The sequence below is a fragment of the Heterodontus francisci genome, chromosome 3 (assembly GCF_036365525.1).
Source record: "Heterodontus francisci isolate sHetFra1 chromosome 3, sHetFra1.hap1, whole genome shotgun sequence".
In the NCBI taxonomy this organism is placed as follows: Eukaryota; Metazoa; Chordata; class Chondrichthyes; order Heterodontiformes; family Heterodontidae; genus Heterodontus; species Heterodontus francisci.
The window spans coordinates 59,109,253-59,181,341 of NC_090373.1; the positions used below are offsets into that span (position 1 = coordinate 59,109,253).

At 42.6% G+C, this 72,089-nt stretch overlaps 1 protein-coding gene across 1 annotated transcript; it reads right to left on the minus strand.

Moving 5' to 3' along the window:
• Window positions 1-21,588: 21,588 nt before the first annotated feature.
• On the minus strand, window positions 21,589-55,484 carry LOC137356741 (14-3-3 protein theta-like). The gene is made up of 6 exons (XM_068022475.1): window positions 55,386-55,484; window positions 54,447-54,979; window positions 31,405-31,528; window positions 26,887-27,047; window positions 22,889-22,984; window positions 21,589-22,654 (listed from the first exon to the last, which is right to left on the minus strand). Exons 2-6 carry the CDS (start codon window positions 54,840-54,842, stop codon window positions 22,589-22,591), a joined length of 843 nt encoding a protein of 280 aa, XP_067878576.1. The 5' UTR covers window positions 54,843-54,979; window positions 55,386-55,484; the 3' UTR covers window positions 21,589-22,588.
• Window positions 55,485-72,089: the final 16,605 nt, after the last annotated feature.

Sequence of the window (72,089 nt, forward strand, 5' to 3'; positions counted from 1 at the left end):
TAAAACTAAAAACTAAAAACTGGTTATGTTACTGGACTGGTAATCCAGGAACTCAGTACCTTGCTCTATGGCAGCGAGGCCTGGACAACGTATGTCAGCCAAGAGCGACGTCCCAATTCATTCCATCTGCGCTGCCTCTGGAGAATCCTTGGCATCAGGTGGCAGGACCGTATCTCCAACACAGAAGTCCTCGAGGTGGCCAACATCCCCAGCATTTACACCCTACTGAGCCAGCGGCGCTTGAGATGGCTTGGCCATGTGAGCCGCATGGAAGATGGCAGGATCCCCAAGGACACATTCTACAGCGAGCTCGTCACTGGTATCAAACTCACCGACCGTCCATGTTTCCGCTTTAAAGACATCTGCAAACGCGAAATGAAGTCCTGTGACATTGATCACAAGTTGTGGGAGTCAGTTGCCAGTGATCGCCAGAGCTGGCGGACAGCCATAAAGGCTGAGCTAAAAAGAGCGGCGAGTCGAAGAGACTTAGCTGTTGGCAGGAAAAAAGACAGAAGTGCAAGGAGAGAGCCAACTGTGTAACAGCCCCGACAACCAATTTTATCTGCAGCGCCTGTGGAAGAGTCTGTCACTCTAGAATTGGCCTTTATGGCCACTCCAGGCGCTGCTTCACAAACCACTGACCACCTCCAGGCACTTACCCATTGTCTCTCGAGACAAGGAGGCCAAAGAAGGAGGGGAATCCGGAACCTGAACTGAGGAGTTGAGGTCTGGGGCAGATCAGCCATGATCTTATTGAATGGCAGGGCAGGCTTGAGGGGCCAAATGGCCTACACCTGCTCCTATTTCTTATGTTCTTATGAATCCAGAGAATGCAAATTAAAATCCCACAATGGCAGTTCGAGAAGTCAAATTCAGTTTACAAGAAATAGGAGCTACAAAATTGGTATCAGTAAATGTGACCAAGACGTTGTTGTGGTGTTGCAAAAATCCAGCTGGTTCATTTATGTTCTTTATGAGATGAAACTTACCTTCCTTACCTGGTCCATCCTACATGTAACCCCAGTTCCACGCCATGAGTACAGACTTGTAACTTTCCTCTGAAGTGGCTTAACAAGCCATTCAACTGTATCAAACCGCTACCCTAGGCGGTTCAAGAAGGGCCACCACATACGGCATGCTTTCCTTCATCGGACGGGGCATTGAGTACAAGAGTTGGCAGGTCATGTTACAGTTGTATAGGACTTTGGTTCGGCCACATTTGGAATACTGCGTACAGTTCTGGTCGCCACATTATCAAAAGGATGTGGATGCTTTGGAGAGGGTGCAGAGGAGGTTCACCAGGATGTTGCCTGGTATGGAGGGTGCTAGCTATGAAGAGAGGTTGAGTAGATTAGGATTATTTTCATTAGAAAGACGGAGGTTGAGGGGGGACCTGATTGAGGTGTACAAAATCATGAGAGGTACAGACAGGGTGGATAGCAAGAGGCTTTTTCCCAGAGTGGGGGTTTCAATTACTAGAGGACACGAGTTCAAAGTGAAAGGGGAAAAGTTTAGGGGGGATATGCGTGGAAAGTTCTTTACGCAGAGGGTGGTGGGCACCTGGAACGCATTGCCAGCGGAGGTGGTAGATGCGGGCACGATGGAGTCTTTTAAGATGTATCTAGACAGATACATGAATGGGCAGGAAGAAAAGAGATACAGAACCTTAGAAAATAGGTGACATGTTTAGAGAGAGGATCTGGATCGGCGCAGGCTTGGAGGGCCGAAGGGCCTGTTCCTGTGCTGTAATTATCTTTGTTCTTTGTTCTTCTCAGGTCAACAAAGAATGAGCAATAAATGCTGGCCTTGTAAATGGCAGCAACGTCACAAAAAACTCCACTATATCCTTACACTCCATCCCACTACCCTTCTCCCATGCCTTCCTTCCTGTGCCATCTTCCCTTTACCTCAATTCTTCCTCCTCCCCTCAGCTCCTCCCTTCCTCCACTTTCTTTCCTGCACCTCCCCTCTACTCTACCCCTGCTCTCCTTCCCTTCTTCCACTCCCCTCCCCCTCTACTCCTGTCCTTGTGTTGCAGCACCTTTACTGTCTCCTGATCCTCCCCAACTCCTCTCCCATCTCACCCTCTCCAATCGCTCTTTTCATTCCCTTTTTCCCATCCGCTCTTACCTCTACTCTCTCCCATCCTTCTCTGTTAAACATTTCCCCCTCCTGAAAAGTGGTTTTGAATCCCCTCGTTCAACATCACAGGACACCAATTATTTAAATGTGAAATGGTCAATGAAGATTGCAGGAGGACATGCCAGGAGTAGCACCAGGCATACCTCAAAATGGGGTGTCAACCTGGTGAAGCTACAACCCAGGACTACTTGCATGCCAAACAGCAGAAGCAGCATGCGATAGACAGAGCTAAGCAATCGCACAACCAAAGGATCAGACCTAAGCTCTGCAGTCCTGCCACATCCAGTCATAGTGGACAATTAAACAACCAACTGGAGGAGGTGACTCCACGATTATCCCCATCCTCAATGATAGGGGAGCCCAGCACATCAGTGCAAAAGATACAGCTGAAGCATTTGCAATAATCTTCAGCCAGAAGTGCCGAGTGGATGATCCACATCGGCCTCCTCCTGAAGTCCTCAGCATCACAGATGCCAGTCTTCAGCCAATTCAATTCACTCCACGTGATATCAAGAAATGACTGAAGGCACTGGATACTGCAAAGGCTATGGGCCCTGACAGCATTCTGGCAATAGTACTGAAGACCTGTGCTCCAGAACTTGCCGCGCCCCTAACCAAGCTGTTCCAGTGCAACTACATCACTGGCATCTACCCGGCAATGTGTATAGTTGCCCAGGTATGTCCTGTACACAAAAAGCAGGACAAATCCTACCCGGCCAACTACCGTCCCATCAGTCTACTCTTGATCATCAGCAAAGTGATGGAAGGTGTCATTGACAGTCCTATCAAGTGGCACTTGCTTAGCAATAATGTGCTCAGTGATGCTCAGTTTGGGTTCCGCCAGGGCCACTCAGCTCCTGACCTCATTGCAGCCTGGTTCAAACATGGACAAAAGAGCTAAACTCCAGAAGTGAGGCAAGAGTGCCTGCCCTTGACATCAAGGCAGCATTTGAAAGAGTATAGCATCAAGGAGCCCTAGCAAAACTGGAGTCAATGGGAATCAGGGGGAAAACTCTCTGCTGGTTAGAGTCATACTTGGTGCAAAGGAAGATGATTGTGGTTGTTGGAGGTCAATCATCTCAGCTCCAGGAGATCACTGCAGGAGATCCTCAGGGTAGTGTCCTGGGCCCAACCGTCTTCAGCCGCTTCATCAGTGACCTTCCTTCAAACATAAGGTCAGAAATGAGGATGTTCGCTGATGATTGCACAATGTTCAGCACTGTTCGAGACTCTTCAGCTACTGAAGCAGTCCGTGTAGAAATGCAGCAGCAACTGGACAATATCCAGGTGTGGGCTGATAATTGGCAAGTAACATTTGCATCACACAAGTGCCAGGCAATGACCATCTCAAACAAGAGAGAATCTAACTATCTCCCCTTGACATTGATTGCTGAATACCCCACTATCAACATCCTGGGGGTTACCATTGACCAGAAACTGAACTGGAGTAACCATATAAATATCATGGCTGCAAGAGCAGGTCACAGGTTAGGAATCCTGTAAAGAGTAACTCACCTCCTGAATCCCCGAGGCCTGTCCACCATCTACAAGGCACAAGTCAGAAGTGTGATGGAATACTCTCCACTTGCCTGGATGGGTGCAGCTCCAAAAACACTCAAGAAGCTGGACACCATCCAGGACAAAGCAGCCTGCTTGATTGGCACCCCATCCACTACTAACGCAGTGGCAGCAGTGTGTACCATCTACAAGATGCACTGCAGCAATGCATCAAGGCTCCTTAGACAGCACCATCGAAACCCGCGACCTCTACCACCCAGAAGGACAAAGGCAGCAGATGCATGGGAACACCACCCTTCCAAGTTCCCTTCCAAGCCACACACCATCCTGACTTGGAACTATATTACCATCTCTTCACTGTTGCTGGGTTAAAATCCTGGAACTCCCTTCCGAACAGCACTATGGGTGTACCCCACACGGACTGCAGCAGTTCAAGAAGGCAGTTCACCACCAAGGGCAATTAGGGATAGGCAATAAATGTTGGCCTAGCAAGCGACGCCTACATCCCATGAACAAATAAAAAAAACATCCATCTATCTGTGTCATGTCTATAAATGGTGGTGTGATGGTCATGTTAGAGAATATTAATGTGACAGTCCTGCAGTAAGTAGCCTCAAGACTGTCACATGCAGCACACAATTGTAGCAGATTTTGAACTGTTATACTCCCCGTCTCTAATATGTCAACAATGGCTCAGCAGTAGCATTCTCACTTTAACTAATTCAAGGTCATTTGTTGTCTTTCATGCTCAAGACAGGGAGATATGGGAGCAATTGTAAGCATTTCTGTACCCGCTGCAAAACCACCAAACCTGGGCATCAATTGGTTCTGAAATTGATAGGAAATTTGCTGCTGAAACATTTGTGAAGGAAAAATTTACCGAAGGGTAAAAACCATACACTTTCAAAATAAGATGAACAAATTGTGGTCTTACCTGACAGGAATGGATTTTAAATTAACAGTGATGATATTAATGATTTCTGCTTGTTAACAGATTTTCAACTCCTAACAAAAAATTTGGTGAAATTTTGTAGATTCACAGATCATGTTTGGAAAATTGGAAGTCAAAGTGAAGCTGAAATTTATTTGCCAAAAATTTATTGAATTAGGAGCTTTGTGCACCGGGAACAGTAGCATAGTGTCAACGTTAGTGAATGTGTAAAACAGAGGATTGGGGCTAATACATGGAACCATGTGTTAAAATCCCATCATGGCAGCTGATAAAATCTGGAATAAAAAGCTAGTCTCAGTAACGGCTGTCATGAAATTACTGGAATGTCGTAAAAACCCATCTGGTTCACTAATGTCCTTTAGGGAAGGAAATCTGCCGTCCTTACCTGGTCTGGCCTACATGTGACTCCACACCCTCAGTACTGTGATTGACTTGTAAATGCCTTCTTAAATGGCCTGGCAAGGCACTCAGTTGTATCAAACTGCTACAAAAAAGTCAAATAAAAAAAAAACCTGACGGACCACCCGGCATCGACCTTGCCACCGGAAACGGCAAATGCACACCCTGCCCAATCAACCCTGCAAAGTCCTTCTCACTAACATCTGGGGGACTTGTGCCAAAATTGGGAGCGAGTCCCACAGAGTAGTCAAGTCTGACATAGTCATACTCACCGAATCATATCTTACAGCCAAAGTCCCAAACTCCTCCATCACCATTGCTGGCTATGTCCTGTCCCACTGGCAGCACAGACCCACCAGAGGTTGCGGCAGTGTGGTATACAAACAGGAGGGAACAACTGAAGTCCTCAACATTGACTTCGGACCCCATGAAGTCTCATGGTATCAAGTCAAACATGGGCAAGGAAACCTCCTGATTACCAACTACTGCCCTCCCTCAGCTGATGAATCAGTACTCCTCCATATTGAACACCACTTGGAAGAAGCACTGAGGGCAAAGGCACAGAATGTACTGCGGGTGTCCTGAAGGACATACCTGCCAGACTGGGCCTGCAGGAGGTGGTGAGAGTGCCAACAAGATGGAAAAATCAACTTAACCTCGTCCTCCCTAATCTATTTGTCGCAGATGTATCCCTCCATGACAGTATTGTAGGAGTGACCACTGCATAGACCTTGTGGAACCAGAGTTCCGTCTTTGCACTGAGCACACCGTCCATTGTGGTGTGTGGCACTACCACTGTGCTAAATGGGATAGAATCAGAATTGATCTAGCAGCTCAAAACTGGGAATCCATGATGAGCTATGGGCCATCAGCAGTAGCAGAATTGTATTCAACGACAATCTGTAATTTCATGGTCCAGCGTATCACTCACACCACCATTACCATTAAGCCAGGCGACCAACCCTAGTACAATTAGGAGTGCTGGAGAGCATGCCAGGAGCAGCACCAGGCTTATCTATAAATCAGATGCCAACCCAGTGAAGATACCACATAGGACCTCATGCACACTAAACAGCAGGAGCTGCATGCTATAGATAGAGCTGTGAAACCACAACCAACGAATCAGATCAAAGCTCTGCAGTCCTGTTACATCCAGTCATGAATGGTGGTGGACAATGGAGGCTCCACAAACATCCCCATCCTCAATGATGGGGGAGCCCAGCACGAGTGCAAAAGACAAGGCTGAAACATTTACAACTATCTTCAGTTAGGAGTGCCGAGTGGGTCATCCATCTTGGCCTCCTCCTGAGATCCCACTATCACAGATGCCAGTCTTCAGCCAATTTGATTCATTCCATGTGATAACAAGAAATGGCTTAAGGCACTGGATACAGCAAAGGCTATGGTCCCTGACAACATCTCAGATGTAGTACTGAAGACTTGTGCTCCAGAACTAGCAGCACCCCTAGCCAAGCTGTTCCAGTACAGCTACAACCTTGGCATCTATTTGACAAGGCAAAAAATTACCCAGACATTTCCTGTCCACAAAAAGCAGGACAAATCCAATCCGACAATTACGTCTCATCAGTCTACTCTCAATCGTTGGCAAAGTGATTGAAGCTGTCGTTGACATTGCTATCAAGCAATACTTACTCAGCAATAACCTGCGCACCCATGCTTAGTTTGGGTTCCACAGGGCCACTCGGTTCCAGACCTCCTTACTGCCTTGTTCCAAACATGGACAAAAGAACTGAATTCCAGAGGTGAGGTGAGAGTGACTGCCCTTGAAATCAAGGCAGCATTTGACCAATTGTGGCATCGAGGAGCCCTAGCAAAACTGGAGTCAATGGGAATCGGGGGAAAACTCTCCACTGGTTGGAGTCATATCCAGCACAAAGGAAGTGGTTTTGGTTGTTGGAGGTCAATCATCTCAGCCCCAGGACATCACTGCAGGAGTTCCCCAAGGCAATGTCCTAGCCATCTTCAGCTGCTTCATCAATGACCTTCCCTCCAACCCAAGGTCAGAAGTGGGAATGGTCACTGATGATTACACGGTATTCAGTACCATTTGCAAGTCCTGAAACAGTCCGTGCCCGCATGCAGTAAGACGTGGACAATAATCAGGCTTAGGCTGATAAGTGGCAAGTAACATTCATGCCATACAAGTGCCAGGCAATGACTGTCTCCAACAAGAGAGAATCTAACCATCTCCCCATGTTGTTCAATGACAATACCATTGCTGAAGCTTCCACCATCAACATCCTGGGGGTTAACATTGACCAGAAACCTAACCAGACCAGCCACATAAATACTGTGATTACAAGAGCAGGTCAAAGGCTAGGAATTCTGCAATGAGTAACTAACTTCCTGACTCCCCAAAGCCAGTCCTCCATCAATAAGGCAGAAGTCAGGAGTCTGATAGAATACTCCCCAATTGCCTAAATAAGTGCAGCTCCAACAAGAGTCAAGAAGCTCGGCCCCATCCAGGACAAAGCAACCCGCTTGATCGGCACCCTATCAACCACTCGGGTGGCAGCAGCCTGTGCCATCTACAAGATGCACTGTAGCAACTCATCAAGGCTCCTTCAACAGCAGCTTCCAAACCATTGATCTCTACCACCTAGAAGAACAGGGGCAGCAGACACATGGGAACACCACCACCTGCATGTTCCCCTTCAAGTTTCACATCTTCCTGACTTGGAACTATATCACTGTTCCTTCACTGTTGCTGGGGCAAAATTCTTGAACTCCCTTCCTTCCAGCAGTGTGGGTATACCCGCACCACATGGTCTGCAGTGGTTCAAGAGGGAAGCTGACCACCACCTTCTCAAGGGCAATTAGGGATGGGCAATAAATGCTGGCCTTGCCAGTGATGCTCACATTCCAAGAACAAATATAAAAATGTTTTATATCAAGTAAAATCAATGGCAAGTTTAAGAAATTACTGTTAAATGCACAAAGGCTGAGAAAAATGTCTGAGATCTCAAATCTGCGTGAGGCTGACTGACACTGGTTAGCTCTTTTCACAGAAAGGGCTGAAGAGATGTTGAGCCCTTTCATTCCAGTCCAAGTCCCAATCCAGAGACTTGAGCACAAATTCTAGGTTGATACTCCAGTGCAGTACTGAGGGAATATTGCTCTGTCAGAGGTGACAACCTTCAAATGAGACATTAAACCAAAGGCAGATTCTTTTGTCTGCCCCCTCAGCTAGTTTTAAAACATTCCATGGCACTACTTTGAAGAGCAGGAGAATTCTCCCCAGTGTCCTGTTCAATAATTATCCCTCAACGAACATTATCCCCTTACTGTTTGTGGGTCTTTACAGCACAAAATTTGGATGCCGCATTTCCTACAATAGTGACTACACTTTTAGCATCAAGACATCTTGAGGTCACAGAAGGCACTATATAAATAACTTTGCTTGACGTGAATACAGTACTTGGTCTTGATGTGTGCACAATACCAAAGGTGAAGCAACTAGAAAATATAGATTAATTTTAAGAGTACATTTTATTTATAATTGGTTTCATATCTGTTGTTGGGGGACATAAAAACAAAAGCATTGGGTGGGGGTGGCAGGGAGAGAGATTCATTCAGATTCACTAGCTTCCGTTATTGGCAACATTGGCTGTTCAGAAACTAATTTGATTCTTTAAAATGTTAATGTGTACAAGTTAGGATTCTTAGGAAATAGACAATTATCTGCAATAGGCAGCTTAGCAGAATACCTGGAGAAGATAGTTACTGTAGCACCATGAACACCTGTGCTACAAAAAGCTTCTTTTGGTATTACGGTATGCATCAATTCAGTTCAGATCTCAGCTCCATTTCCGTTTCTGAAGTTGATAACTAACTCTGTGGTAAGCAGGACTGTAGTCTTATTTCCATCAAAAGTCACATAGATCATCAGAGTAAGAAAACATTTCTGAAATTATTTTAACACATCATGGACTGACTGATGAATCTTTCTTTGTAAGTTTTTGTACTCAATGTGTTGTGCTTTTTGGCTGCTATAAAATTGCTTTTGAGAATAAATATTTGTTTTAGCCAGAACAAAATACCCCAAATGTGTTGGAGCAAAGAGCACACCATGGAATGAACAAGGATCAAATTGGGAACTGGGTGAATTACAAAAAGAAAACATGTATGTGTGAGAGTGAATTAACAATTCCGTTCAGAATGCAGCAGTAATAGGGAAATGGGTAGAACAAAAAAAGTGCACCTGATAGGAATAGGGTGGCGTAGTGGTTAGCACTGCAGCCTCACAGCTCCAGTGACCAGGTTCAGTTCTGGGTACTGCCTGTGTGGAGTTTGCAAGTTCTCCCTATGACCGCTTGGGTTTCTGCCGGGTGCTCCGGTTTCCTCCCACAGCCAAAGACTTGCAGGTTGATAAGTAAATTGGCCATTGTAAATTGCCCCTAATGTAGGTAGGTGGTAGGAGAATGGTGGGGATGTGGTAGAGAATATGGGATTAATGTAGGATTAGTGTAAATGGGTGGTTGTTGGCTGGCACAGACTTGGTGGGCCAAAGGGCCTGTATCAGTGCTGTATCTCTAAATAAAAATAAATACAGCAGATTTTATTTTTAGTAAGTGAGGTGGAAAGAGAAAATGGCATGGAAGGATTGTAGAACAGAATCTTCTTGTTAAGATTACAAAGTTGAAACATAGATATATAATGTTTAAAAAAAAGGAGAGACTACTGCCTGAGGACGTAAGAAATAGGAGCTGGAGTAGGCTATTTGACCCTTCGCGCCTGCTCGGCCATTCAATAAGATCATGGCTGATCTCCTACCTTAATTCTATATTCTTGCAATAACCCCATATCCCTTAGTACCCAAAAATCTATTCTTTGGTAGAGAATTCCAAAGATTCACAACCCTCTGGAGTGAAGAAATTAAATGGTTAATCCCTTATTCTGAGACTATGATCCCATGTTCAAGATTCTCCAGCCAGTGAAAACATTTGCTCGAAATCTACCATGTCAAGTCCCTTAAAGATTTTATTTGTTTTAATTAAATCACCTCTCATTGTTCCAAACTTCAGAATGCGATGGTCAAATAAGGAGCTTAGGAAAAAGATCTAACATTGAAGCGGGCATGTGTGGTCCGTAAGTATGACAAAGAGAGAGAGAGAGAGAGAAAATAAGGTACAGTTAAGAAAACTATAAGTAAAGCAAATAGGGAACATGAGAATCTCTAAATACTAAAGTGAAATATTATGTAAATAAATCAGTAAGATGATTGCTAAATTTAAGTGGGACCCCTGAGAGGAGAGACAGCTTTTTCAATAGCATCTTTCACAACCTCAGAATGTAGAAAAAGTGCTTCACAGCCAACGAGTGGCTATATGCCAGAAGGCTGGCCAATGTATACCTATTTGTTTAAAAAATGAGACAGTTAATTGCAGGGCAATTAGTATGCCAGCTGTTTTCAGGAAAATTTTGGAATCTAGAAAGATAAAATTGCTGAATAGCTAGATTGCATAAATGGTTAGAAGCAGCCAGAGATTTCAGAATAGAAGACTGTGCTCAATGAACCTGATGAGAGTTCTTTAAGGTGATAGATATCACAGATGGGATAAAATCAGTGGATATGGTGCACGTAATACATTCAGAAAGCCTTGACAGGGTATCACACCAGAGACTAGAAGATGAAAGGTTATGGAATTAGGGGAGGAGTAGCAAATTGGATTAAAAACTGATTAGAAGGGAAGAAGCAGCAAGTTAACTGCATTAAATCAGAATGCCTGTAAGTATGTGTTCCACAGGGTTTTGTTCTGGGACCACTTCTGTTCACTGTATTGTTATGAAAGTAATTCCATTTTTTTATATTTTTGTGAGGACGAGTGTTTTAAAATTGTGTAAATGGATTCCTTTGGAGCACTGAAGTGATTCCATAGATGCTTTTTAAAAAGATTACTGGAAGGACTTTGTTTAAAAACACTTACTGGAAGTCACATGTCTTCAGCTAAGTAAACAGCAAGTGCCTTCTGACTATGGAAGTTTTTTTTTAACAGAGAAGTAATATGTCACGATTTATGGTGGTCAAGAGTTGGTTTCGGTTTGGATATTGTTTTGAGTCAGTTGGGGGTCAGCCGGCTTAGAGATAAGACACCAGTTCATCCTTTCTCCACTTCTCTAAGAAGCCCTGTGAATCCAGTGTGTGATAGCAGAAACCCCTGATGTCACATTTCTCCTGAAAAGCCTGCCAGACTAATTCCCTACGCCGCCTGAAAATAACTGCTCCAGAAAGAGTAGACAGCCTTCTACGCATATTTAGGATGCCAGAAAAAAGGGACAAATGACATCATTCCATAGCTTCTCCTTTTCCTTCAAGAATCAACAAGTATTTGGCCAAAGTATTTTCTTTGGCTTTTTGTAAAAAGACCTCTGCAGAGAAAACCTCTATTTTTTCTTCAACTGGTGTGTGTGTTGAGCTAAGGTAGAAGGGAACGTTTATATTTCAATCCGTGTTAATGCTTTGCATCTTTACTGAATACATTTTGTTTTATAATAAATTGATAATTTTGTTGTTTATTAAAGAAACTTGGTTGGTGGATTTTATTCTGAAATAAAAATAGAGTATATAATTGGCCAGATCGGTAACTGGGTAAATATTTAAATATATGTTGTGACCTGTGGAGAAGTGGAACTAGAGAAAGACAATGCACTCCTCCCGCCTCGGTCGTTTCAATATAATGATTTGGAATTAGGAATAGAAGAAGTGGTGCCCAAATTTTAGATGATACTAAAATAGGAAGCATTGTAAATAAATCTGAGGGACAAAAAGTTGCATGGGCATTTTGAGAAAATGTGGAATTGGGGATAAAGTGGCAGATGGAATTCAATCTCAGTAAATAGGAATAAAGTAATTATTGTGGGGGAATGCTGGTTGCAGAAAGAGAGGCATTTAGGAGTTCAGGTTCACAAGATGTTCCATGCAATACCTCAAGTAGGTAAGGCCATTTATGGCAGGAGATACAAAATACAAAAGTTGAGATCTAAAAGGAATCTATGTAAAATCTTACCATAGCTGGAGTATGAAGTTTTGGGCTTCAATGTCTACAGCTAAGACCAAAGGGAGCACCTCTGCCTCTTAGCTCCAGTTGAGGGTGGCTGCAACGAAACCCATTACATTCAGGATATAGTATCTAGTTCTGGTCAGAAAATATTGTGCCTAGACTCCCAGTTATATTAGTTGCCATCTCAAGCCAACCTGAAGGGCAAAACAGCCTAAAAACATTGCCTTTGTAGATCCTATAGCTAGACATGGAAGCTCCAAGGTATCACCTTGTCTAACTTGACCACCACACCCTCTCGCAAAAGAGCAGAAAAAAATTAGATACTTTCCTATTGTTCTCAAGCTGTGTACTCTAATGAATATACCACTAGATCAGTCAGCCCTCTCCCCAATCTAGTGCAACAAGAGACTCCAAGGCGCAGTTGCTAAAAGTAGATTGAGAAGTGCAGCACTAGGCTGGACTAGTTTCGACATAAGGGAACAAACCTGTAGACCAATTAAAAGACATACTACTCCATCCAACAGGAGCTGTTCAAAGATGAACTCTTAAGAGACAACACTGCTGTTCCAACTAAGGGCAAACCCTAGAGTTATAGAACTTTGACACCAAAGACACAAAACTGCCCTGGATACTGCACTCACTCGAATGCAAGATTTTTCCTATAGATCACACTCATCACCACATCAACAAACTTCAATGAAAGCATGTAGGAAACCCAAGAATAACAGAATGAAAGTTAGGCAAACTCTCAAATTGAAATAAAATGAAGATAACTCAAAGTGAAAACAGAGTTTTCAAACTACTCCATTGTTCAGTGTCAGTTAAATGCTGACAAACATCCAAGACTAGCAGTCTTACACTTTCTGGTTGCACCCCGATCAAGTTATTCTGGGCAACAATCCCAGACAGTATGAAGGTAGTGACCAGGACTGCAATCCTCAGATTTACTTTCTTGACTGAACTTGCCCCCATGGTTGCAAGGAAAAATTAAAATCCACAGACTAGCACATCACTCCTAGATACACCGTATCTTCTCTTCAACTATGGTGAGCCCTACAATTTCCAAAGCATGTGGACAAAATATCTGAGATATATGCCAGAGCATATGTATAGCCTCCACCTAGAATTGGCAAAGTTGAGATCACTTCCTTGAAAGCCCGTAAGTATTCCCTCACAAACCCATAACATCTCTGTACAGGAAGGGACAAGTTACTCCAAAATATAGGAACTGGAAGCAGTAGACCATTCAGCTCCTTGGACCTATACTGCCATCTGCTCCCAGCTGGGCAAAAATTGACCAACAAAAGGCTGGGATAGGTGCAACACATGGTTTTAGCTATTCCTCCTTTCATGGGGGAGGCTGTGTGCATCTACATTGCAGTTTTACAAAATTCAGGAAGAGGGTGGTCATCCATTATGCAGGTTATGAAAAATGTACAACCTCAGCAATATGTAAGCTAGGGTATTGCTGATATTTCCCTATTTAATTTGGAATTTTTTTAATGGATCAAAAGACCAGGGTATGATCATTCCCATTTAGAATTGCTATCCATTTAGAATCTAGAACATCTCCAATTTAGTTTTAAATTAATATTAATTTAGTCATAGATGCCAAATTGGAACTTCACACAGGCAGCAGTTTTGGGGGCTGGTCTGCGTTAGCATGAACTGGGCCCATTTCACCTTAGCACTGCTAATGGAAGTGCTTTTGGCTTTTGTATACCACAGACAGTAATGCTTAAAAATTTATTCCAGATAACTTGCATTAATAGAAGTGTTGGGGAAGAGGAAAATGGATGCCCTTGGTCAGACCCCATCTGGAGTACTGCATTTAGTTCTGGGCAAAACTTAGGAAGGTATATTGGCCGTGGGAGGGGGCGCAATGCAGATTCACCAGAATGGTATCAGAGTTTAAAAGGTTAAATTTTGGCAATAGCTTGCAGAAACTTGGCTTGTATTCCCCCCAAGTTTAGACGATTGAGTGGTGACCAATTTGAGGCGTTTAAAATGATGAAAGGGTAGAAATAGATAATCTAGTACCTCTGTTGGAGGAATTCAGAACAAGAGGCATAATCTTAAAATGAGAGCCAGAGCATTCAGAAGTGAAATCAGGAAGCACTTCTTCAAAGGCTAGTGGAAATGCAGAACTCTTACTAATGCAGAGTGAATGGAGTGGAGGTATAGATCAGCCCCCACATCCAAATCATTGATACATATTGTGAATAGCTGGGGCCCAAACGCTGATCCCTGCAGTACCCAACTAGTCACAGCCTGCCAATGCAAGAATGACCTGTTGATTCCTACTCTCTGCCTGTTAAACAATCTTTAATCCATGCCAGTATATTACCTCCTATCCCATGTGCTTTAATTTTGCGACCCAATCTCCTGTGGGAGACTTTATCAAAAGCCTTCTGAAAATCCAAGTATACCACATCCGACTCCCCTTTATCAATTCTGTTAATAACATCCTCAAAAAACTCCAACAGGTTAATCAAACATGATTTCCCATTCATAAATCCATGTTGACTATGCCCAATCAGATTATTATTCCAAGTGTCCCTTTATCATCCTGGTAAACCTGCTGCTTTAACACCTCCTCTGTACCCACTCAGGATCGGAAAGTGGTCTGATGAGGTGCCGCTATGTTAAAGCAGCAGCGTCAAAGAGAAGTTCCCTGATGAGGACTTTCCGTACTTTGGCCTTCGCTCTTAAACGGGCAAGGTTGAACAACCTGCCCCCTGATCTTGTGTGGAGGAAAATTCCTTCTTCTGAAGACTTGAACACATGTGAGCTGCAGGGAGAAGACTAACACCTTCTGCACTTCCGGGGCCCGTATCCCTCTATTCCTTCCTATTCATGTATTTGTCAAGATGTCTCTTAAACATCGCTATCGTATCTGCTTCCACCACCTCCCGTGGCAGCAAGTTCCAGGCACTCACCACCCTCTGTGTAAAGAACTTGCCTCGCACATCCCCTCTAAACTTTGCCCATTGCACCTTAAACCTATGTCCCCTAGTAACTGACTCTTCCACCCTGGGAAAAAGCTTCTGACTATCCACTCTGTCCATGCCGCTCATAACTTTGTAAACCTCCATCATGTCGCCCCTCCACCTCCATCGTTCCAGTGAAAACAATCCGGGTTTTCCAACCTCTCCTCAGAGCTAATGCCCTCTAGACCAGGCAACATCCTGGTAAACCTCCTCTGTACCCTCTCCAAAGCCTCCACGTCCTTCTGGTAGTGTGGCGACCAGAATTGCACGCAATATTCTAAGTGTGGCCTAACTAAGGTTCTGTACAGCTGCAACATGACTTGCCAATTTTTATACTCTATGCCCCAACCGATGAAGGCAAGCATGCTGTATGCCTTCTTGACTACATTATCCACCTGCGTTGCCACTTTGTGACCTGTGGACCTGCATGCCCAGATCGCTCTGCTTGTCAATACTCCTAAGGGTTCTCCATTTACTGTACACCTCCCACCTGCATTAGATCTTCCAAAATGCATTACCTCACAGTTGTCTGGATTAAACTCCATCTGCCATTTCTCCGCCCAAGTCTCCAACTGATCTATATCCTGCTGTATCCTCCGACAATCCTCATCACTATCCGCAACTCCACCAACCTTTGTGTCGTCTGCAAACTTACTTATCAGACCAGCTACATTTTCCTCCAAATCATTTATTTATACTACAAACAGCAAAGGTCCCAGCACTGATCCCTGCAGTCACATCCCTCCATTCAGAAAAACACCCATCCACTGCTACCACTGATACCATGCCTTTTAAGATCTCGGTTTGCCCCAAAGTGCTTTACAACCAATGATGTACTTTCAGAAGTGTAGTCACTTCTGTAATGTAGGGAACATAGGGTACAACTGCAGCTCAAGTTACAAGTCACATGCAACTACTGGTTTTCATAATCGACTTATCAGGATCTTTTAAGGCTGGGTCAACTTGCACTAGTTTTCTAGTGCTTGCTGAATACAGGTACATCAAAAAACAAGCATGGGAAAGTAAAAAAAGGAACAAGGAGCAACTTTCAATGAGACAACTGAATAGTTATGCTTCATACTGGTTTTGTACAATGTGGCTTTGCTATGTAACTGCTGAACATAATTAGATTTTTAAATGACTGACAAGTCAATAAGTGTTTGTGAATTGCAGAATGCCTATAAGAGTATCACTATTACATACAAAAAGGTAGAGGATTTTTACTGCCTTTAATTTGAAGAGGCCTGTTTAAAAATAAAAGCACTTTAAAGCAATTTAATTAGTAAATCCTCCAACACATAGCACTGGAATAATACTTAGTGAAATGATAGCATCAACTGTTAGATTTATCCTGTACAGATAGTTGACGGATTACTAGGATGGAGATTTAAGAAAGATTCAAGGACCCATACAAGATGTGTAGGTTGCATGTCAACTGGGCTGGGACCAATGTCCTTGCAGGGAGGTTAACTGGTGCTATGGGGGATGGTTTAAACTAATTTGGCAAGGGGAGGGCATCAGGAAGAATAATAATTGAGGAGATAGATGATAGAGAACTAGGAGAGAAGCAGCACTAGAATGACACACAGGTGAATTGCAAAACAAAGATGCATTTAGAATGCACGTGCGGAAAAGCACATAGTATGATAGCTAAGGCTGGCGAACTGAAGGCACGAGTACCACATGGGATTATGATATAGTTGCAATAAGACTTGGCTCAAAGAAGGGGAGCTAAGGGCACTTCATATATTCAGGGAAGATAGGGGAGCAAGGCAGTATTAATCAAAGATACCATTATAGCACCAGAAAAGGATGATATACCTGAGGCGCAAAAGACAATCTATTTGGTTAGAATTACAGTTAGAGAAGCTATTATACTACTGGTGTTTCCTAAAAGCCAAGGTTCTAATCTTTTTGCTTCTGTGGCAGCTCCCCCCCCCACCCCCAGTGTTAGAAAAACTTCATTGAATCCATAACACAAGTTTGTTTAAACTTTATACTATTAAATGTATTCATTATTTTTCTTTTTCTAACAACTTGACTGCCATCTTCCAGTCTTTCTACTTCTTGGGCTGAGGGATTCTATTTTCTCCACACTCTGACCAGACACATCTCAAATAATTACTCTGCAATTTGCAAGTTCTTTGTACTTTAAGCGAGCATTTTTAAAAACGTATATATTGTAAAAATATGGTACTGGACACATTTCTAACTCCCAATGGGACAGCAGACAACAACTCAGTTGCAACTTTCTCACTCCTGTAAATTTGCTCATGGAATTACAAAATCAGAATATGCTTAGACAATACCCACATTTGTGATTAAATACAGTCGCACAGCAATTGTAAAATGTTCTGTCTTGGCCAATGCTTTTCCAATCAAATGGCACCTGCATAGACTGACTACAAAGAAAAACATATTCAAAATTTCAGGCTCTTGTACAATGGCTGTAACCATCCAGCACAGGTCTAACACTCGTCAGCTACTGCTTTATGAACATAATAAAAATTTTATAAAGACAAGATTTGTTATGCAGCTTTTTTTTTGGAGAATGCAACACCAAGGGGATGTTTGAGATTAGGAAATGAGTTTTTAATATATGCACATCAAGTTAAATGATCACGTTCTAGTCTGTTATTGGAAAGCTCTGGGTGCAGAATGGTGTTTCATCCCACAAACACTAACATCCTGACCACCCAGTTTTCTGACATCCCTCTAGCTTCTGGATCTCTAGGATCAAGATCAGAAATGCCACAACCAATTGGGCAGAATAATTTCATGGTAATTTTAAAGATTATCAAGACATAACAAGTGAAGAGACAATTAATAGCAGAGAATGGGGGTAGTGGGAAGAGAGTTAAATCACATGCACGCAGTGGAACTAAGGAAATAAAAAATCACAAGTGCAAGAAAAACACAGACACCGTGAATTGTGTCAAACCAGTTGGCAAAATCACATCACTGGAAAAACAAGGGATAAAGCTTCAAGTCACAACCCTTCTCTCTCTGGGGCCAATTGTTAATACTGTTACCTTCTACGCACTGCACCCGAACACCAACTGTTGCCTGCCCATCGCGTACAGACCGGCTTCCCCTCCCCTCCACCTTGCTGTCTCCACGCTTTAACTAAAACCTATTTGAACATAGAAACCCACCTCATTCCTTTGATTGAGGTGGTGTATTGGGCACCACTTCTCTCGACTGAGTGGTCTATAATCACATCAATCCTGTTTTCTCTACAGTTTCTGGTTATTTTTGGCAGACCTCTTGAAACCTTCTTGCTGATCCCAGACCCTGGTTGAGAACCCCTTTTATAGATTACCAAATAACAGGAAAGAAATGGCAGCGATACAAGAAATTCAGAGTAGTGATAATTGAGAATTCAATCATCCTCATATAGACTAGAAACTTAAACATAAAGGGAACAGATGGGGAAGAATTCCTGAAATGTGCAAAAGAACTTCCTTATCAGTATGCTTCCAGCCCAATGAGAAATGAAGCAGTGGTGGATCTAGTTGAGGGGAACAAAGTGGAGCAAGCAGACTATGCCTCAGTAAGAGCATTTGGCAAAGATGATATTACATTTAGATTGGTTGTGGAAAAGGCCATGGATTAAATCAAAAAATATTCAACTGCAGGAGGACTGACTTCCATGAGGTGAAAAGGCCCTGCATTAGAAGCAATTTGGTAGGTTAAACAATTAAGAGCAGCTATCTTGTGTAGAGGTACATAACCACCCACGATGGGGGAAAGGAAATAATCCACAGCTAGAGGTTCTTGGAACAGAAAAGGGAAGCCTGTTACATTCATGGTTCATAATTCATTAGAGAAATAATTTAAACAAAGATGCAGATTTTGCTCAATGAAGGAATGACATTTGCTATTCATTTCAGTGACAGCTACCCATAGATTTTTTTTTTGCAAGTTCAGAGATTTTTTAATCTGGTTTCTTTTCTGACAGCGCCCTCTACAGAGAATCTGTGACATCTGAATAGAACAAACTGAGGCTATTTAACTAGATTGAAATTCCTCACTGATTATAGTCTAAACCAAGAACTGTAAAGCAGGGAATTAAAATTAGATTTAAATGTACAGAAAGCAAAAGATTGGGAAATACAGATGGACATGGAAAGAGAAAGATATTTAAATCTCTAGCACTAAATTTTCCTGAAAGAATGGGATTCCACATTTACAAAATTAATTTCAGTGCAACAGGTGCAGTTCAGCAGTAATCCCATTAAAACTCATGAATACACCAGCCCTTTTTCAACTGTAGTGTTGAATTAGTGGCCAAGTAACACAAGTTCACACCTATTCCAATACTGAGTGCACCTCTTCTACAGCAGGGTATCTGATTTTAAGTGGAAATCCAGAAGTTGCCCTTACCCATGTGCACACTCCAGAAGTTTCTGCCAGAACTCCGAATAACAGTGCTGAGAGCCTCACTGAAGTTATTCAAAGTAAGGATGGGGCTGATGTGAGACAAGGACATCTTTCTCTAGAAAGAGGACATGGTCGAGGTACCAGATGAGCACTTTGGCAGCATCCTCTTCAGTGCAGAAAAATGCAATGTCATGGCAAAGGAAAAGGATGTAGTCAAGAAATTGGATAAGATAATATAAATGGGAGATACTTAAAGGGTTAGCAGCACACCAAGTAGAAAAGTCACCTAGTCTGAATAGGATGCATCCAAATTGCTGTGGGAAAGGTGGAAATTGCCTGGCTCTGGCAATAATCTGCCAATTTGCTTTAGATTGGAGTGATGCCAGCAGACTGGTTTGTAAATGTTTCACTTTGTTTGAACAGGGGTGTAAAGAGGGATAAAACCCAGGAGGGTGGTCAACTCTTGGACACTAAACCCTGACAAAACTGTCTTTGGAAAAATATGGGTTAATGAAAGCCAGCATGGATTTAGTAGACAAATTATGTTTGATTAACAGAGGGTGGATGCAAGTAGCACATCTGGTGTACAAGTTTTCAAAAGATGTTTGATAACAAGTCTAATCTCTGGTATTTAAAACTGAAGCCCATGGGATTAAAGGGCAGTGGCTGCATGAATATGTAATGGCTAAGATACAGAAAGCTGAGTAATGGTAAATGGTTCAAAAATCATGAATGGTTTTGAAAAAAAAGAGAAACTGTTTCCAGTAGCAAAAGGGTTAGTAACCAAGAGGACAGATTTAAAAGGTAATTGGCAAAAAGTAATTTTGAGGGAATTTTCCTCAAGTTGAGAATGTGGAACGCACTGCCTGAAAAAGAGTAGTGAAAACAGATTTAACGGTAGTGTTCAAATGGCTTTGGGTACATGCATAAAATGGGAAAATTTTGCTGGGCAATGAAGAGCCAGGGAATGGAACTAATTGGATAACTTTCTTAAACAGCCACAAAGGCATTTTGAGCTGAAAAGACTAGTCGTAAGGGAGGCCAATATATACTGAGAACTAGAAAGCAAGTTCACTTTTATGCAGCACCTTCCAGATGCTCAGGACAAAGTGCATCACACCCAATGTAGCACTTGTGACGAGTTATTGTTGTAATGTAGGGAATTACAGCAACCACTTTGAATACAGTTAGGTCCCACAAAAAGCACCGATAAGTAATCAAAACATAGGGAGAACATCCTTGCTTTTGAATACCACACAATCCATCCAAGCCAGCATGCCATTGTCTCGAATGTTAGATCAAAAGGATGACATCTATGACAATGACTGCAGCACTCAGTATTGGACTGAAATATCAATGAGGTCAAGTGGCTCAAACGCAACTTGACTGATGACAGTACTACTCTTGGCTGACACTAGTTGGCATATGCGGTCTTGATTGCCCACAGGAAATTAGCTTTTGGGGCAATAGGGGCAAGACAAGAGGAATCCATGACAAGAATTCAGGTCTGAAGGAAATTAAAGTTAAATTCATTTGCTTTGAAAGACTTCTCTAAATTAACAAAAGATAATGAAGGGAATTGATTCAGATTAATGGCTGATGAAAAGAGTTGAAATACATGATAGTGGGTTAGTTTACAATTCACTGTTCAGGTGGAAAAATGAAGTTCCGAGAGAAATCCACAAACTGAAAGCATAATTGTCTGCAAGAGGTAATTTAGGTCCTTTTCTAGAGAAGGAATTGATACACGAAAGGTAAAAGTGTAGGATTGATCTACAGGTGGGGGCGGGGGGGGGGGGGGGGGACGCAACAGATTTGTTTGGACTCAAGTTGCGAAAAAATCTTCATATTTACACGTGAACATTAAGGTCAGGAAAGACCTTCTGGTCCATCTCACTTGTCCCTCGTGCTATGCCATGCTCCTCACCCAGTCATGTAATCTCCTGAGATGTGAAATGCCTGATAAAACCAGGCCAATTACAAGAAAAAAAAACTTTTGGAAATTCTTTCCAGCCCTCTTAGGAAAAACCTCCTTATAAAAAATTCAATGTAGTATTAACTACACTGTTTAGTATGTTTAAGTTTTCATAAACTAAATAGATTGTACCACTGTCCACATCATAATCTGCATTGCTACTGGCAATAAGTATACAAGAATCTCAGATTTGTTAAACAAGCAATATATGGTTTACAAAATGTCATTTATTTCATGTTACATAGGGCATTAACATTTCCACAAGGCTTTTTGGGGATTATGATAAATGATTAGCAATTATAGTGGTCCAACTCTCACTAAACACCCCCTTACATGTGCACAAACCTGTACAGAAATACTATGCTTTTAAAAAAAAAAGATATTGGGCACAATCTGAAGAAAGTTGTGTTTCCCATTCCAGTGTATCAAAAAGTCATGCATGTGACTTATGCACAAGCACAACTTCAAACTTTAGCAGAAACATGCTGTAACAGTACACAAATGAATACCATAACGACATGGACAGGTGCGCATTTCATTTTTTTTTAAAAAGTGAAGATTCACAATTCCAAAATCACAAGGTACTTTTTTCAACTTGATTGTACATTTTTTAAATGCCTTCAGCCTCAATTTTACAAAACATCATTTTATTGCAGAACAGAAGGCCAGACTTCCTGTAAAATAGAGGCATGTGTGCAACAGCTACTTTGCTTTATTATACCAAGTTGCTGGTAATAGTAAATGCATTTCACCAAGGGGAATAGAGGGAATGAGTAGACAATGCACACAAGCCAATACCAGCAGGATAACTTAATATGGAAAGGTTGGAGCAAGCAAAAAAAATTTGCAATATAACCCAATTACTGTCAAGTGCAGCAAATTTCTACCAATTATGTTCACAATACAAACACTGCAAGTATTTCTTTTATAATAAAGATTCTCACCTCTACTTTTATTGGGAGGTTACTCAAGTTATAAATTTAAACTATATACTCGTCTACAGCAGTAACCGCACACCAGGAAGGCAGACAACCATCAACACAAACCAAGGAATGGACTTCTTTTAAAGCAGTGGTGTGTGTTTTTATAAAGACTAAATTGGGGATTTTCCATACATAGCTATTCAGTACAGTACTGATGAGTTTTCATTGCTATAGGAATTGAGTGGAGCCGTGTAAAGATTTTGGGGATTGGACCCTATGCGCACTTAGTTTTCTCCAGGCTCAGCTGCACTGGATTCACACTCATCTGGTGCACTCTCAGTTGACCATAACTAGGGAGAGAGAGAGAAAAAAAAAAAGTTACTTCTTATTTGAAATATTCTAAACTAATACAATTCCAAAACAGTACAATATTAAGTTGCAACACATCTCCCATTTGACAAATTCAATACCAGCATGCATCTGAATAAGTCAGTTTATAGTCAAGAAATTTCATGCTGTAAAACTGGTTGATTTTGAAGATTAAAGCTACACAATTATGAAAAAGAAAAAATTGAAAAACTTACTGTAAGGTTGTCTCTAAGCAACTGCATAATGAGGGTGCTGTCTTTATAGCTGTCATCTTGGACAACATCCAGCTCCTGAATAGCCTGATCAAACGCCTAGTAAGCAGGAACAGTAAAACAAGGATGTTAAAGAAAAAAAAATGAAATGCTATTGCTAGTCAATTGAGATTAGTACCATTTCTAACCAATGACATGGGGGGGGGGGGGGGGGGGGAGGGAAAAGAGAAAGAGAAGAGAAAGGGGGGGGGGAGGGGAAGAGGAGAAGGGGGGGGAAGGGGAAGAAGAGGAGGGGGGGGAAGAAAAAAAAAAGAGTGGGGGGGGGGGAGGAAAGAGAAAAGAAAGAGAGAAAAGAGAGGAGAGAAAAGAAACCCGACATGACTTCAGACAGCTAGGTAAGAAGCTGAATCAAGTTGACAATTTGCATCAGATATCAATTAACCACATGTCACATCAGGTCTGCCCAACATTGTCAAACTGAATATAATTTACTAATGCAAGTTCTTTTAATTTGCTTATAACAATGAAGGGTATCGTGTTGACACCAAATTGAGGGTGCTGTCAAGTGTTTGTACTCTAGCACCAAGATCCAGGAAGACAATGTGGCCATTCATAGTAGGAAGAGTAAAGAAAGACCACACATTCCTTGGAAATTAAGAAAATAAGTGGGCTACAGTGAGGGCATTGAAGTACTGGAGAAAATGGAAAAAGATTGAATGTTAGTAGAGAAACAGCACAAGATTGAGCAGGCTGGGGTTCTACAGTTTCCACTTATGGACTAATTCCCAAGGGAGCATAAAAGATAGCTACTAAAGGATCAAAAAAAAAAAAAAAAACTTTGCAAGAACCTCTTTTGTGGAATGCACAACCACATTGAGTGGTTGAAGCAGATACCACTGATACATCTAGAATGGAGAATTGTAAATAAGGGAGGGATTTGGGGGGGCAGGGGGGAAAATGGGTATTGAGCAGGGAGGAAGCTTGGCATATAAACTATGCTCAGTTGGGGTGAATGGCTTGTTCTGTGCTATCTACAAGGGTTGTTCCTTATTACATGATTATACACACTTCTACAGTTCAAAGCATTTACAATTTAAAATATAAACTGCTCAAATTCCAGAATTTAACTTAATACTTCCTTAAAATAAGGATTACTTAAAATCAGTTATTTTGAGCAACAGGTTTTTCCAATTTGGCAGACAAGCCAACATTGGAAACAAGCAAGTCACTGGATGGACATTGTACACAATATTGAATGCCAGAGGGAAGAGACAGGCTGGTGGAATGAGATAGTAGCAGCAATGTTATCTTTAAAAATTCATGCTGGTCAAAAAAGTCAATAATTATGGTTCAAGTCCACTCAGTTTCGATGGAGGTTCTGGTGATCAATGTTATGAGACGTATCAGGAGGGATTAGTACTTTGGCTGAAGTTACTCCTAAAAGTTCTGCAGCTCAGTTTCAGCTTCAAATTCTTTGAGCTCCACCAAATGTTCTTCCTCTTTACTCAAACGTCAAGTTGCTATCACAGGATCCCAATTTCTCAATTAATTAAACCATGGAGAATTTAGTTTTGGCTTAATGACCAACCACCCTTGAAAGTTTTGTAAATTGAGCATCCATCAGCTGAAGCTTAAAAGTGGCACTCCGAATGTGGTCAAGTTCCACATTTGATATACCAAACATTTCAGGATGTGCAGTGTAGTTGTGCTTAGTGATTTGCGTGCTTCTACCCAGAGTTCAAAATTCTGTCTAAAGAGGATATGCACTCCTGAAAAAAAAAAAGTCAAGAGTAATCCAGGACTGATGACTGAAAAAGGTAAGTGATTGCTTCATGAAAGGTGACAAGTACTTCTGAAACATCTTGGCCACTTTTCCCAATGGAGTGGAAGCTTCTCAGATCTGCTCATATGGGCACAAAGTAACAACTTCCTAGCTCCATTCTTCACCAATGCACTGTCAAAGGATAGCGTCTACCTGGAATAAACTTCCAGAAAAAGGTCTCTAATCAAGACTGATTAGCAGGTTTTGAAGTAATGCAGTTGATGAAAATTTAATTCATTGGTTCTGCTGACCATCTGGCAGGAATATATTTCCATATTTTGACAATTTGACCTATAGGCTGAAATCATATTTCTTCTGTAATTCTAAAGGCTTTTCTGACCAATTTGTTCTGTAATTTGAAGAGAACATGCTGCATTGAACCATTCAAGCTCTGCTTCAATGCAAGTTAAGATGGGCACAATTTTGGAAGAAAAACAGCACTTTTGAAATCTGACTACTAGTTTCAAAACAGAATCTGGTTTGTAGATACTGATGGCTGCCTGAGTGACTCCATATCCTTCTATTAATTTATTCTGACTTGTACCCAGCCCAGCAGTAATTTCATACTTGTGCCTCAAATGCAGATGTGCATTTTTTAAGAATGAAACTCCCTTCCTTTTCACAAAAGGATACGAAGTACCCCTCGGAAAGCTTCATCCTTTATGATGGGCAACCAGTGTGATGAATTTGTGGCTATTCAAATTGGCAAGGGGGGGGGGAAAATAAAAAGCAATTTCATTTTTCATTCTATCCAACTAATTTTGGAATTTCAGCTGCTCAGACCCCACTGCCCTTCTTACTTTGGTACCACTTGCAAATTTGAGCACGTAACTTTGCATTTCTATCAAAGCTAAATTACAAACAAACAGCGAGATCCAACACCTATTCTTCAGACACCCTTCTCAGTACTTCCCCACCCCCCCCCCCCACAGTAACTGTTTGCTACCATTCAACCAAATTCTTATCTACATCCAAGATTTTTGGGTCCCCACAGCTTAGGACTACTTCTGAAGCTTCACCAAGGTGATTTCTGGAAATCAATATACAAGTATTGTCCAGTTCTGTGCACCATACATTAGGAAGGATGTGAAGGCATTAGAGGGGGTGCAGGAGAGATTTGAGAGAATGGTTCCAGGGATGAGACTTCAGTTACTGGATAGATTGTAGAAGCTGGGGCTGTTTTCCTTGAAGGAGAAAACAGCAAGAGCTTTGATAGAAGTGTTGAAAATCAGGGATCTGGACTGATTAGATCGGGAGAAACTGTTCCCATCAGCCAAAGGATCAAGAATTATTGGATAATTCTGAAAACTTTGCAGGGCTGTTGGGGGGGGGGGGGGGGGGGGGGGGGGGGGGGGGGGGGAGAAAAAAAAGAGCACAGGACTAGGCAAGTTGCTATTGCAGAGAGCTGGCACAGACAATAGGCTGAATGGCCCCCTTCTGTTGCCATTCCATGATTCTACAAGACAAAAGACAGCCCATTTGGGAAGCCCCTTTTAAAGAGGAAAAAGAAATCAAGACATTAATTTTCTGAATCCATTCCAGCAGTCATTATTGCCTAGATAGTCATTTCACACCAATTCTATTGTTTCAGAATGGGAATGATGCAAGACTAGAGAATCCAGAGCAATTAGTCACTTTTTTGGCTATTGACACCAGGTTGACCCATCTAATGGACTCATATCCTCAACAATGGTCAAACCTCAAATTTATTTTCTAATCTTAGCACTGAAACAAAATCTATCCTTGATATTTGTTTGAGCTTTTTAACCTGTCAAGTAGTTTCATCAGAGCCAGGCTGACTAAAGATCAGGATGATTCCAGTTTCAATGGCAACACTATTAAATTTAAGTCATCTCAGCCAGAAAATCAGGGAAGGAAAATAAAGCTAAAGTTCTAAGTGGATCACTATCCAGTTAACCCCTGGTTTCAAGTGCACATATGTTGGTCAGATGCATACAGGGTCAAGCTCAGTTCCAAACTGTTTAATCAATTTACTAGTAGTTACTATTGAGGTTTGCCACTTCGGCAAGATTCTAGACCTCAGCCTTCAGAAAAAAGGGCAATATGCTGGAGGAAATTTTTCAATCATAATTTGCATGCATAGATATGACAATCTGACATGAAGATTTGTTCAATGAATTTTAAGCTTTGTAATTGGAGAAACAAGTGTACAACTTACATCCCTTGCCAGTCTACAAGCACTCTCTGGAGAGTTCAGAATCTCATAGTGGAACACAGAGTGATTAAGGGCAAGACCCAAACGGATAGGATGTGTTGATGGCAGACCCTCACTACTGGTGGAGGCTGCTTGGTAGGCTTCTTGAGAGTTTTGCATTGTTTCTAAAGAAAAAAAAAAGTTTTTAAATTGACTGTTAGTTGACTTGTGAAACACTATCCAGCATTAATTTGTTACAATTGCCAACAGCCCAATTTCCATATCTGCAATTACATGCATTAAAGAAGCTTTGTTAGTACACCACATTCCATTTTGAACGCAATTTATAGCAGTATGGCATTTTAGTGATTGTAATATTACAAATTAATTACTTTAAGCCAAGTACCACTTCAGCCCACTCAAATTCATATCCATGCATTGGCACAGTCCATAGAAGTCCATTGACACAATATGCTCATAGCAGCTGACAACTAGGCAACTCATACCCAAAACAGTTAAGCGTATCCATCCTTTGGGATAGCTACACCCTTGACAAAGTTCTACATTAATGGCCTAATTCCAGAAGGGAAAAAAATGTTAAATAAAACAAAATACTGCAGATGTTGGAAACCTGAAAAAAAACAAGTGCTGGAAATACACTGGTCGGGCAGCATCTGCAGAGATACACAGTTAACGCTTCAGGTCTGTGACTTTTCACCACAACTGGCAAAGATTAGAAATATAATAGGCTTGGAGCAAGTGAAGGGGGTGGGAAGGAAAACAAAAGGGAAGGTCTGTGATAGGGCAGGCAAGAGAGAGATTAAATGACAAATATGCCATGGAACAAAAAGGCAAAGGGAGTAGTAATAGCCATAGCAAGAGAACGCAGTAGTCAAGCGAGTGCATTAATGACAGAATAATGAACAGCTCTGTCTGAAGGGAAAAATATGAAAAGCCACTTAAAGACTCCCATATGGTAAAAACCAAAGTGGCAGTCATGGTCTGAAGTTGAACTCTGTGGGTCCAGAGGGCTGTAGAGTGCCTAATCAGAAGATAAGCTCAAACAGCACCTTGAGGTTCACTGGAACACTGCAGCAGGCAGAGGACAGAAATATGGGCACAAGAGCAGGTGGGGAATTAAAACAGCAAGCAACTAGAAGCTTGGTCATGCTGGTGGACTGAGCAGAGGTATTTTGCCAAGTGTCACCCAATATTGATTTGGTCTCCCAGTGTAGAGGAGACCACATTGTGAGCAGTGAATAAAGTATACTAAATTGAAGTACAAGTAAATTGCTACTTCACCTGGAAGGAGTGTTTGGGGCCTTGGATGGTGAGGAGAGTGAAGGCAAGGCGGCATGTGTTACAACTCCAATTGCATGGTAAGCAGATGAAGTGCCAGGGTGATGGAGAAGTGGACCAGGGAACAGGCCTTTTGGAATGCTGACAGGGGAGGGGGAAGAGAAAGTGTTTGGTGGTGGCATCACACTGGAGGTGGCAGAAGTGGCACAGGATTACCTGTTGAATATGGAGGTTGGTGGGGTGGAGAGAGAGAGGACAAGGGGAACCCTGTCATGGTTCTGAGGGGGAGGGGAAGGAGGGGGGGGGGAGAAATGCAGGAAATGGGTCGAACAGAGTTGAAGGCCCTGCCAACCAGTGAGTAAAACCCTTGGTTGGAGAAAAGAAAAGAGGTACTGTTGAAGGTTCCATCATCAGAACAGATACAATGGAGAATGGAATGGAGTCCTTACAGGAGGCAGGGTGTGAGGAAATGTAGTCCAGGTAGCTGAGTGTCAGTGGGCTTGTAATGATTATTTGACAGCCTATCCCTAGAAATGGAGACAGAAGCCAGAGATGGACTATGCGAAGGAGGAAAAAAGGGTGGAAATTGGAAGCAAATGTGAAGTTCCAGTTCAGGGGCGACAGCAGAAAACAGCACCAATATAGTCATCAAATGAACTGGAAAGAAATTAGGGAGGGGGCCTGGAACAAGTTCCACATAGCTCCCACAAAAAACAGACAAGCATAACTAGGACCCACACATGTACCTATAGCAACACCTTTTATTTGGAGGAAGAGTGGAGTTGGAAAAGTTGTTCAATGTGAGAACAAGTTCAGTCAGGTGGAGGAGTGGTGGAAGGAGACTGGTTGAGCAAGTGAAAGTGAACAGGCCCAAAGTCTATTGAGTTTCTAACCTTTGCCAATTCTGATGAAAGGTCAGACCTGAAATGTTAGTTTTTCCTCTCCAGATGCTGCTAGACCTGCTATGTATTTCCAGCACTCTTGAAAAACTTTGAAATGTTACTTTTGGCATCACAAACATTGCAGAACAGAACATATGAACTAGGAGGCTGCGGGCATTCAGCCCAGAGGCTGCTCGGCTATTTAAGATCATGGCTGATCTGATTGCAGCCTCAGCTCTATTTTCCTGTCTGTCTACTAGAACCTTAGATTCTTGATTGACAAGGGAATCAAAGTCAGCCTTAAAAATAGTCAATGACCCTGCTTCCACTGTTCTTTGGGGAAGAGAATGCCCCACACTAACAAACCTCAAAAAAAAATTCTCATCTTTGTCGACCTTTTTGTATATTTAAAAAATATGTCGTAGTTCCAGTCTCTCCTACATGAACATCCTAACAGCATCCACTCGTCCTCGCAGGATCTTGGTTTCAATAAGATCACCTCATTCTTTAAACTCCAATGCATATAGACCCAACCTTTCCTCAAGATAACCCCTTCATCCCCGAAATCAGATGAGTGAACTTTCTCTGAACTGCTTAGAATACAATTATAGCCCAAGATCCAGATGTGGTCTCACCAACACCCTATACAATTGTAGCAAAACTTTCCTACTTTATATTCATTCCCCAGCAATACAGGCCAACATTCCATTTGCCTTAATTACTTGCTGTATCTGCATACTAATATGCTTCATCTACCAGGACACCCAGATCCCACTATACTGCAGAGTTCTGCAATCTCTCCATTTAAATGTACTGATTTTCTATTCTTCCTGCTAAAGTGGACAAGTTCACATTTTCCCCACATAATACTCCATCTTCCAATTTTTTGGCCCACTCAGAACCCATCGAGATCCCTTTGCAGACTTAGTCCTCATCACAAACTTACTCTTCTACCTATCTTTGTATGGTAGCTAAATTTGGCCCCTTTATCCAAGTCACTGATAGACTGTAAAAATAGTTGAGGCCTCAGCATTAATCCCTATGGCACTCCACTAGTTACAGTTTGCCAACCTGAAATGCCCCATTTATCCCTACTTTGCTTCCTGTGAGCTAACCAATTCTCTATCCATGCTAATGTTACTCCCTACACCATGAGCTCTTTTGTGTAGTAAACTTTGACATTGCACCTCAAATGCCTTTTGGAAAGGAAAGTACACCACAAGTACCAGGTTGCCCTTTATCCACCTTGTTTGTTACTTCCTTAAAGAACTCTAAAATTAGTCAAAGACTATTTTCCTTTCACAAAACCATATTGACTGATTGTATGGAGTTTCTACATGCCCTGCTATAACCTCCTTAGTAATAGATTCTAGCATTTTCCCCATGAGATTACAGTTAACTAATAGGCGGCACAGTGGATGGCACCGCAGCCTCACAGCTCCAGCAACCCGGGTTAGATTCTGGGTACTGCCTGTGCAGAGTTTGCAAGTTCTCCCAGTGTCTGCGTGGGTTTCCGCCGGGTGCTCCGGTTTCCTCCCACCTCAAGACGACTTGCAGGTTGATAGGTAAATTGGCCATTGTAAATTGCCCCTAGTGTAGGTAGGTGGTAGGAGAATGTTGGGGATATGGTAGAAAATATGGGGGGGGATAGTGTAGGGCTAGTATAAATGGGTGGTTGTTGGTTGGCACAGACTCGGTGGGCCGAAGGGCCTGTTTCAGTGCTGTATCTCTAAATAAATAAAAATAGTTTGTAGTTTCCAGTTTGGTCTCCCTCCTTGCTTGAATAGAGTTACATTGGAAAACAGCCAATCTAATGGGACCATTCCAGAATTAGGGCATTTTGGAAAATTACAAACAATGTATCTCAGCAGCCATTTCTAAGACCCTAGAATGCAGGCCATCAGGTCGTGGGGATTTGTCACCTTTTCGTTCGAAGTTCTCAGTACCCTTTCCCTGCTGAATCTAATCAAGTTCCTCCTGCCCGGTCACCTCACAATTTACAAGTATTTCTGGGATGTTATTTGTGGCTTCTACAGTGAAGACAGAAAAATCTGTTCAAAACTGCCACCATTTCCCTATTAATTCCCCAGACTCTCCAGAGGATCACCACTCACTTCAGTTACTCTTTTCCTTTCTAAAAAGACTTGTAGAAATTACCATCCATTTTTATATTTCTATGTAGCTTTCTCATAACCCAATTTCTCCCTCATTTTTCCTGTCATTCTGGTTTAAAAAAATTCTGTCCAATCTTCTACCTACCACTAATTATTGCAGAATTTATGCTCTTTCAATCTGACACCATCCTTAATTTCCTCAAGTAGCCACTTTTAGGTTTGCTGCTGGAACGAAAATATTTACATACGTGTTCGGTCATCTCCAGAAGCAACTTCAGCAAGGTACCGAAAGTAATCTCCTTTCATTTTCAGGTAGAAGACCTTGCTTTCTGGATTGGAAGCTTTGGGAATTAAGTGACCATCCAATAATCTCTAGAGAAAACAAAAACAAACATCACCCTCTAGCAAGTTAAGTGTTAACTGCAAAGCAAGAGCTGATTTCAGAAGTACTGAATTGCCACAACTTACACATTGCAGTCTTACCTATCAGTTTACATACAGTTGAGGGTGGAATAAGGAGGAGCAAGAAAGCATTGAACCTAGTCAAGTTCTCTCGTTATTCAGTTTACTTAGCTGAAATAACTAAAATTACAACATTTCTATTCTGCCACAAAATGACAAACCAAAACAGAGTAAACAGCATCTCAAATTAGCAGGACATCATGAAATTCTGTCCACAGTACAAAAACCTTGGACATATGGACTTCAGGCAAAATAAACTTTTGCACAAAATATATTATTGCTTGTTGCACTTGCGCAAGGTAAAATTATGAACTACAAAGTGAACTAATGAATTGAACTCAATGGTAACTGCTGGAAGCCTGAACCAATTGTTTGTCTGGTCAGGTGTTGAAGAAAACATTAGAAATGTAATGCAAGGATGTAACTACCAGAGTTGATGAGGGGGAGCCAGTGCATGTGGTTTATTTGGACTTTTGACAAAGTCCCACATAAGAGATTAGCATGGGATTTTTGGGGGGGGGGGGGGGGGGGGCAAGTGTATTGCGATGGATAGAAAATTGGCTGCCGGGAAAAAGAAAGTAGGATAAATGGTCTTTTTCCAAATGGCAGGCAGTGACTAATGCAGTACTGCAGGGATCAGTGCTAGGACCCCCAGCTATTCACAATATATATTAATGATTTAGATGCAATATCTCCAAATTCGCAGATGATAAAACTGGGTGGAACAGCAAGTTGTGAGGAGGATGCAGAGAGGCTTCAGGGGTGATTTGGACAATTTGAGTGAGTGGGCTAATGCATGGCAGATGCAGTATAATGTGGATAAATGTGAGGTTATCCACTTTGGTAGCAAAAACAGGAAGGCAGATTATCTGAACGGCTAGAAATAGAGAGGGGAGTATGCAGCGAGACCTGGGTGTTCTCGTACACCAGTTGCTGAAGGTAAACATGCAGGTGCAACAGGCAGTAAAAGGCAAATGGTATGTTGGCCTTCATAGCGAGAGGATTCAAGTACAGAAGCAGGGATGTCTTGCTGCAATTATACAGGGCCTTGGTGAGGCCACACCCGGAATAGTGTTCAGTTTTGGTCTGGTTATAGCAAGAACATCCTTCCTCAGGGAGAGGGAGTCCAGCAAAGGTTTACCAGACTGATTCCTGGGATGGTGCGACTGACGTATGAGGAGAGATTGAGTCAGTTAGGATTATATTCGCTGGAATTCAGAAGAGTGAGGGGGGGTGGGAGATCTGATAGAAACCTATTAAATAAAATTCTAACAGGATTTGACAGGGTAGATGCAGGAAGGCTGTTCCCGATGGTGGGAGAGTCCAGAACCAGGGGCCATAGTCCAAGGATACAGGGTAAACCTTGCAGGACTGAGATGAGAAATTTCTTCACCTGGTGTGGTGAGCCTGTGGAATTTGCTACCACAGAAAGCAGTTGAGGCCAAAACATTGAATGTTTTCCCCAAAAAAAAAAAATGCATTAGATATAGCTTAGGCCTAAAGGGATCAAAGGGTATGGGGCAAAAGCCAGAACAGGCTACTGAGTTGAATGATCAGCCACGATCATAATGAATGGCGGAGCAGGCTCGAGGGCCAAATGGCCTACTCCTATTTTCTATGTTTTATGGTCCAATGTTAATGGTTACCTCTCCAACAAGTTGGGCTAACAATGACTAAGCAAACATGGAGACTCTAGACTCAAATTCAGCATGAATGGTTTGAAAAGCCACCTCATCAGGATGGCACAGCAATGAGCAAAATCCAAACCCATTGTTTAACAATGCCACAAACAACTTTTATGGAAAAATAAAGGAGAAACGAGAGTCAGAGTCTCTGTTAAGGAGTTTGTAATGAGACATTTTCTGTGAAAAAGCCAGAAGGTACAGACCCATCCCAGTAAGAAGGATTCTGACATAATACCATCTTTGAACTACCTAGAGTCAGATGAAAAGGGACCTTGAAAGTCCCTGCCATAGAAATTGCAACAAAATTTCTGCCATTGAGCTGTGACTGATTTAACCAAAGTCTGCAAAGCAACTGTCCACCTGAAACTTTCTAAAATCTGAAAACCAAGACAGGGAAAAAAAAAAAAGGCCTGCAGCTAAAATCTTCCTCCTGGGGAAGAAAGCAAGGTTTCACAATGAACTCAAACCTAAATGCATGCTATATTGTATGAATAGTGTGGTTTCAAATATTCAGGTATTGTATAACCTGTTTTAAAAACTACAAGAAAAGCTGCCACATCTTTACTGACAGTAAACCACTTGAGGGTTAAACACAATTCTAATGGATCAGCTGAGGTGAAAAGTGGAAATCATCCCCATCAGTTCCCACCTGTAACACTAGTAATATGATTAGGCAGTACCTGAACTTAAATTTGAGACAAATGTACTAATCAATAATATAATAAAAAGCAAAATACTGCAGATGCTAGAAATCTGAAATAAAAACAAGAAATGCTGGAACCACTCAGCAGGTCTGGCAGCATCTGTGGAAAGAGAAGCAGAGTTAACGTTTCGGGTCAGTGACCCTTCTTCAGAACTAGCAAATATTTCTAATATCCACTGGAGTTTAGAAGAGCAAGAAGTGACTTGATTGAAACAAGATCCTGAGGGGTCTTGACAGGGTGGATGTGGAATGGATTCTCTCCTTGGAGAATCTGGAACTAGGGATCACCCATGTAAGAGATGAGCAATTTGAGGGTCATGACTCTTTGGAACCCTCTTCAAAAGGCAGTGGAAGCAAAGTCTAAATATTTTTAAGGCAGAAGTAGATAGACTCTTGATAAGCAAGAGACTGAAGAGGTTATTGGGGGTTGACAGGAATGTAAAGTCAGTTACAATCAGATCAGTCATGATCTTGACTGGCAGTGCAGACTCGAGGCTGAGTGGCCTACTCCTACCCCCAATTCATATGTTAGTATGCAAAACTCATTTAAATTCCTTTATAGCCTCACCCATTTCCATCGGTCAGCTCCACTGACTTTCATAATTTGTATTCATCCCACCAAAACCAATTGTGCCACTTGGGCCTGTCACTTGAGTTTTCTTGAAGTCAACATGCCACTCTCCTCAACCCCAACCATCTTTCAAAACAGAAAGCCCCATCTCTTGGCCCCTCTCCACAAAATAGACATCCATCTTCATTGAAATAGGACCATTTTCTTTTGCAGACATAGGACAGCAGAAAGAAAAATAAATTGAAATTTACCATGTAGTCTCATTACTCTCTCCACTTGGTTAAAAGGGCTATAAAAAAAAAGGTATAGTTTTTGCTCATACATCCTCTTCCAATGATGCTGTTATGCAATTCCATTGAACTACTCAGGTTCTACTTTTCCTTACAATTATAGCCAGAGACGATCAGCTGATTATGAATTACTTGTAGCAGCTGGTGATCCATCCTTAACCTCCACATGCATCAACACAGCACCTTTAAAATGTAGAAAAATGTGCCATGTTGCTGCATAACAAAATAAATAAAAATGGTTCAGTCATGGACTCAGCTGCCTGACCAAGTTTCATTGCACCCCCAAGTCTCACTAGCCCATCACCATCCAACTGACATACATTGCCTCATACCTCAGTCATACTTAAACATTGCTTACATTGAATGCAAGCAGAGTCAGAATATTTTTACAGCAGAGGTAGATAGATTCTTGATAAGCAAGGGGGCAGAAGGTTATTGGGCTAGGTGGAAATGTGGAGTAATCTGTTCAGCCATTAACTTATTGAATGGTGGAGCAGGCGTGAAGGGCCTGCTCCTAAATAGTGTTCATATGTGCCAGACACCACCACCATTCCTGGTTGGGTCTTGTCCCACTGGCAGGACAGACCTGCCAGAGGTGGTGGCACAGTAAGTATACAGTCAGGAGGGAGCTGCCCTAGGAGTCCACAACATTGACTGTACTGTCATGCGGTCTCATGACATCAGATCAATTGGGTAAAGAAACCGGATTACCTACTGCCCTCACTCAGCTGATGTATCAGTACTCCATGTTGACCACCACTTGGAAGTACTGAGAGTGTCAAGGGCACAGAATATACTCTGGATGGGAGACTTCAATGTTCATCAGCAAGAGTGGTGTGGTAGCACCACTACTGACTGCATGGGCACAGTCCTGAAGGATATATTTGCCAGAGTGGGCCTGTGGCAGGTGGTGAGGAAACCAAGAGGGAAACCTCCTAGACCTTGTCCTCAATGTACCTGCTGGAGATGCATCTGTCCATGACAGTATTGGTAGGAGTGACATTGTACAATCCTTGTGAAAACAAAGTCCTGGCTTCAGAGGATACCCTCCATTGTAATAAAAGCACAATAGTGCTGTTGGGACACCTTCCCTTTTGTTATCTCTTGCCCCACCTCCACTTATGTTTTAAACAGATTACATTTCTAATTTTTACTAGTTCTGATCAAAGGTCACTGCAGTCCTGCCACAACAGTAGTGGACAATTAGACAACTGGAGGAGGCAGATCCACAAATATCCCCATCTTCAATGACAGGGGAGCCCAGCATAGTATGCAAAAAGGCTGAAGCATTCACAACCATTTTCAGCCAGAAGTGGTGAGTGGATGATCCATTTCTGCCTCCTCCCAAGATCCCCAGCATCACAGAGGCCAATCTTTATCTACCAATCACTCCATGTGATGGGATAACAGCTGAAAGCTTTGGATCCTAACAACACCCCAGCTATAGTATTGAAGACTTGTGCTACAGAACTAGCCACATCCCGAGCCAAGCTGTTCCAGTACAGTTGCAACGCTGGCACCTACCAGACAATGTGGAAAATTGCCCAGCTATGTCCTAGCCACACTAAACAAAAGACAAATCTAATCTGGCCAATTACTGCCCCAGTCTACTCAATCAGCAAAAAAGGTGATGGAAGGTGTTGAGTGCTGGCAAGTGCCATTTACTCAGCAATAATCTGCTCTCCAATGTTCAGTTTGGGTTCCACCAGGGCCACTCTGCTCTTGACTTTATTATAGCCTTAGTCCAAAGAGCTGAAATCAACAGGGGAGGAGTGTGACTGCACTGGATAGAGGCAGCATTTGGCTAGGGCTCCTTGATGCCACATTTGGTCAAGTTGAAGTCAGAATCAGGGGGGCATTTGCATCTCTCCACTGGTTGGCAATCATACCCAAGTGCAAGGAAAGATGGTTGATAGTTGGAGGCCAATCTCAGCTCCAGGACATTGATGCAGGATTTGCTCAGGGTAGTGTCTTAGGCCAAACATCTTAAGCTGCTTCAAATGACCTTCCCTCCATAAAAAGGATCAGAAGTGGGGATGTTCACTGATGATTGTATGATGTTCAGTACCATTTGCAACTCCTCAGATACTGAAACAAACAAAGTCTGTCTAGATGCAGCAAGATCTGGACAACATCCAAGCTTGGGCTGATAAAGGGGCAAGTAACATTCATGCCACAAGTGGCAGGCAATGACTATCTCAAAATGAGATAATCTAACCATGCCCCCTTGACATTCAACAAAATGACATTACCATTGGTGAATCCCCCATTACCATCTTGGTGTTACCATTGACAATTCCAGTTCAGTTTCTAGTCAAATAGTGGCTAAAAGAAGTCAGCGGCTAGGACTTGGCGAGTAACCTACCTCCTGACTCCCCAAAGCCTGTCCACCATCTACAAGGCAGAAGTCAGGAGTGATCACTCTCCACTTGCCTAGATGGCTGCAGCTCCAACAGTTAAGAAGCTTGACACCATCTAGGACAAAGCAGCCCACTTGATCAGCACCCCATCCACCACCAATGCACAGTTGCAGCAGTGTGTACCAGCTGCAAGATACATTGCAGCAATTTGCCAAGGCTCTTTGGACAGCATCTTCCAAACCTGCAACCTCTACCACCTAAAAGGACAAGAGCAGCATACACATGGGAACAGCAAGTTCCCCTCCAGGTCATGCATCATACCAACTTTGAAATATTGCCATTCCTTCACTGTCACTGGATCAAAATCCAGGAACTGCCTCTTAACAGCACTGTGGGAGCATCTGCAGTTCAAGGCAGCAGCTCACCAAGGTGAATTAGGGATGGGCAACAAATGCTGGCCTTACCAACAATGCATGAAATAAAAATAAAAACCTTCAAACTCCAACCTACAAGAAAACTCTGGCACATACACACCCACACCACCCCCACTTGTCCCCAATATGACCAGCCATACTGTGTCACTCAGTACTGTCTCATCCATCATTAAAAACGCATTTGACCAAAACTGTCACTTTGAATTAGTGCCAATCAAGTTCCCTACACGCAAATCTCATTTATCCTGGCAAGACCACAAAACCTAGTTTGAGCCTATGACTGCCACCAGAACAAAAAATGTAAGCATATAGATGCCAATCTCCAGGCATTGTTAATAAGCACCAGTATGGAAAGGGACTTTAAGGTCAGGTCATACTCTCTATGAACACGCTGAAGGTGCTGCAAACCAAAAACAGCAAATAGCAGAAATCAAGCCTGTACCCTGAAACAAAAAAGTGGATAGCACTTAAAAAAAAAACCCCACTTATCTTGATGCAACTGGGAAGTCTCATTAAGCAACCAACTGCACCTACCTTCAAGCCCAGATGCAAGCAAGCCAAATAGGTAAGTTGCTGACAAAGCACAAGACAGGTATGACAAGTGTTACTGGACAGCAAGTGCCGAGACACATCAAGTGCACATAATCTCAGTAGAATGGACAGCTTCCATGTTGGTGCATGCACATATTTATTAGATGCAGGCCTTAAGAGGATATAATGGTGAAGTGGTGCCAGGTTTATGTAATATTCAGCTATTTTCCATCTGAATGAATGTTAATCTTTCAAAATGACAATCAGGAAGTATTTTTGGTCCATATAACATTTATGACTATAGAACTTGGGCCAGAAAGTATAGCCTAATTACAGTACACAAGTTGAAAACCCTCAGAAGAGGGTGACAGAACAAGACCCAGGCAGACAAGAAATTTTTTTGGAAAGTACAAACTGGATTGCTGGCAGCATTAGAAAAAAAATCATCCCACAATTTTCAGCTATATTTATATATAAAGACATCAAAACCCCCCCCCCCCAAAAAAATCATTTTTCAATTCACAAATTATAGTGGTGTCCTAGAAATATACTGAGCACAATGGATGCCATTTTTTGTTATACATGGAGTTAATTGCTTAATAAAGCACCAGCACAGGAGTTTTATTTCAGTTTCAACTTAATTGAAGGGAATCTGTGAAGCAAATCTACCTTCTCATTGTGTAACTGGGATATTGAACAGTTAAGGCAGAATAGCAGAGGCAGCCAACCCCAAAAAGGTTCAACTTAATACTTTTGGGTAGTTGAAGTATTTTGTCCAATTGCAAGATGCCATTACAAAAATCAGACCATTAAGAAATTACTGAAATACTTCAAATCTTGTGCCACCCAAAATTAACTGATCACTCCATCATAAACCAATGCTCAAGGTGCAGACAGCTCATATTGGCAACAGCACAAGGAAAGACTTCTTCTCTACTTCAGTTTACATATGGGAAGAAGGTTCTTGATTCCTTCCCCCTCTTCACCAGCATGCAGGGAAAGAGAAGCAACTGACTAGATTTTTTGGCAAATGAGTTCCATGAGCTCCTTATACTGAGGATGAAAAGGCTTGAAACAGTTCAACTGTATCTGCACTAAACCAATAAGCCAGCCAAGTCCCATCTAAAGCAGGTTTGTGCCCTTGAACTTGAAGCTCCAAGTGTTTTTGGGAGAGTTAGGAGAGTGGAACATAGGGTTTAAACAATTATGGGTGCAAATACACATTTCTGAAAAATGTAGTTGGAGGATTGAAGAAATACAAAGACATGGTTGGTGACCCTACTGATGATGCCATGGTTGAGTGAGAATGAACCAGAGTTTAAAAGGGACAGGTCTAGAGAACACATTCAGTGCCAAGAGTACAAGGCTAGCAGTGAAAAATCACACTGCAGAGGTAGAGTGGTTGACAGGGATTGGGCTTTTCAGTCAATAGGTGGGAAAAAAGCAGTATATATTTCACTTTATTCAACACTGAATTAATAGATTTGAATCAAGACTTTGCTCCCCCCTCCATGAGCACAAGGTGAAATGTTTTCATTAAAGTTACTTAATTCAAATTACTAGAAAATGCAATCCTTGTGTGCAAAAATAAACTGCTAATGGGGAGCAGACTAAAGGTTAGTACTCCTTATTTTCAGCACAAGTAGATATATATGGAAAATCAAATTAGAGTCAAGGGTGCAATTAGCCAATTTAGAAGTGGACAGACATTTGTGAAATCTAAATGAGATCACATGAAAACTGCCATTTAACCCATTGCACAAAAAGAATGAACTACTGGTTCGCACCTTAATGTCCAAGAATGCATTTATAGTACAAGTTTGGTACTGGCAAAGTAATTTGTGCCTTGTACCAATGCTAATGTAAACTGGCCCAAGTAAACATTGCGACTGCTTAGAGAAGGGAGACCTGCAGATACCAGATTAGGCTGTATTTATTTTAGTGTAAAATTGGTACAAAGTGAAAATGTTCCATTGCAATATATTTGCAAACACACTAAATTGCTGCAAACTGGTAGGGTTGCAGAAGTAAACAAAAAAGCAATTCATGCTATGAAATCCAAACATGATTTCAGTTAAATTGCTTAATACAGTAGGCATGGTCCAAGTACTGACTCAGAATCCAACAGGATCCCATCCTTGTCAATTTTCTCTAGTGTATCCTTATAACTGAATATTGCTGATCAATACAAAGTAATCACTCATGGGCCTCTAAGCCACCACCGGCAGTTACCTCTTTGGTTGCACTTACCAGAACTGAACTAGTCAAGGTATGGCCTGACCTTATGACTGTATTGTTTCAGCAAAAACACAAGATCTATTCTGACCATATTCAATAAAAATTGCTGATAAAACTCAGCAAGTCAGGCACCATCAGTTCTTATTTGTTTTTGTGGGGAGTGGGCATTGCTGATTAAGCCAGCATTTATTGCCCGTCCCTAATTGCCCTTGAACAGAGTGCTTTGCTCAGCCATTTCAGAGAGCATTTAAGAGTCAACCACATTGTGGTGGGTCTGGAGTCACATGTAGGCCAGACCAGGCAAGGACAGCAGATTTCCTTCCCCAAAAGGGAATTAGTGAACCAGATGGGGTTGTACAAAAATAGACAGTGGTTTCATGGTCATTAAACTCGCTTTTAATTCCAGATTGATTAGAATTCAAATTTCATCATCTGCTCTGGTGGGATCCATGGGATGCGAATCCATGCCCCCAGAGCATTAGCCTGGGCTCTGGATTACTAGTCCAGTGACATTACCACTACGCCAACACCTCATGATGATGGACAAGATTTGGATGTGGACCGCATTAAAAAAAACTCTACATTCTGCTCGGTTTGTAATCAGGTTGTCTTTCCTTTTAGTCAGTGACACTGAATTTTGCAGCATAAAAACAGGCTATTTGACCAAACAGGCTCATGCCAGTGTTTATACTCCACATGCATATCCTTCCACATTTTCCATCTCACCCAATGCATCCTTCTATTCCTTTCTCATTCTTATCTAGCTATTCACAGAACTACTCCATGCAGTAGAGAGTTCCACATTCTCACTGAGAAAGTTTCACCTAAAATCCCTGCTGGAATTGTTGACTCATTTCTGGACCCTTGATTTAGATTCCTCCACAAGTGGAAATGACCTCTTCACAACTGCCTTATCTAAACTTCCATAATTTGAAAGATAACCAAGTCTAGTTTACTAGAGAAGAGGCCCATCCTGTTCAATCTTTCTGGATTTGTACCTTCAGGACGAGCATCATCCTTTTAAATCTGTGTGCTCATATCCTTCTTGCAATATGGACAGAACAGTGTGGTTTTAAGGTTTTATACAAGTTGAACTTACATTTTACAGCACAGGCCATTCAGCCCAACTGATCCATGCAGGTACTAATGCTCCACACAAACCTCCTCCCAACTGGCTTTGTTTCACCCTACCAGCATATCCTATCCTTTGCCCTTAAAATGCATCCATGTTATTCTCAACCATTCAAATTATAAAATTCTAACAGGACTAGACAGGCTAGATGAAGGGAGGATGTTCCTGATGGCTGAGGAGTCCAGAACCAGAGGTCACACCATTTAGAAGTTATGAGGAGAAATTTCTCATGAGGGTGGTGAACCTGTGGAATTCTCTACAGCAGAAGGCAGTGGAGGCCAAGTCATTAAATATATTCAAGAAGGAGATTGATATATTTATTAATGCTAAAGGGGTCAAGGGACATGGGGAGGAAGCAGGAACAGGGTACTGAATTAGGCAATCAGCCATCTTTTTTGATTAGTGGAACAAGCCCAAAAAGGGCCAAATAGCCTACTCCTGCTCCTATTTATGTTTCTATGTTTCAAAGTTCCACATCCTCACCACATTTCTTTTGGAAATGACCTGCAGTTGATTTGCACTGACTGTTAATTTGTGTTGCTACTTTGTTATTTGTGTATATGTACTCCTTGACCCCTTTGCACTACCTCCATTTAGATTATTCAAGCTGTTTGTGGCCTCCTTAATACCCTACCAAAGACAAATTTAACATCTTAGATGCAAGACCACTTCCAAATACTATCCAGGTCCTCTGATAGCAGATTTGGCATGGCAGCCAAGGAGCTGTCAGTATTCTCCCCACTACGCAAAAAAAAAACCTCAAAAGCTTGTCTCAAGTCAAGAGCTTCACAACTGGGCAACTTAACAGAACCACTCCCCAGTTACATCTAGACTGCCCCAGAAGTATCAAGTTTCTAGCAAATGTTCAAGTGGGAAGTAAATTTCCAAATTCAGAGTACACACCCAAAACAGGTACAACTGAAAATTGAAATACTAAGAATATTGACTAACATATTTAAGCATATAACTTTAGTCAAAGTGACTATACAGAAAACTTTATAGAAAGGCTGAAAAATCTCAGGTACAATTTCCAAGTTAACCAAATTCAAGACTGCTACAGTACAGTTTAACCCTCAAATTGATGATTTGGAACTATTCAATAATTTCAATTGATGAAACAGTAAAACATTACATGAACACTGTTCAGGATACCATAAAAACAAAATATCTAGAGTAATGATCAAACCTTGATCTAAATTACATAATACAAAATCCAAACACTTTGTTAAATAGATTGTGGCCAACAGCATACTGATCCACAAGCTTCCAATTTTATTACAGAAATTAGCTTTGAATGAAGCAAGATTGAAGAGCTTTGTACCACTGTTGGCTCAGCTGACATTTCTTTAGCCCCTTGTTCATTTAGTCATGTGGAAAGTCAGTGGCATGGACAATTTGGGCTGAATTTTGCAACTTTAGACACATGGAAACAGGCCAACTGCAGCCCAATCAGAAGCAGCATCTTTCTGCACAAATTCATTCAGGTCTTCCTTTACACCAATGGATTCAAAACTGCAGATCAGAAAACTTGCTTAAAAAGTTTCCTGGCTGTGGGATAAATTTACAGCATCAGAAACATTTACCAATGGATTAATCAGCCAGTCTCCTTCTCTCCCCTCCACCACCTCTCCATTATGGATGGAGCATGTGGATCACTTGCAGAAAAACTAAGTAGCATGCTATCAGGCACCAACACTCCAAACATCTCTTGTAGTGCTGTTCCATAGCACAAGCCACACCAACACCCAGTGGGAATATACTTGTCTCCCCACATGCAGAACTGGACTTCAGTGTGGGTCATATTTGAAGCAGCTAACCACGATCAGTTCTAAATTCTTTGTTAGTTACAGCATGAAAAAAAAAAAAGGTCAGTAACTCAGTACATTCATTGTGCTCTGTTAATGAACTAGCCTGACAAAGCCAATTGAAGATCAGGACAGTGAGATGCCCATCCTCTGGCTGGAAATAAAAATACTGCAGTGACCCATTCAGGACAAGTGACAAGCAGAATGTTGGAAGAAACTGTGGTGGCAGAAGTACATAGACATTACACAGAAAAAATAGCCCATCCAGTGCCTGTTGGTATTTACCTTTAATGCAAGCAAATAGCTCTACTCACATTTACCCACTCAGCTCTCATCGATTCAAACCCATTTCCTTCATTCACCTATCCAACAAAACTTCAATTTAGACAATTTCTTCAACCTCTAACCCGAAGTGAATGCCACATCTTCGGACCTTATGTTTCTCCTGCACTCTGGTCTAAACCTTGCATTTAATCTCTTATCCAAGGCCACTCAACCAATGGAAAAGTCTTATTAAATCTACCCTCAATCTTGCACAACTTACCTAATACTTTATGGGGGATGGGAACCTAAGAGGGAGCTCAGATGGATGGAAGCAAAACTGGTAAACTTGTCAGAGGTGTGGGAACCAGGAGCAAGTATCAGAGCAGAATACCAAGGTGCACAGAATACAGAGAGAGATAGACAGCACTAGAGTAGGAATAGTAAATTATTAGGTGGGTTGAGAGCAAGGGAGAAAGTAACAGTCTAAATCAGGGTTAATGTGCACATATGTGAATGCATGGAGTGTGGTTAATAAGACTGGTGAGGTACAGGCACAGATTGCCAAGTGGAAATATGTTGTGGCTATAGCAGAGACCTGGCTCAAAGGAGAGCAGGACTGGGTGTTAAATATTCCTGGATACAAGGTGTTCAGGAAAGATAGAAAAGGGAAAAAAGGGGGTGGGGGGGGGGGGGGAAAAGGGGTGGCAGTATGGAGTATTGCAGTACTGGAGAAAAAAAAAGGATGTCCCAGAGGGGTTCAGGACAATCAATTTGACTAGAGCTGAGGAACAAAAAAGGCATGGTTACATTGCTCAGGTGTTCACCAGCTAATGGGAAGGATATGGAGGAACAAATTTGCAAGGAAATTAGAGGGGTGCAAAAATTATAGTTTAGTTATAATGGGGGACTTTAATTATCCAAATATAGACTAGGATAATAGTGTAAAGGGTAGTGAGGGGCAAGAGTTCCTACAGCGTGTTCAGGAAAATGTTCTACAGCAGTATGTTGCTATTTAAACGAGAGAAGAGGCATTGCTAAACCTGGTGCTTGGGAATGAGGTGGGGCAAGTGGGTCAGTGGGAGAGCATTTAGGGGATAGTGATTATTGTATCACAAGGTTTAGGCTGACTTATGGAAAAGGATAAAGAGCAATCCAAGGTAAGAATAATTAACTGGGGGAAAGCCAACTTCAATGAGGTAAGAGAGTGGAGCTGGGGTGAATAAATTGAAGTCAAAAGCTGGCAGGAAAACCAGTAGAACAGGCTACCTTCAAAAGGGGATAGTTCGGGCACAGTCAAGGTATGTTCCCTTGAAGGGGAAAGGTAGGGCAAACAAATCCAGAGCTCCCTGGATGACAAAAGAGGTAGAGATTAAGATTAAAAAGAAAAAAAGTATGCTTATGACAGATGCCAGGTAGAAAATACTATTCAGAACCAGGCTGAAGATAGAAAGTCCAGAGCAGAAATGAAAAAGCAAAGAGAGCATGAAAAGTGACTGGCAGCTAGCATTAAGGGAAATCCCAACGTTTTCCATCATCATATAGACAGTAAAAGCGTAGTAAAAAGGAGGAGCAGGGCCAATTAGGGACCAGAAAGGGAATTTACACATGGAGGCAGAGGGCATAGCTGAGGTATTAAATGAATACTTTGCATCTGTCTTTACCAAGGAAAAATGCAACCCAAACAATGTTGAAAGAGGTGGTCAGACACTAGAGGGGTTTAAAATTGATGAAGTATTAGATGGGCTGTCTGTACTAAGTGGATAAGCACCAGGACCAGATGAGATGCATCCAAAAGATACTGAGGGAAGCGAGGGTGGAAAAATCGCAGAGGAACTGGCCATAATTTTTAAGTTCTTAGCCTTGGGGATGGTGCCAGAGGACTGGAGAAATGCAAACATTACACCCTTATCCAAAAAAGGGTGTAACGATAAGCCCAGCAACTGCAGGCCAGTCAATGGGAAAAGTTCTAGAAAAAATTATTCAGCACAAAATTAAGTCACATGGACAAATGAGTGTTAAGGAAAGCCAGTATGGATTTCTAAGGGCAAATCATGCTCAACTAACTTGGTGGAGTTTGAGGTGGTAACAGAGTCTAGGTGGTGTGCATGGACTTACAAAAAAGGTGTTTGATACAGTACCACAGACTTGAGCAAACTTGTAGCTCATGGAATAAAAGGGACAGTAGCAACAGGGATACAAAATGGGCTGAGTGACAGGAAACAGTAGTGGTTAATGATGCTTTTTGGGGTGGAGGAAGGTTTGTAGGAGAGTTCCCCAGGGATCAGTGTGGAGATCCTTGCTTTTCCTGATGTATATTAATGACCTAGACCTTGGTGTACAGGGCACAATTTCATAGTTGGCAGATGATACAAAACTTGGACGCATTGTGAATGGTGAGAACTTCAAAAAAGGATATAGACAAGTTGGTGGAATGCGCAGACAGGTGGCAGATGAAGTTCAATGCAGAGAAATGTGAAGTGATTCACTTTGGTAGGAAGAACATAGAGACAATATAGAATAAAGGGTACAATTCTAAAGGGAGTGCAGGAGCAGAGAGACCTGCATGTGTATGTGCATAAGTCATTGAAGATGGCAGGACCAGTTGAGTGTGGTTAATAAAGCAGACAGTATCCTGGGCTTTATTAATATGGGCATAGAGCAAGGAAGTTATGTTGAACTTGTATAAGACACTAATTCGGCCTCAACTGGAGTGTTGCATGCATTTCTGGGCACTGCACTTCAGGAAAGACACGAGGGCATTGGAGACAGTACAGAAAAGACCCACGAGAATGGTTCCAGGGATGAGGAATTTCAGTTATGAAGGTAGACTGGAGGTTGCTTTCCTTGGAGAAGGCGGAGGTGATTTCGTAGAGGTATTCAAAATCATGAGGGGTCTGGACAGAGTCAAAGAAGAAACTGTTTCCACTCATGAAAGGATCAAGAGCAAGAGGGCACAGATTTAAAGTATTTAAGAGAAGCAAAAGGTGAAATGAGGAAAAACTTTTTCCATGCAGCACATGGTTAATGTCTGGAATGCACTGCCCGAGAACATGGTGGAGGCAGGTTCAACTGAAGCATTCAAAAGGGAATGAGACAGTTATGTAAAAAAGAAAATGCAGGGTCAGGGGGAGAAGGCAGGGAATGGAACAATTCTGTGATTCAGCCCATTCTCCATCAATATCCATTTGCAATTTCTTCTGACCTAAAAGAATTAACTACGCCTTTCAAAATCTTAATTACTCCAGCATGCCTAAATAACCAATATGTACAGTAACAAATGGCCCATAACAGAATAGAGGACATGAACTGCCCTCAACTTCTACAGGTTACTTTAAAACTCCATTTTGCTATTTTCTCCAATTCCATATGCCTTGATCTGCTCCAATACACTCACTCCCACATGCACTACAGCCACTCCATCTGCCCCTCCACTTTACTCAAAAAATGTAGGTTTTGAAATCCATGTTGGCTACTTCCAACTATTCTCTCCATCTAGGCACTAGTAATGTCATCCTTACCTTCAAACATTTTCCTACCATGATGTTAAGCTAACTGGCTTGTGATTAAGTGATCCAACTTTTTTTTTTAATGAAAAGTGCACACCTCACTGGCCACTCTCCAGTCTTCCAGTGAACATCCACATTCAATAGCGCCTGCAAATATAATTTCTAGGGCTGTTACAAGATCCGAGCATGCATTTGGTTAGGTTCTGGCACATGTCCTCTGTAAATAACTTTAGAATTTTCAGTTCATCCATCACAATACTGCTCATCTCTCCCTCAACTGCTTAAGCATTCACTTCCCCTCCAATACTCATTAGTAAAGAACAATGCTGCTCCACAATCATTGACATTTTAGCTAGCAATGCTCATGTCTTCCATTTCTAATTTTTTCCACTTTAAAAAGGTGCATTGCATTCAAGTGGGAGAGATGTGGGAAGCTGGAGAAGCGGGCTGCAAAAGTACTCTGCAGAATTATAGGGTGGAGCTCAAATCTAGAAGATTTCATCTGGGAGGCAATAACATCCAGAGATTTAAAAAAAAAAAAATTGGGGAAAGATCCATTTTACAATGAATTTTCACCCAGTTGGTACTGGGCCAGGATTTCCTCTGGCATACAAATAGGAGCTCTTTCACTTGGATATGCACTTAAAGTGGTCTGTACCCTTGTAGATTATAAGCAAGAACCAGAAGTGGGATTAGGTCAGATAGCAGTTTTCAGCTGGCAGAAAACAGGGCAAATGGCCTCCTCCCGTGCTGTCAATTCATGATTCAATTGTATTACCCACCTGTTACATCACCCACACTATCAAAGAACAATACAGCACAGGAACAGGCCATTCGGCCCTCCAAGCCTGCGCCGATCTTGATGCCTGCCGAAACTAAAACCTTCTGCATTTCCAGGGACTGTATCCCTCTATTCGCATCCTATTCATGTAATTGTCAAGATGCCTCTTAAACATTGCTATCGTACCTGCTTCCACCACTTCCCCCAGCAGCAAGTTCCAAGCACTCACCACCCTCTGTGTAAAGAACTTGCCTCGCACATCCCCTCTAAACTTTGCCCCTCTCACCTGAAACCTATGTCCCCTAGTAACTGACTTTCACCCTGGGAAAAAGCTTCTGACTATCCACTCTGTCCATGCCACTCATAACTTTGTAAACCTCTATCATGTCGCCCCTCCACCTCCGTCGTTCCAGTGAAAACAGTTTTTCCAACCTCTCCTCACAGCTAATGCCCTCTAGACCAGGCAACATCCTGGTAAACCTCTTCTGTACCCTCGCCAAAGCCTCCACATCCTTCTGGTAGTGTGGCAACCAGAATTGCACGCAATATTCTAAGTGCGGCCTAACTAAGGTTCTATACAGCTGCAGCATGACTTGCCAATTTTTATACTCTATGCCCCGACCGATGAAGGCAAGCATGCCGTATGCCTTCTTGACTACCTTATCCACCTGCGTTGCTGCTTTCAGTGACCTGTACGCCCAGATCTCTCTGCCAGTCAATACTCCTAAGGATTCTGCCATTTACTGTATACTTCCCAGCTGCATCAGATCTTCCAAAATGCATTACCTCACATTTGTCCGGATTAAACTCCATCTGCCATTTCTCCGCCCGTCTCCAACTGATCTATATCCTGCTGTATCCTCTGACAATCCTCATCACTATCCACAACTCCACCAACCTTTGTGTCGTCCGCAAACTTACTAATCAGACCAGCTACATTTTCCTCCAAAATCATTTATATATACTACAAACAGCAAAGGTCCCAGCACTGATCCCTGCAGAACACCACTAGTCACAGCCCTCCATTCAGAAAAACACCCATCCACTGCTACCCTCTGTCTACTATGACAGCCAGTTCCATATCCATCTTGCCAGCTCATCTCTGATCCAGTGTGACTTCACCTTTTTCTACCAGTCTGCTATGAGGGACCTTATCAAAGGTTTTACTGAAGTCCATATAGATAACATCCACTGCCCTTCCTTCATCAATCATCTTTGTCACTTCCTCAAAAAAAATCAAATTAGAGAGACACATCCTCCCCTTCACAAAACCATGCTGCCTCTCGCTAATAAGTTAATTTGTTTCCAAATGGGAGTAAATCCTGTCCCGAAGAATCCTCTCTAATAATCTCCCTACCACTGACGTAAGGCTCACTGGCCTATAATTTCCTGCATTATCCTTGCTACCCTTCTTAAACAGAAGAACATTGGCTATTCTCCAGTCCTCTGGGACCTCACCTGTAGCTAATGAGGATACAAAGATTTCGGTCAAGGCCCCAGCAATTTCTTCCCTTGCCTCCCTTAGTATTCTGGGGTAGATCCATCAGGCCCTGGGGACTTATCTACCTTAATGCTTTGCAAGACACCCAACACCTCCTTTTTGATAGAGATGACTGAGACTACCTACACTCCCTTCCCTAGGCTCATCATCCAACAAGTCCTTCTCTTTGGTGAATACTGATGCAAAGTACTCATTTTGTACCTCGCCCATTTCCTCTGGCTCCACAGATTCCCTTCTCTGTCCTTGAGTGGGCCAACCGTTTCCCTGGTTACCCTCTTGCTCTTTATACATGTATAAAAAGCCTTGGGATTTTCCTTAATCCTGTTTGCCAATGACTTTTCATGACCCCTTTTAGCCCTCCTGACTCCTTGCTCAAGTTCCTTTCTACTGTCTTTATATTCCTCAAGGGATTAGTCTGTTCCTAGCCTTCCAGCCCTTACGAATGCTTCCTTTTTCTTTTTGACTAGGCTCACAATATCCCACGTTATCCAAGGTTCCCGAAACTTGCCAAATTTATCCTTCTTCCTCACAGGAAGATGCTGGTCCTGGATTCTAATCAACTGGCGTTTGAAAGACTCCCACATGTCAGATGTTGATTTGCCCTCAAACAGCCACCCCCAAACTAAATTCTTCAGTTCCTGCCTAATATTGTTATAATTAGCCTTCCCCCAATTTAGCACCTTCACCAGAGGACTACTCATCCATAAGTACCTTAAAACTTATGGAATTATGGTCACTGTTCCCAAAATGCTCCCCTACTGAAATTTCGACCACCTGGGCAGGCTCATTCCCCAATACCAGGTCCAGTACAGCCCCATCCCTAGTTGGACTATCTATATATTGTTTCAAGAAGCCCTCCTGGATGCTCCTTACAAATTCTGCCCCATCTAAGCCCCTAGCACTAAGTGAGTCCCAGTCAATATGGGTGAAGTTAAAATCACCCACCACTACAACCCTGTTACCTTGAAATCTTTTCAAGATCAGTCGACATATCTGCTCCTCTACCTTCCACTGGCTGTAGGGAGGCCTGTAGAAAACCCCCAACATCGTGACTGCATCTTTCCTATTCAAGTTCCACCCATATTGCCTCGCTGCACGACCCCTCCAAGGTGTCCTCCCGCAGTACAGCTGTGATATTCTCCTTAACCAGTAATGCAACTCCCCCACCCCTTTTACATCCCCCTCTATCCCACCTGAAGCTTCTAAATCCTGGGACATTTAGCTGCCAATCCTGTCCTTCCCTCAATCAAGTCTCTGTAATAGCAACATAGAGCTAGAATTAGTACTTGGAACTAAGTTAATCCGCCTTACCTGTTATACTTCTCGCATTGAAACAAATGTACTTCAGACCACCAGTCCCGCTGTGCTCTGCAACATCTCCCTGCCTGCTCTTCCTCTTAGTCTTACTGGCCTTATTTACTAGTTCCCCCTCAGTTATTTCACCTGCTGTCCTTCTGCTCTGGTTCCCACCCCCCTGCCACACTAGTTTAAACCCTCCAGAGTGACGCTAGCAAACCTTGCAGCCAGGATATTTGTGCCCCTCCAGTTTAGATGCAACCCGTCCTTCTTGTACATGTCCCATCTGTCCCTGAAGAGATCCCAATGGTCCAGATATCTGAAACCATTCGTTCTACACCAGCTGTTCACCCACATGTTTAGCTGCACTATCTTCCTATTTCTAGCCTCACTGGCACGTGGCACAGGAAGTAATCCCGAGATTACAATCCTAGAGGTCCTGTTTTATAAAACTTTCTACCCAACTCCCTAAACTCCCCCTGCAGGACCTCGTCACTCTTCCTGCTTATTTCATTGGTACCGATGTGTACCACAACATCTGGCTATTCACCCTCCCCCTTCAGAATGCCCCATGTCCGTTCAGAGACATCCTTGACCCTGGCACCAGGGAGGCAACATGCCATCCTGGAGTCTCTTTCACATCCACAGAAGCACCTATCTGTGCACCTGACTATAGAGTCCCCTATAACTATTGCTCTTCTGCACTTTGTCCCTCCCTGCTGAACAGTGGTGCCACTGCTCTGGCTGCTGCTGTTTTCCCCTGATAGGCCATCCCCCTCAACAGTATCCAAAGCGGTATACTTGTTAGAGAGGGGGATAGCCACAGGGGATTCTTGCACTGACTGCCTGCCCCTTCCAGCGGTCACCCATCGATCTGCCTGCACCTTGGGTGTAACCACTTCTCTAAAACTCCTGTCTATGACGCTTTCTGCCACTTGCATGCTCCTAAGTGCATCCAGTTGCCGCTCCAACCGATCCATGCGGTCTGTGAGGAGCTGCAGCTGGGTACACTTCCAACATTCCGGGCAACGTCATCTGCAGGAAGTGTCACAGACCTCCCACATCTCACAGGTGAAGCAATTCACCCCTCTGACATTTCTAGCACTAAATAAATTAATTTAAAATAAAATACTTATTAAATCCTTACTAAATTGTTAGGACTATATGGTCCTAGTGCTAGATTCCTACTATAAATATTCAATGCTAACTAAATACAGTAATCTCCTCCCTCTGGTTTAGTTACTCTACTTATTTAGTTAATTAGGGTTTTAATCAATTTTTATCAAAGTTTAATTTTCAAATTCAGTAAAAAAAAATTCCCTATCAGCCAATCAGGTCACTGCTTTCATGTGACATCACTTTCAGTTTTTTTACCAGAGGTATGTTTTTTATACTTACTGGTCCGGAACTCCGCCCTCAGAGTCTTCTCCCAGTCAGCTGTGATCTTTGGAAGCTCTGGGCTCCCCTTACTGAGGACAGGTAGGAAATGAAAGGAGCTCCTCACTCCCTCCTTACCGAACTTCCTCACTTACCAAACTTCCACTGGAGCACTATTGCAACCCAAGTCAGCACTCCAGTGCAAACAAAGTCAGCACTAAGATGGCTCACTTTTATACTGACTCACTCTAGCCCCCTGAAAACTGGTTTAAGCCACTTCTCTAATTAACAAGGTGCAGCTGCAAGCAGAGCCCGAGTGAACCCTGTTTAAAGCTTGTCTAAAACTCACCTTCCCCAACCCTAACAGCAACTGTTAAGTTAATCTGCTAAATAAAAGACAGATTAGATTGATAAAATTAACCCTTAATTATCCTCATACCAAACTTCCACTGCAGCACTCTATTGCAACCCAAGTCAGCACTCCAGTGCAAAACCGCAAGTGTACATCTGACTGAAGGAAGCAGACAGTACATTAAACCAATAGTGGGGCCAGAACTGGAACAGGCCTCACTTCCTTTAACGCAAAGTTAAGCTACCATTTCCAGCTACCACCTAGCTGGTGCCCCTTGATTAAAACTGATCACAGGACCACTGAAGATTAATGCCAGTTAACCAATAACAGCATTTCAAACACCTTGACACTGACCTACTTCAAGCTAAAGTCCTCAAAATGTTTAACAGAATTTGACAAGTTACCTGCACTTGTTCAAAATTCCTCTGTGTACACTCGAGTTCTAACTATTAATTGATTTCAAATTTACCCAAGTCCCAACAGTGTAAAGCAAAGATCGTATGATTTTCTAATTTGGAAAATCTGTCTAAAAATGAGAAGTGCAAGTCAGAACAGACATCTTATAAGAACTTTAGCCTGGGGCTGCTACCAAACAAGGCTTCCACTGATATCTTTGGTAAGCCATCAATCCAGGAAACTACTGAACAGTGTTGAGTCTTAATTATAATCCACATTTTACAGCATGCTTTGAAGAATAATAGTTTGATGCACAATTTCAATATTTTCTTTGTTTCAGAGCACATAGAACTTCAACCACTTCAAAAAAAAATGGTGTCAGCCATAGTCAATTAAACAGCAGAGCCAGATTTGTAACATGTATAATTACTATAAACGTCAAAGCAATGTTGGCTGCAAAAAGCAAGATATGAAGATCACTGATAATACATGATTCACACCAATCCACCCCACCCAACATACACACCTCAGTTAAACTAAAGCACCACAAAATGCGACAAGCTTTTTACAGTCACTGCCATGTAGTATCCTGAGCAGTGAATAGTGATTTGAAATGTTACATAAAAACAAACTCACTTGAAACTCATTTCCCACTGGATCAAGGTGGGAAGTTTTTTTTTTAAAAAGTGGCCACTATGATCTTAATAAACTGCATCATTTTAAAATTAACTTTTGACCCAGGACCTTTTGACAGCTGGAAATTCTTTTATTTCAGGAAACAAAGAGCAGTATCAACTATGCTGGTTACAGTTCAACTTCCGGTGCTATATTCAAAACTGACACATTGCAATTAATGATTGTTTCAGATTACATTTCTGCCTTTTCTCCTATTCAGAAGAGCTCAAGTGCAATTTCAGTTCATTCAGTAAGTGTGGCAATTACATTGCTGTTGAGTAGACGGCAAACGCATCTACACAATGCAGAAACTAGGAAAAATGTCCCCAAAAATGATTACCTTCAGCTAGATGTTTAAAAAAACATCAAACCCATCCGGTGCAACAATTACTTCGGCAAATCCAAAGAGTACACAAGGAACTGGAGTCTTTCTGCCAATGACAAGCTAACGTTAACAGCGATACAACAAAAAGCAGCATTTTACTCTGCAGTTAACTTGAAAAAAATATCACTAGTTGATGAATAGCAATATTGAGGTTCAGTTCTAACGCTTCATGGGCTATCGCAACCTACAATAGAAAAAAATTGGGTTTGGAGGGCTGCTTCGGATCTTTTCACCTCAACACGTGTATGCAGGCTAGTGGCATACTGACCTCGAAAAAATATACACCCTATCAATTGAAAAAAAAGAGCCCTATAAACCAGACTTCCTCGATTTCAGTTCGTTCGTAAACCTTGTTTCGCCATTTAAAAAAAAAAGCTCCAGTTGACTGCAGAACAGCTCACAAGCAGCGTCGCGAAGATTGCTTTGAATGCCAGTAATGTTTTTTGCTCATTTAGTGAGAACTCCATTTTGCAATCTTTTCAATGGCTTTTTATTTTAAAAAAATTCAAATCAAACGTACCCCACCCCTTTGTTCGCCTTTCTTACCAGGACGTCGTTGCAGATGTCACGGAGCTCCGTTTCTACTTTTTCCCGGTAACTTTTAATCATTTGCAATTTCTTTTCCTCGGTGTCGTTCTTCTGCTCGATGCTGGAGATGACTCTCCAGGCCGACCTGCGGGCACCCACCACGTTCTTGTAGGCAACCGAGAGCAGGTTCCTCTCCTCGTTCGACAGCTCGAAACCGTGCTCGGTCACCTGTTTCATCGCAGCAGCCATGTCTTCGTACCTCTCGGCCTGCTCGGCCAGCTTGGCCATCTGGACCTGCTCGGCGTTCTCCGGGTTGCTGTGGACCTGCTCGGTCGGCTTCTCCTGCTTGACCTGCTCGGTCGGCTTCTCCTGCTCGGTCGGCTTCTCCTGCTTGACCTGCTCGGTGTTCTCCATGGTTCTCCGGCTGGCTGTGGGTGAACGAACTCCGGAGTGAGTGGTTTTCCTTTTGTACGTTAACAAGGAGGGCAAGGCAGGGCTGGGCTGCTGATCACTTTATTTCCCCGTTTTTCCCCCAGGTCAATGATACCAGACTGTTAACAGGAGAAAAAGAAATAAGTCACTGGCAGCAAATGAGCCGATTGAACCCTGTCGCAATGTGGGAGAGAGAGAGAAAAGCGGGGCATCAGAGACACAGCAGCTCTCCCACAACCCTTGACTTTTCTATGGTCGCTTATTCCCCCTCCACAATCTGTCCGAATTTTCATGGATTAATTATGTACAAAATGCAGATTACCAATAAAAACAGGAAATGGCGGATTTAAAATTCACCAATTTTTTTTTTAAAACGAAGAGATTTTTTTTGAAAAACAAAAAAACCAATCCACTCTCCCACACCACAATGTAAATAAGGTATTTTATTATTTTTAAACTGGCTCCCTTCTTCGCCTCCTCATACACACAGAGGAACGAGCATCATAGCAGACAGCAAACACTAACCTTCCCTGCGCTTTGTAGCTCCTCAAATGGATTAACTTTGGCCGAGGAAGGCGGAAAAACGTCCAGCCTACCTTGACGGGCGGATCATGTCCCACTCCGCCCCCTCCGCGCGCTTTATATTGACAGACAGGCGGTTCTACCAATGAAACAGCGGAGGCGGCAGCCATCAAACGGCCAACCGGCGGAAGACAGCCAATCAGCTAAGTGCACGGGTTGGGCTGGGCGGGGTCTCCATTCCATTCTGACAGGTTAGGTTGACCGGGAGTCTGCAGCTGGGCCACGGGGTTTCCTCCAATTAGATACAGGGTGGGATGACGTTACTGTTGCCATGACGATGGCAAAGAGCCCTGGAATGGACAGGGCGTGGCACGAGACAGGGGGCTTCAAGTCAGCGCTGTGAGCTGGTTTGCTGATACAGTGCGGTTGAATGGCAATCCACTGGAGCAATGAGGAAAAGGTGCTTTAAACCTGAGGCTTAGCTCTTCATAGCAGAACAAGACTGAAAGATTTTGATAATAATGATTAGTTTCGTACAAAGCTGTAGCAAAAAACAAATAAATGCAACAAATGATACCTGAGTTCATTTTAACGATGAAGACCGGACACTGCTGCAGCTCAGGAAACGAAATAGGTGCAGTCGCAACCTATTAGAAAGATCGCATTAAACAATAAACAATTAAGCATACAACTGTTGCTGTTAAATATTGCGTACGCTATTATACCGTGAATATTGGTAATGTTAAATCAATTGGGGAAAAAAAATATAATTTATTTTCTAATTTATAATTTATGCATTAATGTAGTTTGAGTTTAAGAAACAGCTCAAAGCATTCATACAATGACGATAGCGACTGCTGTTATGTCGGCAAACATTGCTGTTTTTTAGTGTACAGGAAGTTCCCACAAACATCACCGAGATGAATAGTTGGGTGTTTTATCTTTTTTAAAGATGTTGGTTAAAAAGGAAGTGTCAGCTAAGCCATTGGGAAATTTACTTGCTCTTCAAATAGTGCCAAGGTATACCTGTTATCAACTGAACAACGACAGCAATTGTAAAAGATTTTGGTATCTCATCCAAAGCACCTCTGACAATGTAGCATGCCATCCGTACTGTACAGAAGTATCAGCCTGTAAGTTACGTGAAAAGAATATACAGGAGTGAAAATGGAATACTAACAGAAAAAAAAACTTGGGACACAGAAAACATAAATTTCTGTAGCACTCCTCACACAGGACACTCAAAGTGCTTTATTGCACAGAAGAAAGACAGTGGATACGGAGAAGGAGGAAAAGTGAAAATGTTGAAGGCCCATTCAAAGAGAAGGCTTTTTGAAAGATGTGTGTGAGCTGGCAAAGTTCCTAGATGACAGAGGCATGGTAAGTGAAAGTGTGACCGTCAATAGTGGAGCAGAGAGGAATGCCGAAGGAATCTGATGAGGGGACTGACTGGAGAAGATCAGTGAGATAAGGGGAGAGAAGGCCATGGAGAGATTTGAAAGTGAGTACGAGGAACTTGGAAAGGAATTTTCTGGGCTTTAAAGGAGAGGCTTCATGGAAATCTATGATTTTGTGGAGTCAAGGAGATGTACTGCAACATACTGAATAACTCATGATCTAGGAATGGAGGTAAACTACATTGTGACAATTTACTGCTGCACCCAGTTACAGATTTAAGTCATACTGATTTTCCAATATCCAGTCATGGATGAGGCACAACTCACTCCAAACCAAGCCATTAACTTTTGGCTCCCAGTACAAACTCTGCACTCTTGGACTCACTCTCTCTCCTCTTTCCATCCACTTCCCAACCAGATTTGGTTCTGAGCTGAGATCCCAACTCCTTATGCTCTCCATCACAAAGACTGTCTATTTCCACCACCTTGACATCACTTGCCTTTAACCTGCTTCAACCCATCTGCTGCTGAAACTCATCTGTGCCTTAGTTACCTCCATACTATTGGACTATTCCTGGCTAGTTTCCTAACCTCCATCTTCTGTAAATTTCAGTTCACCCAAAACTTTGCTGCTACCTGTGTCCAGATTCCATTCACCTATCACCCCTGTTCTTGCTGACCTACATTGGTTCCTAGTCAACTACATTGGTTCTTGTTCACCCAACACCTCAAATTTAAAATTCCCATCTTCATGTTTAAATTCCTTCTTAGCCTCACTTTTCTTTTTCTCTGTAACCTACTCCAGCCACCAACACAATCCCCAGCCCCATCAAACTCTCCATTCCTCTGACCGTGGCCTTCTGTGCTCCCTCACTTACTTACTTTTCCCCACCATTGGCAGCTGTGCCTTCAGCCGTCTAGTCCCTTTGAATTTCCTTGATGGGCCCCCTGCCACTCCACCTCCCTTCTTTCAGACCCTCCTTAAACACCACCTCTTTGACCAGGTTTCTGGTCACTCTGCCTGGTTAGGAGCTAACCACATTGCTGTGGGTCTGGAGTCACATGTAGGCAGACCAGGAAAGGACGGCAGGTTTCCTTCCCTAAAAGACATAAGTGCACCAGATGGGTTTTTACAACAATGGGTGATTAATGGCACTGATTGATGAGACCAGCCTTCAATTCCAGGTTTATTGTAATTCATTAAATTTATTAATTAATTGAATGTAAATTCCACCAGCTGCCATAATGGGATTTGAACCTAGGTCCCCAGGGCATTAGTCTGGGCCTCTGGAGTATTTCCAGCATTTCTTGTTTTTATTACCTCTGGAGTACTAGTTCAGTGACATTACCACTGCGCCACCGTATCCCCTCAAAGTAATAGTAATAGTATTAGTAGTAGAAGTGCCTTCCCAGCATTCATCAGCTTCTTCGTGATGACCAATAGCCCTTCAAAATCTAATTTTTTAGTACCCTGGAATACGTATCATTAATTCCTGAGGATTTGTTTGTTTTTAGCCCTGTGAGCTGGTCTAGAATATCCATTTCATTACATCAAAGTTGTGAAGCCCATCTGGATTATCCATCTGGAGCACATGTCACTAGAGTTTTTTGCTAGTCAATATATGAAAGAAGCAATCATTGAATTTATTCACTATTTCATGTTCATTCTTGGTTACAGCACTCTTAATATTTTTAGGGTTCTCATCTGTTCTCTGAAATCTCACTTGCTGTTATGGTATTGGAAACATTTCTTGCTGTTAAGTTTAGCACATTCAGCTACGCTCATTTCATGTTTGCTTCCCTGAACACCATTCTAGAATCAAGGAATGTTGTAGCACAGATGCAGGTCATTTGATTCATTAAGTCTGTGCCAAGGTTTATTTTTTAATATGTGAGTCAACTAATCTAATCACACTGTCCTATTCACTCCCCATTCCCTTTAAAATTTCTTTTTTTTAAGCAATTACCTAATTCCCTTATAATTCCCTGCGTAGTGGTTAGCACCGCAGCCTCACAGTTCCAGTGACCCAGGTTCAATTCTGGGTACTGCCTGTGCAGAGTTTGCAAGTTCTCCCTGTGACTGCGGTTTCCTCCCACATGCCAAAGACTTGCAGGTTGATAGGTAAATTGGCCATTATAAATTGCCCCTAGTGTAGGTAAGTGGTAGGGAAATATAGGGACAGGTGGGGATGTGGTAGGAATATGGAATTAGTGTAGGATTAGTATAAATGTCGCTCGAGTCGCTCTGAACAGGCTCCAGAAGCTGGCCGAGCGCGTCTACCCTGAGGCACAGTGTGGCTTTCGTGCAGAGAGATCGACTATTGACATGCTGTTCTCCCTTCGTCAGATACAGGAGAAATGCCGTGAACAACAGATGCCCCTCTACATTGCTTTCATTGATCTCACCAAAGCCTTTGACCTCGTCAGCAGACGTGGTCTCTTCAGACTACTAGAAAAGATCGGATGTCCACCAAAGCTACTAAGTATCATCACCTCATTCCATGACAATATGAAAGGCACAATTCAACATGGTGGCTCCTCATCAGAGCCCTTTCCTATCCTGAGTGGTGTGAAACAGGGCTGTGTTCTCGCACCCACACTATTTGGGATTTTCTTCTCCCTGCTGCTTTCACATGCGTTCAAATCCTCTGAAGAAGGAATTTTCCTCCACACAAGATCAGGGGGCAGGTTGTTCAACCTTGCCCGTCTAAGAGCGAAGTCCAAAGTACGGAAAGTCCTCATCAGAGAACTCCTCTTTGCTGACGATGCTGCTTTAACATCTCACACTGAAGAATGCCTGCAGAGTCTCATCGACAGGTTTGCGTCTGCCTGCAATGAATTTGGCCTAACCATCAGCCTCAAGAAAACGAACATCATGGGGCAGGATGTCAGAAATGCTCCATCCATCAATATTGGCGACCACGCTCTGGAAGTGGTTCAAGAGTTCACCTACCTAGGCTCAACTATCACCAGTAACCTGTCTCTAGATGCAGAAATCAACAAGCGCATGGGTAAGGCTTCCACTGCTATGTTCAGACTGGCCAAGAGAGTGTGGGAAAATGGCGCACTGACACGGAACACAAAAGTCCGAGTGTATCAGGCCTGTGTCCTCAGTACCTTGCTCTACGGCAGCGAGGCCTGGACAACGTATGCCAGCCAAGAGCGACGTCTCAATTCATTCCATCTTCGCTGCCTTCGGAGAATACTTGGCATCAGGTGGCAGGACTATATCTCCAACACAGAAGTCCTTGAAGCGGCCAACATCCCCAGCTTATACACACTACTGAGTCAGCGGCGCTTGAGATGGCTTGGCCATGTGAGCCGCATGGAAGATGGCAGGATCCCCAAAGACACATTGTACAGCGAGCTCGCCACTGGTATCAGACCCACCGGCCGTCCATGTCTCCGTTATAAAGACGTCTGCAAACGCGACATGAAATCGTGTGACATTGATCACAAGTCGTGGGAGTCAGTTGCCAGCATTCGCCAGAGCTGGCGGGCAGCCATAAAGACAGGGCTAAATTGTGGCGAGTCGAAGAGACTTAGTAGTTGGCAGGAAAAAAGACAGAGGCGCAAGGGGAGAGCCAACTGTGCAACAGCCCCAACAAACAAATTTCTCTGCAGCACCTGTGGAAGAGCCTGTCACTCCAGAATTGGCCTTTATAGCCACTCCAGGTGCTGCTTCACAAACCACTGACCACCTCCAGGCGCGTATCCATTGTCTCTCGAGATAAGGAGGCCCAAAAGAAAAAGAAGTATAAATGGGTGGTTGATGGTCGGCACAGACTCGGTGGGCCGAAGGGCCTGTTTCAGGGCTGTATCTCTAAATAAATAAAAAAAAAAATTTTGTGAGCTCCCTTTAATTCTTTTTGTGATCATTTTTAATTTGTATTTTCTCATTACCGTCTCACAAATAGTGGAAATAATTGATCAATATTTTCCATATTTTAACAGATCATAATCTTGACAATCCCTATCAGGTCATCACTTAACTATACCATCTCTGATGGAAAAATATCCTAATTTCTATAAACCCTCTTCATAGCTGTAACTTCTCATCCCTGGTAACATCTTAGTAAATCTGTGCTGCCCCTTTACTATCACGTTTATATTTTTCCTATAATGATATGACCAAAATTGTATACAATATTTCAACTGTGCCATAACTAAGCTCCTGTAGATGTTCAATATTTCTTCCTTGCTTTTGTATCCTGTGCCTTCGGATACAAAATGAAGGATTTAATTTGCCTTTTTATAGCCTATCTACTTGTATAGCCACTTTTAATGACCAAATGACCAGCATGTCTGCAAACCAAGATCCCTCTGCTAATATGTTTCTGAAGGTTATGTTCATCTAGTTGTTCCTTGACCTTTCTGTAAACTTTATAGAGTTCATTTTTCCTTTTAATCTAACTTCAGATCATATAATTGACTTAATTATTTAGTTTGTATTTGTTAGTCCTATGTGTGCATTTATCCTGCATGCTCAGCAGTATGTCTTCAAAGACATTTAATTTTTTCTCAATGAATGCCCTTGATTGGGCCTTTTTAAAATAACAAATCTGGATATTGATCCTTGGCCAGATCTTGTTCAATTTGCTGCTTCTGTGATCATTATTACCTTCTGTATTATTAACATTATTAGCTTCTGTTTTCTGTATGCTATCTGGGTCACTTACCATTGCCAAGCTGAGATGTAAGCTTGCTGTCTTGGTCTTCCTAAAGCAGTGCATCATGAAGGATTTGTTCATTACATTTTGTAACTCAGACTCCAAACCACAAGAGCATTTCTAATTAATATCAAGCTGATTGAAATCCTCCATTATCATAACCTATTTATTTTCACATACCTTTATTCCCTCTTCAGAGAGTAAACTATCTTCTTATTCTCATCTGACGGTTTGACCAACCCCCTACAATTTCTTGCTAAAACTAAGTACAACCGACTTCCCTTCCCTTGCTATTTGATATTGTAAATTGTTCTCTTTCCTTAGGTACTGTACCTCTTCCCAGCAAAACCACTGATATCACCCATTCCCAGAAAAATTATTATTTTGACCCCTGTCCTTGTAAATTAGTGTTCCATTTTCAACAGCTCTTTCCTCTTCAAAGTCCACAAATGTGTTGGTGCCTCTCAGATCTGTCTCCATCTCTCCCACAGAAGCAAAATGGCCATAACTCTATACCCTCATTGGTGACTCCATGCCCTTCCCCAGCCAATTTCTTAAGCTGAACCAGACTGTTCTCAAACTTAGCATCCCATATGTCCCTGAGCTCGCTTTCCAACCTATACTCTCTCCATCACAGTGACCAACTGCTTCTACCTCTGTAACATCACCTGCTATTAGTACTACTTCAGCCTGTCTGCCATTGAAACTGTCATCGATGCCTTTGGCACCTTCAAACTTGACTATCCCAATGTTCACCTTGTGGACATCTCAGCCTCCATCCTCTAGAAAGTTCAGCTCATCCAAAACTCTGCAGTCCATAGCTTATCGTGTACCAAATCCTGCTCACCCAACAGTCCTGTCCTTGCTGTATTACATTGGCTCTCAGAACCCTAATATTTGAAATTTAAAATGCTCATTCTTAAGTTTGAACACCACCATGGCCTCATTCCTCCAAATCTCTGCAAAACTTTTCCAACACTACAAACAACCATCCCCCATTGCACCCATACCCCAACTCTCCATTCCTCTGACTCAGGCCTTTTGAACATCCCCCACTCCCTTCATCACATCATTAACAGGCCTACATTCATTTGCCTAGGCCCACTTTCTGGGAGCTCTCTCCTTATACCCAGCACCCCCCCACCCCCTCCACTTCTCTCTTCTCAACCCACTTATTTAACTAAACTTTTGATCACACTTCTGAGTATCAATATCCATTTTTCTATACACTTTTATGAAGTCCCTTGAGATTTTGCTATATAAATGAAAGGTGTTGTTTTGTTAGGTTTTCACATATTGTGGGATTGACTCAATTCAGTTGCCTTTGCCACTTCTGTTCATCTTTTATGCAAGAGCAGTTGAGTAGCCTTTTTTTTTCAAGATGTCTAAATTTTAAATTAAAACATAATCCACAAAGTATATATTTAAATGTAGCAAATTTGGTGTTTGATATCAATTTACTTCAGAGACCAAATGCAAATACATAATTCATTGAAACTGAGAGTACAGGTAGATAAAACCATAAAAAGGCCAATGGCATTTTGGGCTTTATAAATAATAGCTGAGTAGAACAGCAAAAAGGTTATGGTAAATTTATGTAAAATAATTGTTAGGTCACAATAAGAGGGCTGTGCATTTTTGGCTGCTGCCTTATTTAAAGAATGTTAAAATCATAATGAGCAGTCAGTGTGGATTCACTAGGTTGATATGAAGGATGAAAACAATGGTTATGAGGAGAAACATGAGCTACTGGAACTATTTCTACTGCAACAGAGAAGGTAAGGAGATGGTTTATTAGAGTATTTTTAAAATTATGAAGGGTTTTGGTAGGGTAAATAGAGAAAAACTATTTTTTGTGGCTGGACAAAGGCTCATCAATTTCAAATATTCCCTAAGAAAGCAATGAGAGCAGTTAGGAGAAATTTCACTACACAGCAGCATCTCAGAGAGTTTTGCCACCATGCATATTTGAGGCAGATGTCATTACATCTTTTAAGGAAACAGCCAATAAGTATATGATAAAAGGAAGAAAACACAGCACTGTGGACAGAAGCTGCACAGTAGAATTCATTTTGCATTACTCCAACAAAGACCTGCCACAGACATATTGGGCTGATTTGGCCCCTTCTGTGCTGTAAACCTACTTATTTGATATAATTAATGTCCATGAACTTTGGAGAGGAGTTGATTAGGAAGGAAAAATAAGGCAGATTTCTACTTGTTATCTGGTGTTCCTGTTGGAAGTGCATGTATGGATATTAGTTGAGGTCAACATTAAGCTCAGGCTAACCTTTGACATTGACTGCCAAGGTTCACTCATGAAGAATGGCCACATGACTAAGCTGTTAATGGATGCCCACTGACCATGGAACTGGATCCAGCAAGAAGAATCTGTCTGTGGGTGGAAGGAGAGACTATTGGTCAGAAAAAAAGAATTTGCCTGCAGCATGATAGTTGGACCTTAAAAAGTAGCATCAGGCTATGTTAAACTTTACAGATATCTTGAAGTTAGTCACAGGGTGAGATTCAGGTGTATCAGGACACACCCCATTTAAAAAATTCCTTCTTTTCATATTGTAAAGAATTTTCTATTTTGCTGACAAGGCATCTAGGATTAAAATACTAGGCACACCCATCTGATTACTCAGAATGTAGTTTTAATTGCTTTATCTTCATTGCTTAGTTGCTATTTTCTCCTTTCCCATACAAGTTTTTCTCATCTCTCCCATTTTTGTAATTTCTCCATTTTTTTCCAACCTTTCCTTTTCTAAAAGTGTTGACATTTTACTGACATACTGTTACACAGCTGATGACTGCCCTACTTTAGCAAGTCACCTGACAGTGACTGTTCAATCACAGGCTACCTTGTAGTCAAAACTGATCCTGTCTTCACCCAACATCTACAGAACTGCCCTCTAATCCCTCGTGCAAGTGGCCTGACAGTGAGTGTCAGCAGACTGTCGAACAATCAGAACCAAGCCTGGTTTTGCCCTTAACATTCAACTTGAAATGTTAACTCTATTTTTCTTTCCACAGATACTGCCAGATCTGCTGAGTATTTCCAGGATTTTCTGTTTTATTCCAACATTCACACATGTGCTTTTCCAGCAGGGTTCACAGGTTAGTGATCAGGGACAGGAATTCTGGTCAGTTTCCTCTTCCCTAACCTAGGGCACTAACCTAGTTGTCATGCCTTAACCATTATTCAATCTGAGATTGGATCTATGAGTCAGCTTTGACCACCTACAGCAAAAGTGCGAAGAGAAATGCAGACTGGTTTCAATCTCATAATGAAGAGCTGGAACCTGTCATAGCCGCTAAGCGCATTGCACTGTTGAACTACAAGAAAGCCCCCAGCGATTTAACATCCGCAGCACTTAAAGCAGCCAGAAGTACTGCACAAAGAACAGCTAGGCGTTGCGCAAACGACTACTGGCAACACCTATGCAGTCATATTCAGCTGGCCTCAGACACCGGAAACATCAGAGGAATGTTTGATGGCATGAAGAGAGCTCTTGGGCCAACCATCAAGAAGATCGCCCCCCTCAAATCTAAATCGGGGGACATAATCACTGACCAACGCAAACAGATGGACCGCTGGGTTGAGCACTACCTAGAACTGTACTCCAGGGAGAATGCTGTCACTGAGACTGCCCTCAATGCAGCCCAGCCTCTACCAGTCATGGATGAGCTGGACATACAGCCAACCAAATCGGAACTCAGTGATGCCATTGATTCCCTAGCCAGCGGAAAAGCCCCTGGGAAGGACAGCATTACCCCTGAAATAATCAAGAGTGCCAAGCCTGCTATACTCTCAGCACTACATGAACTGCTATGCCTGTGCTGGGACGAGGGAGCAGTACCCCAGGACATGCGCGATGCCAACATCATCACCCTCTATAAAAACAAAGGTGACCGCGGTGACTGCAACAACTACCGTGGAATCTCCCTGCTCAGCATAGTGGGGAAAGTCTTTGCTCGAGTCGCTCTGAACAGGCTCCAGAAGCTGGCTGAGCGCGTCTACCCTAAGGCACAGTGTGGCTTTCGTGCAGAGAGATCGACCATTGACATGCTGTTCTCCCTTCATCAGATACAGGAGAAATGCCGTGAACAACAGATGCCCCTCTACATTGCTTTCATTGATCTCACCAAAGCCTTTGACCTCGTCAGCAGACGTGGTCTCTTCAGACTACTAGAAAAGATCGGATGTCCACCAAAGCTACTAAGTATCATCACCTCATTCCATGACAATATGAAAGGCACAATTCAACATGGTGGCTCCTCATCAGAGCCCTTTCCTATCCTGAGTGGTGTGAAACAGGGCTGTGTTCTCGCACCCACACTTTTTGGGATTTTCTTCTCCCTGCTGCTTTCACATGCGTTCAAATCCTCTGAAGAAGGAATTTTCCTCCACACAAGATCAGGGGGCAGGTTGTTCAACCTTGCCCGTCTAAGAGCGAAGTCCAAAGTACGGAAAGTCCTCATCAGAGAACTCCTCTTTGCTGACGATGCTGCTTTAACATCTCACACTGAAGAGTGCCTGCAGAGTCTCATCGACAGGTTTGCGTCTGCCTGCAATGAATTTGACCTAACCATCAGCCTCAAGAAAACGAACATCATGGGGCAGGACGTCAGAAATGCTCCATCCATCAATATTGGTGACCACGCTCTGGAAGTGGTTCAAGAGTTCACCTACCTAGGCTCAACTATCACCAGTAACCTGTCTCTAGATGCAGAAATCAACAAGCGCATGGGTAAGGCTTCCACTGCTATGTCCAGACTGGCCAAGAGAGTGTGGGAAAATGGCGCACTGACACGGAACACAAAAGTCCGAGTGTATCAGGCCTGTGTCCTCAGTACCTTGCTCTACGGCAGCGAGGCCTGGACAACGTATGCCAGCCAAGAGCGACATCTCAATTCATTCCATCTTCGCTGCCTTCGGAGAATACTTGGCATCAGGTGGCAGGACTATATCTCCAACACAGAAGTCCTTGAAGCGGCCAACACCCCCAGCTTATACACATTACTGAGTCAGCGGCGCTTGAGATGGCTTGGCCATGTGAGCCGCATGGAAGATGGCAGGATCCCCAAAGACACATTGTACAGCGAGCTCGCCACTGGTATCAGACCCACCGGCCGTCCATGTCTCCGCTATAAAGACGTCTGCAAACGCGACATGAAATCGTGTGACATTGATCACAAGTCGTGGGAGTCAGTTGCCAGCATTCGCCAGAGCTGGCGGGCAGCCATAAAGACAGGGCTAAATTGTGGCGAGTCAAAGAGACTTAGTAGTTGGCAGGAAAAAAGACAGAGGCGCAAGGGGAGAGCCAACTGTGCAACAGCCCCGACAAACAAATTTCTCTGCAGCACCTGTGGAAGAGCCTGTCACTCCAGAATTGGCCTTTATAGCCACTCCAGGCGCTGCTCCACAAACCACTGACCACCTCCAGGCGCGTATCCATTGTCTCTCGAGATAAGGAGGCCCAAAAGAAAGGAAAGAATCTGAGATCAGCTAATAGCACAGACTGGGAATCAAACCTTACTGTTCTGAATGGCTCAGCTACTCATTAAATAAACTTGCTGACCCACCGGGGGAACTTCTTTTTTAATGTTAGATCTATCATAGTATTGAATGCATGATGATTTGTTCTTGATAATTGCAATGGATTATTGGAACATAAATAACATAACATAATAAATGAGTGGTCCAGATGGCTTCACAAATAATAGGAACAGAGCTGAATGTTACAAAAATATAATATATTTAAGTAATAGCATTGGAGTTACTACCTATTGTTAAATAATACCGACTGTTTATGAATTGTAGGTTAGTGGAGTACAGAATGACAAAGATATATGTTACAACCATGATACACAACATACCAAGTTCTTAGTCAGCAACCTGGGAAAACTATTGATGAGGCATTGTCCTCAAGGAAAGGATGGAAAGTTGGAGAGTTGTGTTAGTATGGGCTGGTCACCCACAGCAATACCCCAAGAGAAACTTGTTTTCTAGAAAACAGGAATGATTAGGATAATTTTAAAGAAATACTTCAGGATAAAATCCTTTCAGTACTGTCACAACTGTAGTCTTTCTTAGACTCAGGAACTGAAACGCACAACATGATACAAATTCCAACAGTGCCATTGCATTTCTGGAAGTACAGCAGCAGGGTGGAACCTCTCCCTTTTGTCCCACCATGATTGTACTCCAAATTTTGTTGACAGGGTCGTTATCATAGTAGGGACAAGCTTCTCACACCAGTAGTGGTGCAACAGAAATGCCCAGCCAGTGGAGAAGTCAGAAATCTGGAAGGGTCACCTATCACCCTGACAGGGGAAGACACAGACCAATCTCATCGAAGACTGCAGGCATTATAATTGATAATTGTTGTCACCCCCATGTCCCAGAATCGATTGCTAACTGATTCCTTTGGAACAGATTGCTATTTGATTTCTTCCTGGTGGGACCAATCTGCAGCCCAGAAAGACACTTACACCTTCTGTAAGTGTAGGTACTGCTGTGCAGGTACTGTCTTATTGTTGTGCAGCTAGTGGAATTCCTGGAGGAACCCAGAAACATCTCAAATATGCCCCAAAAATGAAGTCTGGACAGGGTGGGAAAGGTGGAATTTTCTGTGACTGCTTCAATGGAGCAGAAACCCAGTCGACCGGCCTCTAGCCAGCACATGTCTCAGCATCTCTGAAAACAATCAAGAAACTTAATTGTGGAGTTTCTGTTTGCTTCTATCTGATCAGCAATGGCCAGGGAGCAAGCTCTACTTCTTCTCGGTGCCCCTCCAAATGATTTCTTGTTTGGCAAGGGAACAGGAAAATGAGGCAGGAGGGCGAGGAATTATTTGAACAACTCTCCCAGTCTTCATCTATTCCAGATGCATGTTTTTCTTCCCTCCCTGCATTAGCCCGAGAAAAGTTTGAGCAATATCAAAGGGATGGATACTTGATACTATATGACTCCACCCTATTTCCTGTACTCACTGCTTGGGAAATAAACATTTTCCTTGGTGCTGATCATGGCAACATTGACCACAATATTTCAGCACCCAGCCATGAAAGCACGAGGAGATGTCAGTCCCAGTGTGAAGCCCAGCCACTGGATAATAAGCTTTAATTTTTTAAATCAGAAATAAATATACAATTAAATATTTTGTATATAGTAGATATTACACTTTAACTGTAAATGCGAGAAAAGTCATAGGAATTCTAATTATCTCAAACAATCAGATGATTTGCTTAAATATTGACATATTGACGGCTGTATAGTTTCCTCACCAACACTATTACATATCCCTTCAAATAACACTTATAGCATAATAAACACAAAATTCAGGAATCATGAAACACAAACTGAAAACTTGCAGTGACCCATGATTTCTTGCTCTGCATTTGATACCTTCTATTTCTATAAGATCTCCTTTCTCAGTACTTTGACCTTGTCTACTGCTTCATCTCTGGAAATCCTATTGTCCCTCTCAACTGTCATCATCTTAGCTCTGTGTCCTCCAATATTGTTGTTATGATCACCCTGTATGTGTGATTTGTTTCCCTCCCTGGCTTTTATGTCTCTCTGCCCATGTAATGAAAAAGACCTTAACACTGTTAGCACAAAAAGCCAGGAAGGTATGAACGGGGGTCACAGACCTGAAATGTTGAGCTGGATTTAGTGCGGCTGTTTGGAGCAGGAATGGAGGCGTGGTGGAACCGGAGAATAGAGTGGACAAGTTTGCCTGGAAATCTGACGTTGTGACGTTGGTTCCGGATTTGGCCACTAGTGGGACAGCACCAGGGTGTCATTGGCACCCGTGCGATGGGAGTGTAATTTAATATAAGAGCGTATGGATTCGGAGCAGGAGTAGGCCACTCGACCCCTTGAGCCTGCTCTGCCATTCAATAATTTCATGGCTGAACTGATTACTCCACATTTCCATCTACGCCTGATAACCTTCCACCCCCTTGCTTATCAAGAATCTATCTACCTCTGCCTTAAAAATATTCAAAGACTCTGCTTCCACCGCCTTTTGAGGAAGAGAATTCCGAAGACTCACGACTCTCTGAGAGAAAAAATTTCCTATCTCTGTCTTAAATTGGTGACCGTTGATTTTTAAACAGTGACCCCAGTTCGAGATTCTCCCACAAGGGGAAACGTCCTTTCCATATCCACCCTGTCAAGACCCCTCAGGATCTTATATGCTTCAATCAAGTCACTTCTTACTCTTCTAAATTCCAGCAGATACAAGCCTAGCCTGTCCAATCTTTCCTTGTAAGACAGCCCACCCATTCCAGGTATTAGTCTAGTAAACCTTCTCTGTACTGCCTCCAATGCATTTACATCCTTCCTTAAATAAGGAGACCAGTACTATACACAGTACTCCAGCTGTGGTCTCACCAATGCCCTGTATACTTACCTACCTATCTTTGTGTCATCAGCAAATTTAACAACCATACCTTTGGTCCCTTCATCTAAGTCATTTATATAAATTGTAAAAAGTTGAGGCCCCAGCACAGATCCCTGTGGCACACCACTTGTTACATCTTGCCAAACAGAAAATGACCCATTTATGCCTACTCTCTGTTTCCTGTTAGCTAACCAATCTTCTGTCCATGCCAATATGTTACCCCCAACACCATGAGCTTTTATTTTCTGCAATAACCTTTGATCTGGCACCTTATCAAATGCCTTCTGGAAATCTAAGTACAATGCATCCACCTGTTCCCCTTTATCTACAGCACATATAACTCCCTCAAAGAACTTCAATAAATTGGTTAAACATGATTTCCCTTTCACAAAACCATGTTGACTCTGCCTGAATGTTTCTAAATGTCCTGCTATAACATCTTTAATAATACCTGCTAACATTTTCCCTAAGACAGATGTTAAGCTAACTGGCCTGTAGTTTCCTGCTTTCTGTCTCCCTTTTTGAATAAAGGAGTTACATTCACTATTTTCTAATCTAAAGAAACCTTCCCCAAATCTAGGGAATTTTGGAAAATTAAAACCAACGCATCAACTATCTCACTAGCTACTTCTTTTAACACCCTAGGATGAAGTCCATCAGGACCTGGGGACTTGTTAGCCCGCAGCTCCAACAATTGTTCAGTACCACTTCCCTGGTGATTGTAATTTTCTTGAGTTCCTCCCTCCCTTCCATTTCCTGACTTGTAGCTAATACTGGGATGTTACTTCTATCCTCAATAGTGAAGACCGATGCAAAATATCTGTTCAATTCATCTGCCATTTCCTTATTATCCATTATTAATTCCCCAGACTCACTTTTTATCGGACCAACGCTCACTTTGTTAACTCTTTTTAAAATATCTATAGAAATTCTTACTATCTGTCTTTATATTTCTTGCTAGCTTTTTCTCGTACTCTAATTTTACCTTCCTTATCAGTCTTTTAGTCCTTCTTTGCTGTTTTTATTTTCTGTCTTAAATTGTAGAATAGTTAGTTTGAATGTATTTGCATGTAATTATAAGCAATTCAGTGGAAGATTTGGAATTAAATGGATGACGAGTGGCCCTCACGCACCTTCAGAAGCCTAGTGATTGAAAGCTGGTGGCAGCAAGGTGATGCCTCAGTGCTGCGATGGGTAGGCAGCCATGACCAGCAGTGCACTGGGGAAGAGGGGGGAGCGGAGGCCATTGTTGGCCTACAGTGCTGTGCACTCTGCATGGGTGGTCTTGGGTTCCAGTACCGGGTGGGCTTGGTCTCGAGTGGCAGTACTGGGTGAGCAGGGTCTCAGGTGGTTTGGAAGGGTGAACAGGGTCTCAGGTGGTCTGCAAAGGGGTGCTAGGTGCCTGGTGGTCTGCAACGGTGAGCTGGGCATCCAGTGTTTTGCAAGGGGGTGCTGGATGTTGGGTGTTGTGCAAGGGGTGCTGGGTGTCAGGTGGTCTGCAAAAGGGCAACTTGGTTTTGGATGGCAGTATCGTGTGCCCAAACTGTTGGCTGAGAGATTTGGGTGTCCAGGCTGCTGGGTGAAAGGGTTGGCAATCAGCAAAGGTGGGCACCAAGGGCCATTTTGGAGTCTACTGGGAGAAGTAGCAAAGGGAAAGCTGCCAAGCCAGGTTTGTCTCTGCAAGGACAGTGCTCTGGAGGCCTACTGATCACCTGACATGGGTCTCATACACCTTGTCTTTGTGGACGCCCGTGGCGTGATGCAATGCCTCCAACAAAGGGAGGGGAAGGAGGCAGCTGTGCCTGCCTGTGAACAAGAGCAACAGCAGCCAGCCATTCCAAGAAGGGCCCATCGAGGCCAAAGAGTGTACCAGACTTGAGTCAGCTACCTCCAAATATCAGAGTGGCATTGTCAGCGAAGACTACAGCTGTCCAGGGAGGCCTTCGCTGACTTATGTTCTATGCTGCAGGACGAGTTACGACCTATGGGATTTGTTGGGCATCCTATGCCTGTGGCATTGAAAATCACTTTGGCTCTTAACTTTTATGCATCTGGATCATTCCAAGGATCCACCAGAGACATGTGTAGGGTATCCCAGGCAGCAGTCCACCACTGCATCAAAGAGGTAACCAATGAGGTGTTCAAGAGGGCCGCTGACTATATGCGCTATCGGACTGGCCCTGACAGTCAGGCCGAGAGGGCCATTGGATTCAGGGCCATCAC

Bases quoted from the DNA above. Each gene is read 5' to 3' on its own strand.
- LOC137356741 (XM_068022475.1), bottom strand. From the start codon at position 54,842: ATGGAGAACACCGAGCAGGTCAAGCAGGAGAAGCCGACCGAGCAGGAG. The intron at 22,985-26,886 runs GTAAGTTGTACA...CCTGCTTACTAG, and splicing joins CTTGTAGACTGGCAAGGGAT to GCGTTTGATCAGGCTATTCA. The intron at 22,655-22,888 runs GTAAGTTTTTCA...CTCTCTCCCTAG, and splicing joins TGCTTAGAGACAACCTTACA to TTATGGTCAACTGAGAGTGC.